The 66,107-nt window shown below is 58.6% G+C and overlaps 6 protein-coding genes across 7 annotated transcripts in view; 4 read left to right on the forward strand and 2 right to left on the reverse strand.

The window, feature by feature from the left end:
• Window positions 1-3,318: 3,318 nt before the first annotated feature.
• LOC117003622 (START domain-containing protein 10-like) lies at window positions 3,319-9,848 on the forward strand. Its single transcript, XM_033073634.1, has 6 exons — window positions 3,319-4,203; window positions 7,796-7,943; window positions 8,029-8,132; window positions 8,224-8,341; window positions 8,522-8,574; window positions 9,014-9,848. Exons 1-6 carry the CDS (start codon window positions 4,039-4,041, stop codon window positions 9,224-9,226), a joined length of 801 nt encoding a protein of 266 aa, XP_032929525.1. The 5' UTR covers window positions 3,319-4,038; the 3' UTR covers window positions 9,227-9,848.
• Window positions 9,849-13,359: 3,511 nt separating this feature from the next.
• Window positions 13,360-37,223, forward strand: ARAP3 (ArfGAP with RhoGAP domain, ankyrin repeat and PH domain 3). The gene is made up of 34 exons (XM_033073593.1): window positions 13,360-13,493; window positions 14,860-15,912; window positions 16,477-16,535; window positions 16,922-16,995; window positions 17,769-17,839; window positions 21,540-21,809; window positions 22,271-22,340; window positions 22,991-23,111; window positions 23,272-23,459; window positions 24,141-24,247; window positions 24,985-25,184; window positions 25,287-25,372; window positions 25,858-26,040; window positions 26,252-26,414; window positions 26,676-26,819; window positions 26,892-27,048; window positions 27,179-27,281; window positions 27,449-27,647; window positions 29,088-29,151; window positions 29,935-30,098; window positions 30,238-30,450; window positions 30,965-31,070; window positions 31,492-31,639; window positions 31,786-31,854; window positions 32,092-32,166; window positions 32,803-32,917; window positions 33,603-33,731; window positions 33,871-34,004; window positions 34,156-34,238; window positions 34,441-34,476; window positions 34,867-34,930; window positions 35,024-35,161; window positions 35,401-35,439; window positions 36,042-37,223. The coding sequence occupies exons 2-34, from the start codon at window positions 14,900-14,902 to the stop codon at window positions 36,327-36,329; spliced, it is 5,073 nt and encodes a 1,690-aa protein (XP_032929484.1). The 5' UTR covers window positions 13,360-13,493; window positions 14,860-14,899; the 3' UTR covers window positions 36,330-37,223.
• A 57-nt stretch (window positions 37,224-37,280) lies between these two features.
• On the reverse strand, window positions 37,281-40,180 carry LOC117003427 (proteinase-activated receptor 3-like). Its single transcript, XM_033073358.1, is given in 3 exon segments — window positions 37,281-37,904; window positions 37,906-38,488; window positions 39,632-40,180. Coding segments are annotated over 3 exon segments (1,158 nt in total). The 5' UTR covers window positions 39,726-40,180; the 3' UTR covers window positions 37,281-37,423.
• A 1,617-nt stretch (window positions 40,181-41,797) lies between these two features.
• FCHSD1 (FCH and double SH3 domains 1) lies at window positions 41,798-47,416 on the forward strand. 2 transcript variants are annotated; one of them, XM_033073203.1, is made up of 19 exons: window positions 41,798-41,921; window positions 42,134-42,231; window positions 42,737-42,782; window positions 43,574-43,647; window positions 43,885-44,029; window positions 44,106-44,242; window positions 44,322-44,385; window positions 44,455-44,583; window positions 44,689-44,811; window positions 44,892-44,987; window positions 45,063-45,170; window positions 45,256-45,360; window positions 45,496-45,726; window positions 45,809-45,892; window positions 45,987-46,143; window positions 46,217-46,422; window positions 46,554-46,650; window positions 46,732-46,799; window positions 46,954-47,416. In XM_033073203.1, the coding sequence occupies exons 1-19, from the start codon at window positions 41,901-41,903 to the stop codon at window positions 47,017-47,019; spliced, it is 2,055 nt and encodes a 684-aa protein (XP_032929094.1). In that variant the 5' UTR covers window positions 41,798-41,900; the 3' UTR covers window positions 47,020-47,416. The 2 variants fall into 2 exon arrangements, with proteins under 2 accessions (XP_032929094.1, XP_032929093.1); XM_033073202.1 differs by having other exon boundaries at window positions 44,892-45,170.
• Window positions 47,397-58,078, reverse strand: RELL2 (RELT like 2). Its single transcript, XM_033073204.2, has 8 exons — window positions 57,499-58,078; window positions 56,761-56,974; window positions 55,092-55,157; window positions 54,947-55,013; window positions 54,525-54,713; window positions 49,816-50,431; window positions 48,422-48,455; window positions 47,397-48,081 (listed from the first exon to the last, which is right to left on the reverse strand). The coding sequence occupies exons 2-7, from the start codon at window positions 56,966-56,968 to the stop codon at window positions 48,423-48,425; spliced, it is 1,179 nt and encodes a 392-aa protein (XP_032929095.1). The 5' UTR covers window positions 56,969-56,974; window positions 57,499-58,078; the 3' UTR covers window positions 47,397-48,081; window position 48,422.
• A 3,703-nt stretch (window positions 58,079-61,781) lies between these two features.
• HDAC3 (histone deacetylase 3) overlaps window positions 61,782-66,107 on the forward strand; it is an 11,747-nt gene continuing 7,421 nt past the window's right edge. The window contains exons 1-3 of the mRNA XM_033073425.2: window positions 61,782-61,889; window positions 62,166-62,248; window positions 64,249-64,391. Of these exons, the coding sequence (XP_032929316.1) occupies window positions 61,835-61,889; window positions 62,166-62,248; window positions 64,249-64,391 (281 nt within the window). The 5' untranslated portion in view covers window positions 61,782-61,834. The remainder of the gene's footprint in view (window positions 61,890-62,165; window positions 62,249-64,248; window positions 64,392-66,107) is intronic.

The raw sequence follows: 66,107 nt of genomic DNA on the forward strand, positions 1-66,107 counted from the left end.
TTGGGATCCCTCTGAGATTTCCCCAGGCCCTAATTTTGGAGTTTTGGGGTCTCATTTGGGGTTTTGGGGTCTCCCCAGGCACTCAGGGGTCCCTGCAGCCCAGAGCTTTGGGGTCTGTCTGGGGGTGTTTGCAGGGATCTGGGGTGTCCCTGGTGCTACAGGGCCCTGGAGTGTCCCCAAGGCACTCAGGGGTCCCTGCAGATTTGGGATCCCATTGGGACTCTGGGGTCTCTCCAGGATCTTGTCCTTGTAACTTTGGGGTCCCATTTGTGGCTCACTGCAGCCCCACAGCTCTGGGATCTCCATGGGACCCTCAGGGCTTCTGAAGTTCTGAGGTTTTGGGGCCTCACCAGAGCCCCTGTGGGGTTCTGCAGCCTCTGGGATTCCAGGGTAGCTCCTGAAGTCCTGGGACTCTGAGGCTCAGCTCCAGGGAACCTTTGGGATCTCAGTCCCAGTGTTTTGGATGCCATTTCTGATTCAGGATCTCCCTTTTCCCTGGCTTTCCTGCCTCTGTCTGCATCCCTCAATCACCCCAATGTCTCTCAGGTATTTCCCACCCTGGGACCATCCTCCCCTCCCAGCCCCACCTCCTGCTGCAGCTCTAACCCTTCCTGGCTGCTCCAGCTGCGTTTCTCTGGGACAGGAAACACTTCTGCTTTTTCCCCTGCCTCTCTTGTTCACTCCCTGGGGGATAAACCCTGATGGAACAAGGATCTGATGGGAGTCAGTGTTGTGGTTCACACCAAGCCAAAGCAGAACCATTTTCTGCAGGATAAACATTTTCATTCCAATTTGCAGAGGCTTTCAGAGGCGATTCTCGGAGCAGTGGCTGCCGAGGGGATTGGATGTTCTTCTCCAGCTCTGGAGAGGCTGGGAACTCCTCCTGCTGAGGCACCCAAGCTCATTAATAGAGCTGTGAACACCCACATGCAATGCCCTGCAAGCCCACTCCAGCATGGAAATCCCAGCCCTGCAGTCTGTAAAGACACTTGGAGGGTTTAAAAGGGACCTGGAGGATGAGAAGAGGAGCAGGAGGAGGAAGGGACCCGTAGGAGACAGGACAGGGCTGGGTGCTCCTCCCTGTGCCCCAAGCAGGGCCCTGCATGCCCTGACCCCACCTGAGAGGCTGCACTGAGGGCATGGAGGGATCCCTGGGGCTGCTGGTGTGACAGGGACAGGGACAGCGTGGCCAAGAGCAGGACCCTGCTGCTCACAGCAGCCCCAGGGGATGGAGCTCCAGCTGCCAGGGTGGGAGTCTTAGACCTCAAGGGCACATCACAAAATTGCCTCTGAGATCAAAGAATCATCGTAATCCCAGCAGGGTTTGGGTGGGAAGGGATCTTAAAGCTCATCCAGTCCCAGCCCTGCCATGGCAGGGACACCTCCCACTGTCCAGGGTGTTCCAGCCTGGCCTTGGGCACTGCCAGGGATCCAGGGGCTGCTCTGTGCCAGCCCTGCCCACCTCACATGTTCCCAATATCCCATCTGGCAGTGAAGCCATTCCCTGTGTCCTATCCCTCCATCCCTTGCCCCCAGTCCCTCTCCAGCTCTCCTGGAGCCCCTTTATTCCCTGGAAGGGGCTCTGAGCTCTCCCTGGAGCCTTCCCTTCTCCAGATGAGCACCCCCAGCTCTGCCAGCCTGGCTCCAGCCCTTGGAGCATCCCCGTGGCCTCCTCTGGACTCACCCAGCAGCTCCATGGTCACTGAAGAGAAGTGAAACAAGATGTGACAGAGGCTGCATTAACGTGCGGCCCCACTGTGCTACACTGACCTTTCCTCCTCCCTTGGGCAGCTCCCAGCAGCCACACCCAGAGCCAAAACTGGGGGTGAAGGGTTTGGTTGGAGCCCTGAACGCTTCCAAGGGCACGTGGAACCCAGCTCAGCCCAGGGGGACGTGATGGTGACAGCTCCTGGGTGGCTGTGCAGTTTTCCAATCTGAGCACTGACCCCAGGGGCTGCTGCAGAGGGCAAGAAAGAACTTTCCAGTCAAGTTTCCAGCTGGGAGAGAAATGTTCTCACATCTCAGGTGCAGAGCAGAGCAGGTTCCACCTCAGTAGTGCTGTGCAAGCAGCTGCTCCTTCCCACAGAGCCTGGGGGGGCTCCTCCATCCCAGGACTGTGGTGCCCTCCCTTCTGTCACCCCATGGAGCTTCAGAGCCCCCAGCTGGGGTCCTGCCCACCCCACACACCCACAGGAGGTCCCTCCAGGCTGTCCCTGGGTGACAGTGTCCCCTGCACAGGGACACACCCCACAGCACACTGCAGCAGCTCTGGGCCATAAATCTGCCCAAGGCCACCCCAAGGTCTTTCCAACCCAGGATCTGCCCCTCCCTTCCCACTGCAGCAGCTCATTAACCCAGCGTGGTGCTCAGCACCCTGGAGCACCCCATGGAGAGCCTGAGTGCCTGGAGGAGCAGCAGGGGCAGCTCCAGGCAGGCTCTGGGAGCAGCTGCAGCTCTCCAGCTTGCTCCCTGCTCTCCTTTCCATGAGTTTTCCCCCATTCCTCAGTGCCCAGGTCATGCTGGTCAGCACTGGGGCTGATCCCAAAGCTCATCACGGGGTTGGATGAGGAGGGAATTGCAGCCTTGCCTTGAAGGGAAGGGGAAGGGGGGTGAGAGTTACAGAGTTACAGAGTCTTGTTCCAGAACCCCAAAATCCAGTCAAGACAAAGCTTGTGGACATCATCAAGACAACCCCGGGTTTCAGTCAGGCTGGGGAGCAAGCGGCTGAGCAGGATCCCAGTGAAAGGAGCTGGGGAAAGGTCCCAGAAAAGATTCTGGACAGGAGGATGGGACAAGCTGCACCCTGAGCAGGATGTGGTTCCTGACCTGGGTCCTCTGTGCAGCACCAGGGAACCCCAAGCTCTGTGCTCAGAGTGGTTCCCAGCCCTGGGAGAGATGGAGGGGTTGGGAAAGGAGCAGCAGGGATGGCAGAGAGGCAGGTTGGGGTCTCCCAGCATCCTGCAGGTGCCCTGGGGACAGAGCCAGTCCCTCTCGGTCGGACATGACTGTACCAAAGGACAAGGGACATTCATGGCACCCTCAGGCTGGGCAGCAGAACTGATATTTTTACTGGGGAGCTGGCACAGCTTTGGGACCGTGGCTGGGTGAGCCATGGGTGACCTTCCCTGTGCTGGGGGTGTCCTGCTCAAGGTGAGAACCGGGAGCTGGACACCCCCGGGGGTGCATCACGCTGTGAGCCCAGCAAGGAACAACTTCCCCATCACAAATTCTGTCCTTTCCCGTGCCCCTGGCCCGCAATCCACGGCTGCTGCTCCCAGCAAATCAGCTGATCGTCCCAGCGAGCCGCTGCTGCAAAGTCAGGCACAGAGATTGCCAGGGGACAGCAGGGTGGCAGCAGGGGTGGCAGCACGGGGGGCTCGGGGAGCCGGGGGCAGCTGTGCCCTGAAAGCCGAGCCACCTGCGCGCTGCTACCTGCTGAATAATAGAGGAGCTGAGAGGCAGCGGAGAGAAATGTGATGCTGCTGAGGCAGCCCGGGGAGACATCTGAGCTCCCGGCAGCTGCGATAGCAACTGCAGCCCTGCAGCCCTCTGGGCTGGCTGCGGCTCTCTGCCCATCCCGGGCTGGCTGCGGCTCTCTGCCCATCCTGGGCTGTCCTGGAGCGGCTCTCTGCCCATCCCGGGCTCCCTGCAGCTCTCTCTCTGCCCATCCCGGGCTCCCTGCAGCTTTCTGCCCATCCCGGCTCTCTGCCCATCCCGGGCTCCCTGCGGCTCTCTCTCTGCCCATCCCGGGCTCCCTGCAGCTCTCTGCCCATCCCGGGCTCCCTGCAGCTTTCTGCCCATCCCGGCTCTCTGCCCATCCCGGGCTCCCTGCGGCTCTCTCTCTGCCCATCCCGGGCTCCCTGCGGCTCTCTGCCCATCCCGGGCTGCCCTGGAGCAGCTCCGGGGGCCCGGGCTCGGGGCTGGCAGGATGATGTGAGCTGCAGCGGGCGCAGAGCTCAAGGGCACAGCTGGGTTTGCCGAGAGGGGAGGCAGAGCAGAGGCAGTGCCCGGGCCCGGGGGCAGCAGCAGCTCAGCCCCATGTCCAGAGGAGGGGAGATGGTTTATATCCCCGATGACTCCGACTTCAGCTCCTTCAGGGATCAGTGCGAGAGCCTGGAGGGCTGGCACTGTCGGTACAACAAGGCCGGCGTGACCGTGTGGAGTCAGGGCCAGGAGGAAAGCTGCACCGTGCAGAAAATCAAGGTAAGGAGACGCTTCCCTGCCCCAGCCGTGTGCCCGAGGGTCCCTGGGGACTGCCCTGTGCTGGACACGCACAGCCCGGCCTGCCTGGGGGTGTTCCTGCCCCGAATTCCGAGGTTAGACCCTCCCAAAGGTGCTTCCCTGCTGCCCGCCCCGGGTTTTACCTGCCGGGATCCTGCAGCCTCCTGCCCTGCGGGCTCAGGTGGCGCCTGCCCCCATCCCGACACTGCCGGGAAGCCCTGGGATCGATTACATTGTGGAGATGCCTTGCTGGAGCCCCCGGACACGCAGAGACATCCCTGGTGTCCCGTCCCCAGCTCTGCCATCCTGGGGTGCATCCCAGCGGGATGAGATCCTGCAGGAGCCACGGGTGATGTTTTGGGAGCTGAACCTGAGGTGCTGCAGAGGGACAGGGAGGTTCAGCCACCTCTCAGGTACCCTGTACACCTACACAGCCCCAGTGGCACTGCCAGGTGACCCTGGGCACACAGGGCACGGGGTGAGCCCATGGGTGGGCATCATGGGCTTTGGCTTTTCTGGTCACCAACATTCCCAACTCCTGGGCAGGGCTGGGATCTGCCAAAGCGAGGACAGGCAGAACATCTGACCTCCAGGCCAGCCACCGCTGGAGAGAATCCATCCAGGAGTGTCAGGGGAGGCCTGGAGAGCAGGGAAGGCAGGGGGAGGTGGGGAGGAGGGAGCAACACTCTGGGAGAGGCTCTCCCACCGCTGTCCTGAGCACAGAGCACCCAGCAGCACCTCTCCTGCAGCCTGGGCACGAGGAGGAGCTGGGCACACACTGCTGCCAGGAGGTGCAGGAGGGGCACTCTCAGCAGAGCTGCTGCTGTAAAACACATTTCCCTGCAGCCAGGAGCCAGGGAAGAGCTTCTGCAGCTGCATCAGGGAGCGTTTAACCCAGCTGGGCATGCACAGGGCCAGGGAGTGCTGAGGGGTCAGGCCAACACCTCTTTGGAAAGTCCTGGTGACTGTAGCAGGCCCCTGGCACCTGGGAAGAGGCAAACATCACATCCCTGTCCCAAAATGAAGCTCTGGGGCTCTCTGGGCTGCTGTGTCACCTCCATCCCTGGGCAGGATGTGGAGAATGTGTTCCTGAAGGAGGAGGGCAGTGGTGACAGCAACCAGGACCTGCCAAGGGGAAATTGTGCCTGTCCCTCTGCAGGGAGAGGTTTGGCTCTGTGGGATCTGGCAGGTCCAGCCTTGGACAGAGCTTCCTGCAGTCAGTGTGCCCCCACGTGGGTGAGATCTGCACTGGAGATGTGGATGTTGCTCAGAGTGACCAGGACAGGCTGGCAGGAACCCCTGGAGTCCAACCCTCGGCCTGGCAGGGGGTGCAGTTATGTCCCCCACAGAGGGGGGACCCCAGGCAGGCCCAGGGGAGTCAGGGACCATCCCCAGCCTGGGTCAGTGCAATAATGAGATTTTTCCCTGCCCTGGAGAGGGCCTGGGCCTGCTGCAGGGGTTGTCACTGCCCAGAGCCCCATCCCAAACCATGGGATGGAGGATTCCACCCAGCCCGAGCTCTCTTGGGGTCAGAAGAGCCTCAGTCTGTTCATCAACTGGGAGAGTTCATTATCCCAGAGATTCCCTGTGCTGCTGGAGCTTTGGATTTTTTCCACCTGAGTTCCCGGTGGACGGGTCAGGGCTCTGTGCATTCGCCATCCCAGCGGCTCTGTCATGGTCCCTCTGTGACAAATGGAGTTTCCAGGAGTGAAAAACTCCCTCACCCTGACACAGCAGCACCTCCAGAGCCCGCTGGGAGGGTGCAGGCAGGCAGGGAGAGCAGGAGGAGGGGGCTGGGTGCTCCCACCCTCCCCCCGGTGCCCTGGGGACTGCAGCACATCTCCGAGCCCGGCCTGGGCACGAGTCCAGCACAAACCATACCCGGGCCACCGGGGAAAGCTTGCCCGAGATTGATGGGACCTGCCGCGCTCCGAGGGCCGTCTCGGCTTACACGGCACCTCATCAAAGATGCAAGGGCTCTAACGAGGAGCTGATGACATCTCCCTCCTCCCGGCGCTGAGAGCAGCAGGGCGGCCGCCTTCATCAATAATGCACGGCTGGCGCGGCCGGGCAGCTCCGCCGCTCCGGTTACAGCCGGGCCCGACATCCCCAGGGAGCGGACCCGAAAATTCCCGGGAGAGGGCCTGACATCCCCCAGGGAGCGGGGCCGAAAATTCACGGGAGAGGGCCTGACATCCCCCAGGGAGAGGATCCGAAAATTCACGGGAGAGGGCCTGACATCCCCCAGGGAGCAGACCCGAAAATTCCCGGGAGAGGGCCTGACATCCCCCCGGGAGCAGATCCAAAACCCCCCGGAACCAGACCCCACACACCACTGGAGCGGACCCCACATCCCCCAGAGCAGAGCCCATATTCCCACGGGACTGGACCCCACAAACCCGGGAAAGGACCCAACAGCCCTCTGGAAGAGGACCCCAAAACCCCCCAGGGAGCAGAACCCAAAAGTCCCCCGGGAGATGACCCCACAAATCCCCCGGGAGCGGATCTCACTCCCCTCGGGAGCTGACCTCACATCCCCCAGGAGCAGGCCTGACCCCCTCCCGGGAGCGGACCCGACCCCACCAGGGAAAGAACCCCACATTCCTCCCCAGAGCACACCCCACACAGCCCCCGATAGCGAACCCGACATCTCCCAGGAGCAGACCCCACATCCCCCGGGAACGGGACCCAACAACCCCCAGGAACAGACCCCACATCCCCCGGGAACCGACTCCACATCTCCCGAGAGCGGACTCCACAAATCCCCCGAGAGCGGACCCCACATCCCCCAGGAACAGACCCCACAATCCCCGGGAACAGGACCCAAAAACCCCCGGGAATAGACCTCACATTCCCCCCGGGAATGGGACCCCACAACCCCCGGGAGCAGACCCCACAAATCCCCCATAAGCAGACCCCACACCCCAAACCCTCGTGAAGCAACACGAGCCTCCCTTTGCTTGCCCTACAAGGTCATGGGGCAGGGAACAAAGCCTGGACCACCTGGACCATCTGTTTGAGGGTCATTCTAGCCCCGCTCTGGCCGCAGGGGCGGTGACTCTGGGACTGTGCAGAGCAGCCCAAAGTCCCCGTGCCCAGAGCGGGTCACACCCCGGGAACAGCAGCTTTAGGTGTGGCCTTTTTGGCTGTCAGATTGCGGTTCCAAGGAGCCAAGGAGGAGGGGGAGGTCTTTTGCATAGGATGAAAAGGATTTATTACTCTGGGGAATTCACGTGGCAAAAGACAAAAATGACAAAGGTGCAACAAATATGGGCGAGGTTCAAGGGGAAGGTACAAATTCTTAGCAAGTTGGAGAAATTCTGGGGAGGGGTAAAGGGCAGGGTTCATAACGGTGTTGTCCAATGAGGGAGGAAAACTGGGTCTCATGGACTAATGAAATATCGTCTTTTAGGGGATTTCCAAAGGGGAATTCCAAGGATTGACAGGTAGTTTAGGATAGATCGACAAGGTGAGTGGGTGTAATTTTGAACTAAACCGTTAATTTGGGCAATAACACAACATACCATTAAAAAGAAACGCACTGCAACACCGCCCCCCGCCCCTGTCCCCACAGACCCGCATCTCCTGCAAGGATGTCCCGGCCGAGACCCTCTATGACGTGCTGCACGACACCAGCTACCGCAAGAAATGGGACTCCAACATGATCGAGACCTACGACATCGGGCGCCTCACCGTCAACGCTGATGTGGGATATTACTCCTGTGAGCAGCCCCCGAGCCCCCCCGAGCCCCCAGCCCCACAGCCCCGGGTGCCGTGGGGGCTGGGGGTAACGGGATGTGCCCGCAGGGAAGTGCCCGAGCCCCCTGAAGAACCGGGATTTCGTCACGCTGCGCTCCTGGCTGCCCCTGGGCAATGATTACATGATCATCAACTACAGCGTCAAGCACCCGGTGAGCCCCGGGCTGCCCCCAGCCCTGGCTGAGCTGGCACATCCTTGGCAGGGCTGGGCAGGCTCTGAGGTGCCCGCGCTCTCTCCCGCAGAAATACCCGCCCCGGAAGGATTTCGTGAGAGCCGTGTCCCTGCAGACCGGTTACCTGATCAAGGCGAACGGGGACGGTGCCTGCATCCTCTATTACCTGACGCAGGTGGATCCTCGCGGTGAGTGCCCGCAGGAGGGCAGGGGGCTCACCCCGAACTCACCCCCCGGGTTCTCCATCACCCCCCAGGCACCGGCAATGGGCACAGCCCGAGGAAGAAGGGGTGCCCACCCCAGCCCTGAGGGTGCTGCGGGCTCGTGGTGCCTCCCCTGCTTCCCTGAGTGACTGTGGGCTCTTGCAGGGTCGCTGCCGAAGTGGGTGGTGAACCGCGTGTCGCAGTTTGTGGCACCGAAGGTAAGGAGGGGGATGCGTGCCCGGTGGGCAGCAGGGGTGAGCTGCCCAAATCACCCCTGGGTGGGGGCAGGATGGGTGACCCAGGGCCCACAGGGTGGGTGCTGCATGACCCAGGGCTCTGAGGATGGTGCTGGATGACCCAGAGCTCACAGGATGGGTGCTGGGTGCTCCAGAGCTCACAGGATGGGTGCAGGGTGATCTGAGGCTCACAGGATGGGTGCTGGGCAATCCAGGGCTCACAGGGTGGGTGCTGGATGATCCGTGGCTCCCAGGATGGGTGCTGGGTGATGCAGGGCTCCCAGGATGATTTCTGGGTGACACAAGGCACTCACTGGGCACATCGCTGGGGCAGCCACGTCCCGTTCCCTCCCAACATCCCAAAATCTGCAATGGGGGAGCTGGGAGCAGTGCCCACAGCCCCTCCCTGCTGTGCCCGCAGGCCATGAAGAAGATTTACAAAGCCGGGCTCAAGTACCCGGAGTGGAAGCGCCGGCACGACCCCGAGTACAAGCCCTGGGTGTTCCCCGAGCAGAACACTCTGCCCAGCGTCAGCCTGGCCGAGCTCTCCGTGCAGCACGCGGATTCCCTGGAAAACATCGACGAGACCGGGCTGCCCGAGGAGCACCTGAGCACCAGCGACCACGAGGCCTGAGGGCCCTGCTCGGGAGAATCCTCTCATCATCACCCAGGCTCGGCACCAGAGGGCACAGCTGGGGGTTTGGCTCCCTGCTTCCCCAAAGTCACATCTGCTCTCCTTCATCACTGACCTCCCTCCCTGGCCAGGCAGCGGGGATCTGCGTCCCAGGGGCTGGGAAAAGGCAGGATGGGCACTCCCTGTGCCCGTGGAGATGTCCCTGCAGGAGACAGAGCTGGCAGTGGGTGCTCCAAGAGAGGCTGAGGTGGGCACCAGGATATGGCTCTACCACTGTAAAACCCTCCAAAACCCAGAAATGGGGGGTCAGTGAGGGTCCTGCCCAGGTTTTGCAGCAGCACAAGGTTTGCGATGAGCCCATCTGGCCTGAGGTGCAGTTCTGCTAAGCCCGAGGTCAGGCTGGACCCACTCCACCCCTCCCATCTCAGGGAGCTCCTCTCCTGAGCACCAGGCTCACCTCTGCAGGCTGGCTCTAGCCCAGCTGGCTCTGGGGACCCCTTCCCCGGGAGGTTTGTGGGGTTTGTCCTGGCAGTGGGGTCCTGGGCCGCCTGTGTCCCCACTCTCCCCTGCTGTGGTTCCTGCGGTTCCTGGCACAACAATAAAGGGGTTGGTGTGTGTGCAAGAGCTCAGCAGGCTGACACAGGATGGGGAGGGGGCTGCCACGGAGCCCACCCAGGTCTGAGTGGGACAGGAGGGGACAGGGGACATCTGTCCGTGCAGCCCCAGCACTGTGGGGTGACGCTCAGCAGGGACAGAAGTGACCACAGCAGGATGCTGAGCTCTGCACCTCCGTGCGTGGGCACGGGGCAGCTTCCACCGGACAACGGGAAGTTGGTCTAGACAGGGACTGCCGTGGGAATACGCTGACAAATGGGGGATTTTCCACCCACTCCTCACCCCCACCCTCCGAGGATGCCGGGCTCTGTCCCCAGCTGGCTTGGAGCCTGATCTGTGCGAGGTCTGGGGGTGTCACTGCAGCTTTTGGGGTCGCTCTGACCCAGCTTCACACCCCTCCAGAGCTGCCCTGGGTGCACTTCCCCCACACCCGCAGCTTTTCTCCACCCCAACGTCTGCCACGGATGTTTGCTGTCCCCCTTTGGCCACGCTGTCAGGTCACAAATGTCCCCTGTGCCGCCTCGGGGGACATCCCAGCGCTGGGAAGGGGACAGCAGGTTCTGGCTGTCCCAACAGCCGCATCCCGGGGTTTGCAACTGGAAACGTGGAAAACGAGGACGGGGGATGTGCAGCACACAGCCAGGCTGGTTTTTACCTGTAAAAAGACACAGGGATTATTTACCTGTAAGAAGACACATCCCAGCCCCAAGCTGCCCCAAAACCACTCTGGCAAAGCTGGGAACTGTGGGGAATCATCCCAGGGTGCTGCCGTGATGGGGCAGAGCCCGGACCCAGCCTCATCCCTCAGCATTCCCCACGTGTTTCTCGGCAGGATCCAGGCTGCGGCTCTGCCGGGGTGGAATTTGATTTTTAGCCAGCCCTGAGTGGGAGTGAGGAGCTACCTGAGCACCCAGAGCGTGGCAGGGAGCCCCGGGAAAAGCTGGGTGACCCGAAATGCCCGGGTGGCACAGGGAGTGTCCCTGTCACTGATCCACATCCAGAACTGGGATGCTGGAGAGCTCCTGGCTCCCAGTACGAGCCAGGGTGAAACTGGAGAGCACCGTGAGGTGCCGGCAGCCCCAGCGCGGTGATTCCTTTTGGAATTACTTGATGTTCCTGCGGTAAAACAGGCAAGGAACCAGCTCGGCATCCCGAGCGAGGGTGCAGGGGGCTCGGAGCCCCCCGGGGGCCCTCGCTGGGATTTTTGGGGGACCGAGTAGCCCAGAGCCAGACACGCGGGGGCTGCGGCCCCGCACGAGAGCCCAGCTGGGCGCTTTTCCTGCGCACAGATTGGAAAGGAAACGGGAAGCTGCTGCTGGACGAGAGATTAGCCCGGAGGCAGTGATGTCAGCCGCTCCTGATGGATCGGGGGCAGCGGGAGCGTGGCACGGGCCCCATCCTGGCCACACACCGTGTCAAACGTGTCCCTGCTGCGGCAGGATGTGACTGCATCCCTGGATCCCGTGATCTGCATCTCCTGAGCTCATGGATGGATCTTGGGCAGCTTTTAGCCCCACCACGCAGAGCAGGACTCGGATTCCAGCGAGGAGCCCTCCCAGCAACCTCCTGAGCTGCCCTTGAGCACGGTTTTTGCCTGGAGAGGTCCAGCAGATTTCCAGGACTCCAGTTTCCTCCTCCCCAATCCTCCCCTGGGCTCAGCTCTCTGCCGTGCCCTGCAAACCCTCCAGGCTCAGTCCCAGCCCCACATTTCCAGCTGTCCCTTGGGACATCGCCTCTCTGGAGATGAGCCTTGAGTGTCCCTCACCCCGTCCTCCTCCCCAGAGACGCTCCCACCATCCTCCAGCAGGATCCTGCATGGGTGGGGCTGGAGGCAAAGCAAAAAAAAAAACAAAACAAAACTGTCCCAGGGTGCAGCAAATGCTGATGGCTGGGGGGGGATGGATCAATGGATCGATGGAAGGAGAGGAAGGGAGGGAGGGAGGGAGGGAGGGAGGGAGGGAGGGAGGGAGGGAGGAAGGAAAGAAAGAATGAAAACAAATGGAGAGATGGATGGATGGATGGATGGATGGATGGATGGATGGATGGATGGATGGATGGATGGATGGATGGATGGATGGATGGATGCTCACCCTGGAGAGGAGCACCAGTTAAGAGGGGCCTCAGCCCTGGGTATTCCTGGGTGTCCCTGTCTGTCCCTGCCTGTCTGTCCCTGTGTGTCCCAGATGTCTCTGTGTGTCTGTGTGTCCCTGTCTGTCTGTCCCTGTGCACAGGGAGGCTCAGAGCAGTCCCAGGCTCTGCTCCAGGTCTCAGCAGTGGCACCAGAGGAAGGGGCAGGGGCTGATCCCAGGAATTGCCCCTGCACAGGAGGCAGAACTTGTGCCCTGGGCAGTGCCCAGCCCTGAGCAGGGAGTGCAGAGAGGCTGTGGAGTGTCCCCCCCTGGGGACATTCCAGATATTCCTGTGCCCTGGGCTCTGTCTGAGCAGGGAGTTCAGACCAGAGGAGCCACTGTGGATCCTCCCAGCCCGACCCTGCCTGGGATTGTGTCTGTGCAGGTGCCAGGCTGTGCTTCACTGCTGCAATGCCTGCAGCACAGCAGGAGGGACATGGTGACACACACGGCCGTGCTCTGTCCCTCCCATTCACACCACAGACCTCAGCAGCCTTCCCAAGAACAGCAGAGCCAAACAGCTTCCTCTGAGAGCTGCAGGGATGGCCACAGGGTCCTGCACACCCTGAGGGGCCCCAGGCACCCTGAGGGTCCCCACAGGGTGGCCCATGGGGTCACTGTGCCATGCCCAGCCCAGGGGTTGTGTCACTCCCTGTCGTGTCAGCTGCTGGGAAAGGGGAGGAAGGCAAAACCCTTTCCAGGCTCGTGCTGAATTCTGCTTCTGCTTTGCAGGAGCAGCCTGTGGTGAGAACTTGCCTTTCCCCACTGAAGTGCACACAGACTTTGTGCAGGGTGGGCCCCCCACACCAGCCCCAATGGATTTTGGGGGCACTGCTGGGGTGGGGGAGGACCTGCTGGAGTTGGGGCAAGCTCTGGGGTTATCAGCCACGGCATCAGCAGCGAGATATCAGCCTTTGACACCCTCAGGGTTGGGTAACAGCTGAGCTGGACCAACTGCCAGCCCTGCTGGGGCTCTGGCAAGAAGAGTTGTGTTAAAAGCACAGTCTGTGGGGAAAGCTCAGGCTCCCTGCAGGAGAGATTCCCCCTGGATTCCTCTTCCACCCCTGTCATCCTGCCCCCCAGCTCACCCCACATCCCACGGGGCACCAGAAATGGGATGAGGCACTGCATCCCCAGCATTTCCAGGTTTTGATGTTCCCAAAAGTTCATCTAGCCAACCCCAGTGCCAGCCCTCCCAAGTCCCTCCATCAACACGAATATTTTAGCCTGTTTTCCCCAGTTTAGCCCAAAGGAAGGCAGAGCCTGGCCGAGGGACAGGACACAGCACAGCGTCATGCCTGGGAAGGGACAGGACAGAGGGTGGGACAGGGATGGGGACCAGAGGGCTGGCCTGGAGGAGGGACCGGCAGTGGGAGGTGCAGGCTGGGTGCTGAGGAGCCCGCAGCAGTTCCTGCACGGGACTGCCCTGGCATCACCCTGGAGCCCAGAGCGGGGTGGCCCCGGAGCTCACACGACATTGTCCCCACCACCGGAGCGGCCCCGGGGGCTGCGGGGCGCCACAGGTGAGGGACAACCGCGACGGTGGCAGGAGATGGATGGGACAGCTTTGGGGACGGTGGGGAAGGGCCAGTCCATGCTCACCGTGCCAGCTGGGCATGGGTTTGTAGGCACAGGGATGGTGAGGTTCAGGTGGGTAGTTTTTTGGAGCTGCACTGCCCCAAATTGCTTCAGCCCGGCACCATGGAGCACGGGGGGGTCTCAGCAGCCATCTCCTCTCTGGGGAAGCCCCAGGCAGAGCAGAGCCACCGCAGATCCCTCAGGGTGCTACAGCCATGAAGAAGGGAGGAAAATCGCCCCATTTCCCCCCAAAGCTGCCGGGCAGAAGTGGGTACAGCCCTTCAAACACGCAGCCCACATCCCTGCGGGACATCGCTGCCCTGCCTCGGGTAGATCCCACACCAGCCTGGCAGCTCGCTGTCCCCCTGCCCTGTTCTCCGTGTGCCAGCCCCTGCCGTGACTGTCCCTCCCCTTCTCTGACAGCGTCCCCCACGTGCTGGCCGGGACACCGCAGCCTCCCAGGGCACTTCCCCGTGGCAACCCACGCATCCCCAGGCTGGCAGGCGGGGCCGTGCCCGTGCTGGCCACGGGGGCTCAGCCCGGCTCTCCCGGCCGCGTTGGGGACGCGGCTCCTGCGGGAGGGGGCAGGGGATGCGTGGGAGCGTGCAGGCAGCAGGAAGGAAGCCTGAGCCGAACAATAGAGGGAAATGGAGGAACTGGAAAAAGACCCAGTGGCAGCACAGTCAGCACAGATGGTTTTCTGCGGAGCTGCGTGATTCATGGGAAAAAGGCTCTCAGCAGGCTCTGTCCGCGGCGGGGCTGGCGAGTCCTCCCTGGTGGCACACGAGCCTCTGTGGCCATGTGCCACTGGGGGGTCCGGCGGGGTCTGGGTGGGAGTCTGTCCCCCCTCTGTTTGCCCGTGAGTCATGCTGACCTCTCCCATGCCCTCGCCAGCAGTGAGAGAGAGAGATTATGGTCTGGCCCTTCCGGCCGCAGAGCCCTCCCCGAGCTGGCCGGCCCAGGAGCTCATCCCCTGGGAGGGGCCCCGCTGCTGCCCCCGGTATCTGCCCGGGACACCCCCGCAGAGCCCGGGACGTCCCAGCCCTCGGCATCTGCTCGTCCACCCCGTGAGCCCCCGGGCTCAGTCCCTGCCCGGGCTCGGCTCAGGATCCGGCTCCGGGGAGCGATGGAGAGGCTGGGGCTGGGGAACAACAGGATGCGGGCTGCTGGAGCTGCGAGGTGAGCGGGGTGTGCAGCAAGAGGTGCCGACACCTCGGGGAGCATCCCACGCTCCCACCCTTCACGGCAGCTGAACCCACCCCCTTTCCCTTCCTGCTGCCTCCTCAGCCCCTCTCTCCCCTCCTTGCACAGATGATGGGCTGAGCATCCGTCCCTGAGGCACCGCAGGGCCATGAGCTCGCCGTGCGGCCCTGACTCGGATATTGCAGACTGGCTGGCCACCATCCACTTGGAGAGGTACCGGGATGTCTTCAAGCAGCACGGATACCATGTGGCCAGAGATGCCACCTCGCTGGACAGCCACCACCTGCAGCAGATCGGCATCACCGCCACCGGGCACCGCAAGAGGATCCTCACCCTGGCGCAGCAGACACGGATGCTGAGTCAATCCTGGGCGAGACCTGCAACAGGAGACACCCATTCCCCAGGCACGGAGCTGCTGGGTGCCCCCCAGGAGGGCAAGGATGCCATGAGAGCAGAGCCGGGAGGGACTAGTGACGCCTTTGGGACACAGCCGCGTGTCACCGTGCCCAGCCAGGTAGAGAAGGACCCCGCTCCTCCCGCCCTGAAGCCGGTTCCCAAACCCAGGACGGTTTTCCCTCGCTCAAAGCCGGAGCAGGGATCAGTGCCCGTGCCCTTGGCACGCTCCGCGGTGCCAGCACACAGCCCGGGCAGCGAGAGGGCACCATCAGCCTTTGTGGTACTGGAGGGGTTCGTGCCAGGGGAGAGCTCCACGGATTTTGGAGCTGATCCAGGAGCAGCAGTGGCCATGGGTGTGATCGCATCCCGGCTGAGAGGGAGGGACAGTGCTCTGGAGGAGCCACGGCCACCCCCGAGCCACGGCCAGACCCTGGAGACAGCGGAGAGATCCCCCCCGGCCGTCCCGTGCGTGCCCCCGCGGCTCAGAGCCCGGGGCCCGGCTGAGCCCAGCCCTGGCAGTGCCCACGAGGGTCCCCCCGCAGCCAGCCCTGCCCTGCCCGCCCCAGCCCGCAGAGAGCCCTCGCCGTGCCCCAGGGCAGCCTCTGCCCGCCTGGAGATGGTGTCCAACATCATCTACGAAGGACTCGAGCGCCCGGCAGCACCCGCGGAGGAGCCGGGAGGGCAGGATGGGCCCCGGGGTGAGGGTGTCCCTCAGCCCCCGGCTCTGTCCCCGCAGGAGCAGACCCAGCCCGAGGACAAGTCTGAGTAAGGCAAAGCTTTCTGTCATCCCTGGGAGGGGAGAGAGGGCAGAACAGGCAAAGATGAGGATCCAGCGGGGCTCCCCCACCCCCGGGACCCACCCCAGGTGCAGACAAATCCCTTCCAGCACCCTCCCCGTGCCTTCCCCGAGCTCTGGATGCGGCAGCTGGGATCCCTCCGAGATGACAGGACAGCCCTGGGCCCCCCGATGGCTCCTTCTGGATGCAGGGAGAGGCTGCTGCCCTTTCTCTGCCCCTCTGGCAACCGGGCTGGGGGTCCCCAGGGTGAGGGGGTGGCTGAGTGAGGGTTCTGGGGCTGGGAATGAGGGAAATGTCCGAGTGGGGAGGTGCTGGGGTGGGAGATGCCCCACAGCACCACAAAACACAGCCTGGCAGTCCCGGTGTTGGGAAGAGAAGGGAGCAGGGAGAGCGCTGGGAGCAGGGAGGGGATGCTGCACATTCCAGGGGACAAAGCAGGCTCGGGAGCAGCGCCCAGCAACTCCTGCCCTGCCAGACCGGACACCACAGATCCCAGTCCGGCCGCTGTAACCCCTGTCCTGTTTTCCTGCAGTCCTGGCTGGCCCGGCGGGGCCCTGCCCCCCATCCCACAGAGACCCAGCAGCAAGCCAGGTGAGAGCCCCCGGGGCACAGCAGGGACTCCTGATGTCCCCGAGGAAGGGGGAGAGGGGTAACCCAGAGCCCCCGCCCATCCCCCAGCCCTGCCCCTGCTCCTGCCTCACTCAGGGATTGGGGTGGCCCATTCCAGGCACAGCCCGACCCCACCTGTGTCCCTGTGTCCCTGTGTCACTGTGTCCCTGTGTCACTGTGTCCCTGTGTCCCTGTGTCACTGTGTCCCTGTGTCCCTGTGTCACTATGTCATTGTGTCAGGTGCCCTGGGTGTTGGGCTGCACTGAGGTGGGTTCAGGGGGTCCCTCTCAAGGACTGGGGGTCCTGGCTGGTCTCTCCCTCACCACAGACACCCCTGATGCCTTTGCCTCCCCCATGTCTGCCCACAGAGGTGAATGATCCGCCCGTCAGCCCCTACAGCGAGACCATCTTTGGCCATGTGGTCCCACCCCGGGAGCCAAAGGTGAGGGGATGTTGGAACCCTAAAGTCTGGGAATTCTGAACTTTCTGTGCTTTCTGACCCCCCAAAGAACACTGCTTTTGACTTGAGGTCTTGAAGAAGGCTTCCAAAATTGAGTGATGGATCATTGGTGTGTAGTTGGAATAGAAGTGTGCGATATCACATGGTGAAGGGTTTGGAGTTTGGGATTTTAGAATATAGTCATAGGTATGGGACAAGATGGAGGTTTTTGCTTGTTGGTACTTGGGACAGAAAATGCAAATTGAGGAGCATTGTTTGGATGAAGTGGAATGTGGGAAAAACAATTCTTTAGATTTTTAGATTATATAGTGCCACTAATAAGGGGACACTGTGGGGGTGGTGGCTGTGCTCTGCTGTCACTCAGCATCCCACCAGCTGTGCCACAGTGCCTGGGGAAGGTTCTTCCTGAGCATTCCCAGGGAATGGGCACAGCCCTGAGGCTGCCCAGGAGTGTTTGGACAGCGCTCCAGGGGTGCACAGGGTGGGATTGTTGGGGTGTCTGGGCAGAGCCTGGAGCTGGACTGGATGTGTCCCTTCCAGCTGAGGAGAATCTGTGATTCTGTTCTGGGTTGAGGGTCACAGGCTGAGCCCCTGCACTGTTGGGACTGCAAGGGGACAGCGCACAGGGGACAGGAGATGTGAAGGGGACAGGGGACAGGAGATGTGGCAGGGGACAGGAGATGTGATAGGGCACAGGGGACAGGAGATGTGGCAGGGCACAGGGGACAGGAGATGTGACCATCCTCTCTTCCCAGGCTGTTGGCATCTCCTCTGAGCAGAGCTACGAGGCTGTGTCTGAGCTGGAGCTGGAGCGAGAAGGCTGCAGGTAGGGATCATCTCTGGGCTGGGCATCAGGGGATACAGGGGACACCTCTGGGGACAGCCTGAGAGGGGATGGCAGTTTTCCCCATGGCAGGGCTGATCAGGAGTGTCTGGGATGGTGTCAGCAGTCTCTAGAAGAGCTGATGGGTTTGGGGATGAGGAGGAGCTGTGCTGGTGGGTGGCCTCTGAGGGGACAGAGCTTGGCAAGAGATTTCTGAGTGCACAACTGGGGCAGCACCTGTACACTCAGAGGAGCCTGGATTTGCCCTCTGGGAACAGGGAAACACCATGGGGGATGGGGATTACTCAGAAATTAGATGGCTCTAAACTCCAGATGAGGGACTGTGCAATCCCTGAAGGCTCCAGCAGCACCAGCTCAGTGTCTGCTGCTCAGTCACTGTGCCGGTGAGCAGTGAAATTGTGAGGGGCACCTTTAAAACGCTTTTGAAATGTACTTTCCATAACTCCTGATAGCATCTCAGAAAGAGGAAGGAAAGCTGCTCTTCCCATTTCGGATGGGGAGGGTTCCTTTTCCTGTGTTGCTCAGAGAGGACGAGGTGAGTTGCAGCTCTGTGGCCTTCAGCTCTGATGTGGCCAGAGCTGTAAACAGAAATACTGAAATCTCCTGTGGAGCCTCTGAATCAGGTCAGAGAGGAACTGGCCACTGACCTGTCTGCATCCAGTGGCTTCCAGGGAGTTGGGATCCAGGGAATTGTCCAGCTGTGGCATTTTGTACTGAGAAGAGGCAGGATGTGACCATCAGCTGCAGCAGCTCACAGATTTTTTCCCCCAGCCCAGCACCAGCATGCCTGGGGTGTGGAGAGTGGAACAGGAGACAGAAAAATCTTTGAGACCCTTTTGCACTGTGCTCCCAGACTCCACCATGCAGCTGCTGCAGTGTTTTCCTCCCACACCCAGCCCCACCGGTCCCACCATCATTCCCTGGAGCAGAGCTGTGGGATCCTGGCCAGCCTGGCCCCAGCTCTGCTGCCTCCCTGGGACCTCCTGATCCTCCCCTTGTGTTTCTCCAGCTCAGTCCTCACCCTGGTGTCACTGGGAATGACCAGGTGTCCTCTGCAGCCACCAATCCGCTTGTCATGGGAAATATTTCCCAGTCCTAAACTTCAGAGAGGCCCTTCTGCCCCTTTTCCTACTGTGGTAGCTCCTCTTCCCCTGTTTGTGTCTGGCCCATGCTGCTCTCTGGCTTAGGGTGTGGGCAGTGTCAGGGGTGGGCAGAGACACCTCACCAGCAAGAAAATATCCTCAGAAAGAGGAAAAGGAATGAAAAATTCCCTGCAAACTGGGAGTGGGTGTCTGAGGGTGCAGCAGGAGTGGTCACACTGTGATGCTCAGCCCCTGAAATGCTGGTGCCCTGCTGCAGCCATCGGTGTCAGCAGGACAGAGAGGTGGCACAGCAGTGTCCCTGTCACCCCACAGGGCTCAGGGGACTGGATCAGGCTTTGCTTGTACCCTCCACGTCTTCACAGTTTCACTGGCTCTAAGTCACAGCTCAGGAAGGGGCTGTCATGGATTTTTTTTCCCGTTTTCCTCTTGCCCTGACCCATTCCAAGCTGGGTCTGCCTCCCACTCAAGCCTGGCACTCGAGGCTGCCTGTGACTCACAGAGTCCTCCAGCCACACCATTCCCTGTCCAGTCCTTCCTGAAGCATCTGCAGGCCAGGCTGGGACTCCAGCCAGATGAGTCACCCTGACAAGGCTCTGTTGTCCTAATTAAACAGCAATTTTCCTTGTGCTCCGACCTCGAAGCCACCCAGAGCCATTTCTTGTCTTTCCTGGAGCCAAATAGCCCCTTCTCCCTCTCCATCACCTCCTCAGCCCCACTGGGATGGCTCCAGCATCTTCCCAGGCAGATTTAGGGCTTGCTCCTGTCCCATGTGCATCAGGGACATCTGATGGCAGAAGGTGCCTGTCCTAGTGCCCAAAACCAGGTGTTGGGAGAATTTATCAGGGGAGGTGTTTGGGGTCCTACTCCTGGTTCTGAAGTTTCTCATGAACTTACACTGGAGACACTTCCTCGTATTCTGGGGGATTCTTCTCCAAAAAAGTCCCCATCTCTGAGGAGGATTCCCACAGCTCACGTGGGGAAGGATGTCACCCAGCTCCTGTGGCTGAAGCAGTGATGGCCAAGAGTCCTTTCAGTTCTCCTCATGACCCTGTCCCCTGGACATGCCCAATTTGCTCAGGTGCTCCTCAGACAGAAGCTGGGACAAGTCTTGGATCGTCTTTGTTGGATGTGGAACTTGGCATGGATGCTCTCCTGTGGGTGCTGGGGTGTCCCAACTGCCACAACTCTTTTTGTGTCCATCACCACTGCACCTGGGCAGGCCCCTTGTGAGCTCCTGGGACTGTCAGACATTTCCCAGCACATTTCCTTTCCAGGGAAAGAAAAATGCCTGGCTGAGAGGGTTGATGGGAAGGGGCAGGCTTAGCAGTTTATTTTTATAATTTCCTTTTATTGTTATGGCTGGAAAGCCTCAGCAGGCCTGGTTTAGCGTGGCTCCCAAGGATGGAGGTGGATGCAGGAGCATATTACACATATTATACACAAGTATAATGCATGTATTTGTAAAATTCAAATATATATTAAATACAGCAGTAAACTAACAATATAGAAGTAAAAGGTTCAAGTCTGAACTCCAGAATTCTGACTGGACACAAGAGGTGTCGTGGCAGGAGTTTCACCTTTTCAAAGATATTGTGGCCAGGAATGTTGGAGGGGCAGAGGGATGGAGCAGCTGGGGTGGGTGTGGAGCAGGATATGGGATTGGGGATCTGCCTGGCTTCCTTTTGCTGCCTGTGAACAGGGGAAGGAGGTGATGCCAGGGATCAGGAGATGTGTGGTGGTGGCCCTTGTGACATTCCCTAAAGCAGAGGAGCCTTTGTGCCATCATATAGGGCTGGCTGAGCCTCAGGCTGCTGGTGGCCACGAGCACTCATGAAGATGCAAACCCCAACATCCCTGGTGTAATGGTTTGAAAGCAAAACCAGGGAGAAACTCCAAGTCAGAAATACAATTTAATAGGAAAAAAAGAGAAAAATAAAATACATCCAATAGTACAAGAGAAAAGTCACTGGCAGAGTCAGCATACAACCCAACACCCCGCTGGTTAGGGTGGTGGTAGCACTCCAGATGAAGTGGTTTTGTTGAAGGAAGGTCTGGTAGCTCTTGTCCTCTCGATCCAGTGGAAAAGGCTGCTCTGATGTTCCAAATCTCAGATTTTATCCAGGTAGGAAATGCTTGGCTCCTCCCCCTGGCTGGAGCATCTCCCAATGGGATGATGGAATTTTATCAGCCATGCACTGGGACTCAGTGGCCATGAACAGGAGAGATCTCCTGGAGGGAGGATGGGTTGTGGAAAGACAAAGAGCACTGCTCCAGCTGGTTTTACAAATGATCCATTAACAGGAGATAGTCCCACATAGATAAGGATCACTGCCCCATCTGGTTTCAACAAATGATCCATTAACAGGTTACATCTCCCATGGAGCTGAGGATCCCTGCCCCACCTGGTTTAACAGCTGGTGACAAAATTCACACTTTTGGGCACATCTTTACATTGTAACCTAGGATACCTGGGTGGCCCAAGCAGGACAGAATGAGGCCAGGAGCAGTGCCAGGACCTGGGTGGGATTCCCCAGGACCCTGCTGTGCTGCCCAGCTCTCTCACACCCCCTTTTCCACAGGACCAGCAGCGAGTGCAGCAGTGAGGGCCGCAGCGAGGACGAGGAGAGCCGGAGCCGCCTCATTGAGCGCATCGCCCACAATGACAACGAGGGCTATTCCACCGTGGAGGCGCCGCGGGCTGAGGGCTCCCCGTTCAGCCTGCCAGCTCACCTGTACCCCGACGAGGTCCTGGATGACCTCACCATCTCCCCCTACGCCAGCTTCACATCGCTGTGCGAGCCCCGGCCCACCATGCTCGGGGGCTGGCTGGACAAGCTGTCCCCACAGGGGTACGTGGGTGTGGAATCACAGCAGGTTTTGGGCTGGGAGAGACCTTTAGATCATCTCATTCCACCCCCTGACGGGGACAAGGACAGGCCCCCCCAAATCCTATTAATGCAATAGTTTTGAAAATTTGAAATTTTCCTCCTGTGAGATAGGATTAGGAGGAACTTTAAACTTTAAACTTTATTAGTAGAAACTATAAGGAAAAAAAACTTTAGACTACTTTTCTTCCCCCCCACACACCTTCCACTACTTCAGGCTGCTCCAAGCCCTGTCCAAATGGCCTGGAGCACTTCCAGGGATGGGGCACCCCCATAGATGAACCCCCTTGGGCAAGGTGAGGTGGCTGCACTGGTCACTGTGCTCCTCTTGGGTACCCCAGCTGTGCTGTGAGACCCCTGTGGAGCAGGAAGGATCTCTGAGGGGAATCATCCCCTTCCCAACAGTTTTTCTGCCATCCCAACAGGAACTATGTCTTCCAGAGGCGCTACGTCCGTTTCGATGGCAAGAACTTGATGTACTTCAGCAGTGAGAAGGTACCAAAGGGCAGAGTGGTGCAGGGTGGGGAGGCTGAACCTCGACACCAGCTGGGGAGCTGCCACATGCCCTCCCCTTGTCCTTCTGGAAGGAGCCAGCAGTGCTCTGCCACACCAGGGTGGCACATCACAGCCTCAGCCATGGGGAGTCTGGGATAGCAAGGGTCCCTCTGCCAGCAGGGAGCAGGAAAGGGGAGATCCTGCTGGAAATGGGGTCCCAGCCATGGATCCACCCCTTCCTGAACCTCCAGGGCTGCTGGTGCCCACTGGCTGTGCTTTGAGGAAGCACCAGCAGAGCAGATGCTGAGCACTGAGCAGCATCAGCTCTGAGGAGTTGACTTGGGTTGATGCTGCACAGAACAGAGAAAGAGGAGTTACCACAGGGAGGAAAAGGGGCAGAAGGGCCTCTCTGAAGTTTGGGACAGGGAAATATTTCCATGACAAGTGGATTGGTGGCTGCAGAGGACATCTGGTCATTCCCAGGGGATGTGGAGGATGTGCAAGGTCATGCCTGGGGCTGCTGGGTGGGATGTGGAGGATGTGCCAGGTCATGCCTGGAGCTCCTGGGTGGGATGTGGAGGATGTACCAGGTCATGGATGTGCCCTGTGGGAAGGGCAAAGGGGGTAACCCTGCCTGGGGTTCGTTCCAGGAGCCCTATCCCAAAGGAGTGATCCCACTGTCTGTGATCGAAATGGCTCGTTCCACCAAGGACAACAAGTTCCAGGTCATCACCAGCCACAGGATCTTTGTCTTCCGTGCTGAGAACGAGGGTGAGTGAAAACCTGGGCCAGGTTTTCCTAAGGAACCATCCCTACCTCCCTTCTCCAGCCAGAGCATCCCAGAACATCCCCTGCCTGCCTTCTGGGTGCTCTGCTCCGTGCCAGGGCAGTCGGGAAGGGCTCAGCCCCGTCCCTCCTGCCTGCTCCCCAGCCCAGAGGAATGAGTGGTGCTCCACGCTGCAGAAGAAGGTGATGGAGCAGCGCCTGGTGGGGTCCCGGCCCCGGCCTGCCAACACCGCCCACTGCCAGAAATCGGGAACCCTGGAGCTGAAGGGCCACAAGTCCAAGGTTTTTGCAGCCCTGAGCCTGCCTGAGATGTGGCTGTACAAGAGTGAGCAGGTTCGTGGCTGGAGCAGACCCCAACAGGGATGAGAGGGATGGAGGGAGCTGAGCCAGGGCTGGTGCCAAGGGGAGAGCAGGGGTGGGCAGGAAAAAGGGAATGGCAGAGCAGGAAGCTGGAGATCCTGCCCAGGGCAGCAGTGATGGGGACCAGGAGTGGAGCCCCAGCAAATCATCATCACCTCCACCAAATTATCATCATCTTGGTCTTGGTCACCAAGCATCCCAGTGCATCCCAGGACTGGATTGATGCCACAGAATCACACACACCTGCTGCAGGGGGGGCTGGCAGTGACAGCTGGTCCCTGTCACCTCCCACACTGCAGAATGCCTCACTTCCTTCCTGCTGAATTTTCTCAGCACCCCTGGTTTTATTTCCATCGCTTCCCTTGCAGCTTGCCTGCTGTGCACTAAGCAGCATCAGCCCTGAGGAGCTGGTTTGGGTTGGTATTTGGGTGTCCCTGACTGGAATTCCCAAAAGAAAGGAACCTGCACAGCCACATTTCAGGGGTTTGGGGCAGAACGTGCCTTGGTTTGAAGCCACCATGGATTTGCAGGTGCTTTATGTCAGAGGAGAGGGGGCTCAGAGAGTGGCAGGGGGAGCAGGGATGGGATGCTTGGGGTGCTGGTGACACCACAGGGCGGTGTCACTCTGACCAGCGCTGTCCCTCTGCCCTGCAGTTCTTCAAAATGGGCATTGCCATGTGCTTCATCGAGATGCGTGGCTCCACCATCCGCGAGGCCAAGAGCCGCAGCTTCGAGCTCATCACCCCCTCCAAAACGTTCAGGTATCCTGGTGTGCCGGGGGGATGAGGAGGGAGGAGCAGATGAGGAGGGAGCTGGGCCCACGTGCTGCTTGCTGCAATCCCCTCATGAAAAAGAAAAAGAAAAAAAAACGAAAAAAAATTAAAAATCCCTATTCTAATTGCATTTTAGTTGTAATTACTCTGTATTAAGATAAAGCAGCCAGCAACCATATTGTTTAAATTCATAATGTCTCTCAAGATAAAAGCTTAATCCCTAAGCTTTTTTAAAGTTTTAATACCTTTCTGGTCCCTAAATTATTTTCTTATCCAAAAATAACTCCAGTAGTGTCCCTAACATGTAGTTTCTACAGTAAAAGAATGCAAATTGAAATAACTATTGTACTGAGCTCAGTAATAATGATTTATAAAAAGTTTATAAAAGTACTAAAGTTTGTCCCAAGTAGGTATAATTCATAGTTTCTTCATCCTACTCTGCATCCCAGTTCCAATAACATCTTTTAAAAGTTTATTAGTAATTGTACCCAGTTTATTAAAGGAGAAGCAGGGGATAAAGCTTTCCTTTCCCTTTCCCTTTCCCTTTCCCTTTCCCTTTCCCTTTCCCTTTCCCTTTCCCTTTCCCTTTCCCTTTCCCTTTCCCTTTCCCTTTCCCTTTCCTTCTTCTCCTTTAAATCTGTTTCCTAAAAAAAACCCATTCAAAATCTTCCTCCCAAATCCACCCCAAACCAAACCAAACAAGTTTTGGCGTGCTGTGCCCCCAGCTTCGTGGCAGAGTCGGAGCGGGAGAAGCGGGAGTGGATGGAGGCGCTGCAGGAGGCCATCGCCGAGATGCTCTACGACTACGAGGTGGCAGAGAAGATCTGGTCCAACAAAGCCAACAAATACTGCGCTGACTGCTGGGCTCAGAGTCCAGACTGGGCATCCATCAACCTGTGCGTGGTCATCTGCAAGCAGTGTGCAGGTGGGACAGCTCCTGGAGGGCGTGGGGGCATCCTGGGGGTGTGGGGATAACTTGGGGTTCAGTTCTCTGGTCTGGGGGTGCTGATTCTCCTATTCCCTGCAGGGCAGCACCGCAGCCTGGGCTCCAACATTTCCAAGGTGCAAAGCCTGAAGCTGGACACCAGTGTCTGGTCCAATGAAATCGTGCAGGTGAGAAACTCAGGGGTGCAATGAAATCATGCTGATGAGAAACTCAGGGGTGCAATGAAATATAGGTGAGATAGGGGTGCAATGAAATTGTGCAGGTGAGAAACTCAGGTTCAATGAAATTGTACAGGTGAGATAGGAGCACAATGAAATTGTACAGGTGAGAAACTCAGGTTCAATAAAATTGTGCAGGTGAGACACTCAGGGGTGCCATGAAATCATGCAGGTGAGACAGGGGTGCAGTGAAATCCTGCAGGTGAGGCAGGGGTGCGATGAAATACAGGTGAGACACTCAGGGCTACAATGAAATTGTGTAGGTGAGACAGGGTGCAGTGAAATCGTGCAGGTGAGGCACTCAGGGGTGCAATAAAATCGTGCAGGTGAGACTCTCAGGGCAGGTGTGCTCAGGGGCCAGGCTGCTCCTCGGGTCTCCCTAGTCTGCTTCTGCTCCTCCTGCTGACCCTGGGGACCACGGGACTCTCCCCCAGCTCTTCATCGTGCTGGGAAATGACCGAGCCAACCGGTTCTGGGCCGCTCGGCTCCCCACCACCGAGGCCATCACCCCGGACAGCGGCGCCGAGCAGAGACGGGATTTCATCACCCGCAAGTACCGGGAGGGACGGTACCGCCTGCCCCACCCGCACTACGCCACTCAGGAGGAGGTGCTCCAGGTAGGGGACACCTCGAGGTGCTGGGTGCCACCCCAGAGCTCCTGGTGTGAGGTGCCAGCACCTCCTGCCTGGCTGTGTGCGCTCACTGCCTCGTGCCAGGCAGATTTTGGGAGGTCGTGCACTGGTTTGGCTGCCTTGGAGCAGCCCTGGGGGGCAGCTGGGGTCTCCATGAGCCAGGACTTGGTCCCTGAATGTGCCTGTCCCACCCTAGGCGCTGTGCACTGCCGTGGCAGGACCAACCCTGCTCAAGACCGTCCTGCAGTTCTTCTCCTCCTCAGAGGCTGCCCTGGCCTCTGACCCTGCCGTCAGCGAGGTGGCCCCAGGGGCTGACCTTTGGTGGGGACCAGAGAGCAAAAGGCCCAGGAACCTTTCAGGTAAGGAGAACCCACGAGCCCCACCTGGCTGGGGTGGAGAAAATTCCTCTTTGCTGCCCCTCCAACACGGCCCGAGGCTGGGGACACTCAGGGTGTCAGGGTTAAGGATTCCTCTGCAATCTCTGATTAGTGGGTTCCTCTGGAGTCTCTGTTCAGGGAACCCCATGCCTGCACCTGCAGGGATCAGTGGGATACCTGTGGGTACCAGTGGGATCTCCCTCTGGTACCCACAGTTTGGTGCTCCCACCCCACCCTCAGTAGTGTGTCCCACAGGGAGCCCCCGCCTGCAGGACCTGGGTCCCGAGGGCGTCTACAACGAGATCACCCAACCAGTGACACACAGCGGGTACCTGTACCGGGCCACGGCCCCCTCAAAGCTCCCAGGGGCCAGGAAGAGCAAAGAGGGTGAGTGTGGGCAGGGTGGGAGGGCAGTCAGAGGGTGCCCACCCCAGTGCCACTGATGCCCCGTTCCTGCAGACTTCCAGCGCACGTGGTGCTCCCTGGAGAGAGCCCTGCTCTTCTTCGACACTGAGAAGTGCACCGAGCCCCTGGGCCACATTGACAGCGGGGATCTCATCTCCCTGGGGGTCAACAGAGCCCACCAGGCAGTCACCAGCCCTGGCCCCACTGAGAGGTACCCCCAGCCATGCCCAGAAAGCATGGGGCACACAGACACCAGGGCTGGGCTCCCTGCTCGTGCAGTGCCTGCTCTGGCTCTGGGACAGGGACAGGGCTGCCCTCATGGGCTGCTTCATCCTCTGCAGGTTTCGCTTCACCCTTGAGCTCTTCCTCACTGGGGAAAAGGTGCAGCAGCTGGGAACTGATGGGCCCGAAACACTGCAAGCCTGGGCCAGTGCCATCGGCAAGGTGAGCCAGATCCAGTGTGTCCCCAGACTCTGTCCTGGCTTCCCTCTCTCTCCTCCCTTTCCAGGGGCTCCCACCGTCCCCAGTGACCCACCCCCATCCTCATGGGGCTCAGCCCTCAGGGGCAGAGCCCTGTTCTCACCCTGCTCATCTCCTTCTCCATCCCACAGTGGTTCACCCCCGTGAGCTGCCACTGCCTGCTGGGCTACGAGTTCCAGCGCGTGGGCCAGCTGCGCTACAAGTGCATGCTGAACCCCGAGCGCTGGCAGAGGGCCTTCTTCATCCTGCAGAAAGGTCACCTCTTCATCTGCCCCGCCGAGGAGGACGGGGCCGAAGACAGCATCAACCTGCGGCGGCTGCAGGAGCTCAGTGAGTGTCACAGCCCGGGGCTGGTGTCACACGATCCGCCCCAACCTGAGCGGGAGTCGTGATGGTTCCTTCGACCCCAGGGTGCAAAAGACAAACTGCACGGGACTCAGGTTTTCTTATGCAGCAAGCAACAATGCACTTTATTGAGTGCCAACAGCTTAGTTTATGATAGAGGAGAGACAGAAAAGGGAGACAAAGTAAAAGGGGAGAGGGAGAGAGAGAAAGGATGGGGGAATGGCTACCAACAGATGGGATGATGTCCTCGAGTTGTCCTGCCAATGAACGCGTCTTCCATCTGTGGGAGAAAGAAATCTCAAAAAGTCTCTTCAGAAAGTAATCATTTTATAGTTCTTATCCAAGGCGAGTGGCCTCTGGCCAAAAGGTGGGGAGATTTATGGACTATTGTGTTCAGAGGCCTGTGGCTTCAAAAATCAGGTGCAGGAACAGGATGCTGTGACCAGCACTCTGCTCCAGAGCAGGGTACCATGGCAAAGCACCAGGCACACCTACAAACAGTCCCTTGGCAAGCATCCACCTCGGCCAGGCCAGTAACTGTAAGCTTTCCTTTTGTCCCTGGTAGTTGTTTTACCAGGACCTGAGAGTGCTGATATCCATCAGCCATCTCTCAGGACCCCACATCAGCCAGCAGAGAAAGACCGGAGCCTTGCTTGATGCATTCCACAAGAATCTTTATTTCATGCCAAGGGTGGTCAAGCAGGATTCTCTCAGAGACAAAGGAGAGACAGTCATATTTACAGGTTCAAGGGGGATTGAAACTGCAGCCAATAAAAAGGTTTATACAAAGAACAGCATCCAATCTAAATCAAAAGTTCTAAAGGTGAAGTCACCAATTACACAAACTAATTTCTAACCAATTATCTTCCAAGGTGTTAGAGAGTGACCAAATTCTTAAGGAATTTGGCTCAGCCTTGGTATCTAGGAGACCTTATCTATTATAGTAAGTTCCAGGGGAAGATGGCTTTGGAGGAATTGTATCATCCACAAGCACAGTAATTTCACGATTATAACCCGCATCATTTTGACTAAAATATTGGTCCCAACCTGGAAGTGCAGCTTACACTCAGGAGCAGCCAATATATGAACAGAATTCAGAAATTTCCCAACCTGGAAGTGCGAACCACAGTGCCAAGCAGAGCTCATGAATTGAGCACCTGCCAGTAAAACCCGTGATCGCGTGATTGTTACAAATTGATTACTTCGCTGCCAACAAAAGTGCGGCTTACAATTAGGTACGGCTTATAATTGTGAAATTACTGTAACTCCTGTCCTAAGCAAGTTCTGGGGTCTCAGGGTCTCAGGGTTCAGAGTCTCAGGGTCTCCAGTCATTTCGATGGTCGTGAGGCAGATCAGGGAAATTTGGGACCGACCCTTACAGCTGGCACCGCGTGGTTCTGACTGCTCAGCTTCACCCCAACACAGGTCTGGTTCCTGCCACGGACACCCCGGAGAAGAAGGAGCTGCTGGTGCTGGTGGAGATGGGGAGGTGAGTCCTGGCTGTGGGGGTGATGGGGAAAGAGCCAAGCGAAGGCGCTTCTGGATGGGCCGACGCTGATCCCAAATCCCTGATGGAGAAGTGACTGGGACAGCAGGGCTGTGACTGAGGGGCTTGCAGGGCTGTTTTGGTGGCCCCACCTCAGCCTGGCTGGCCCTCGCTCCCTGTGGCAGAATGAGCAGGGGGAAATTGTGCATTTACTGTTTTCCTCTTTGTTTGGGGCTGGTTTTCACTGTTGGAGGTGCTGCTACATCTAACCCTAGCTGGGGTCATTCCTTCCCTCCTGAGCGAATTTGGGGATTTTTGGGGTGGATTTTGGGTTGAATTTGGGGATTTTTGGGGTCGATTTTGGGGTTCCTGGATGAATTTTGGGGTGAATTTGGGGATTTTTTTGCTGAATTTCTGGGGTGGGTTTTGGGGTTCCTGGGTGTATTTTTGGGGTGAATTTAGGGATTTTTTGGGTGAATTTTGGGATTTTTGGGGTGGATTTTTTGGGGGGACTTTTGGGGTGGATTTTGGGGGGGATTCCAGCAGAGGTTCCAGAGCTGCCTGCAGGTGCTGAGATGCCGAGTTGCAGGAAAAGTGGGGGCTGCCAGTATCTAAAGCTTCATTTGAACCAGATCTTAAATTATCCCCAAATCCTGGTGGGGTGGGGTGGGGTGGGGTGGGTTGACTCAGCCTGGCTGGCCCTCTCTCCCTGTCACAGGCAGGAGGGGACAACCCGCCCTTGTGACAACCCTCATTCCCTCTTTTCTGCCCTTTTGTTGTTCTCAGGACATTTTACCTGCAGGGCTTGTCGCGGGCGGACTCGGCGGCGTGGTACAGTGACATCCAGGCGTCAGCAGGGGGCAGGGGCAATGCTCTGAGGGACCAGCAGCTGAGCCGGGGGGACATCCCCATCATCGTGGACTCCTGCATCGCCTTCATCACCCAGTACGGTGAGCCCAGCACACCCCAGCTCCCTCCAGCACCTCGGGATGGCCAATCCAGGCGGGACGTGCTGCTGTGGGGCCACCAGCTCTGTGAGGGATCCTCCGAGCAGGATCCAGCCCCTGTGACCCCGTGTCTCTGTCCCAGGGCTGCGGCACGAGGGGATTTACCGCAAGAACGGAGCCAAGTCCCGGATCAAGGTACTGATGGAGGAGTTCCGGCGGGACGCGCGCAACGTCAAGCTGCGCATCAGCGACAACTTCATCGAGGACGTCACTGATGTGCTCAAGAGGTTCTTCCGGGAGCTGGAAGATCCCATCTTCACCCTGGAGCTGCACCCGCAGTGGAAGGAGGCTGCAGGTATCTCTTTCCCACAGCCCTGCTCTGTGAACTGCTGGTCTCTGGTTCTTCTGGTAGTCGGCAGAGAAAGACTTGGGCCTTGCAGGATGGTTCCACAAGATCTTTATTTCTTTTGTGAAGGAAGTCCAGCAAAGATCCCATTAGACAAAGGGGGCACAGTCATATTTAGGGATTCAAAGAGGATCTAAATTATAACCAATAGAAAGTTGTATAGAAAAACAGCATCCAATCTAAGTCGAAGTTCTGTGGATAAACTAACCAATTACAAAAGCTGATTTCTAACCAATTATCTTCCAAAGTGATAAGAGAGGGACTGAATTCCTTAAACATTTGTCCTTCTAGGTAGCCAGGAGACCTTATCTTTTACAGCACATTCCAGGGGCCTGGTGTTGAGAGTTTGGGGGGATTTGTATCATCCGCACTGCTCCACTCTGGGTTCCCTGGATGGGTCCTTGGTGCGGTGTCACCTCTGGATCTGCTGGCTTCAGCCAGGGTCTGGTTTTCCTGCCTCCAGAAATCTCCTCGAAGCCACAGCGCTTGGAGCGGTACAAGGAGCTCATCCAGCGCCTGCCTCGTCTCAACCACAAGACCCTGGCTGCGCTCATTGGGCACCTCTACAGGTCAGTGGGGCCCTGCTCCAGCACTGTGGGGTCTGGGAATGCTGGATCCTCTCTCTAAGAGATGTCCCCATGCTCCACCCACACAGCTGGTGCTGGAATGTGTCTGGGACACCTTGAACGTTCCCAAATCATCCTGCAGCAAGGGGGAGCAACGGGAGGTTTGGGGCTAGGGGACACCACCCTGTAGGATGTAAATGCCATCCAGAAAACACTCAATTGCCATCCCTGAGTCAGAGTTTGAGGCAGAGCCGTTGTCCAGTTTGATGGCAGAGGGAAGCTCTCCAAACTGGAACTGCCCAGTTTGAAGCTCCCACTGCTGAGGGGACGTCCAGGCTGTTTGTACGAGGCACAGGAGGGTGGCTGGGGCTGAAACCTCACCCTGAGCAGGACCAGCCCCTCACCTCTGTGCTCCTCATGCCAGGGTGCAGAAATGTGCAGACCTCAACCAGATGAGCACCAAGAACCTGTCGCTGCTCTTCGCACCCAGCCTCTTCCAGACAGATGGCAAAGGGGAGCACGAGGTCAAGGTGATGGAAGATCTCATCGACAACTACGTCAGCATCTTCAATGTAAGCAGGGCCTGCAGCCCTCGCTGTGCTGGCTCTGATCCAGACCCCCCTGGATCCCCCTACACCTCTGCCTGGCCCTGTGTCCCTCCTGTGTCCCCAAGCCAGATCCCGCTCCACACTGACCCTGTGCACCCTTCCTCTGGCAGATTGATGAGGATCAGGTGTCCCAGATGGATCTGGAGAACAGCCTGATCACCACCTGGAAGGACACTCAGGTACTGGGAATGTGCTTGTGGGCCCCACATCAGGGACCCCTGGGCTGGGGACACTCCCATGCCCACCCTGGGTCCCCATATCCACATTTGGGAAAAGATGTTCCCTCTATTATCTCCTCTGTGCCCATCACCTTGAGACTCCTGCAGCCCCAGCTTCCCAGGACACCATCTGCACCCCTGGGAAGGTGGGATGTGCTCAGCACCCACAGCAACATCACACCAGTGCTCTCCCTGCAGCTCTCCCAGGCAGGGGACCTCATCATCGAGGTGTACCTGGAGCAGAAGGTGCCCGACTGCTGCGTCACCCTGAAGGTGAGTCCCACAGCAGGGCTGTGCTAGAGCAAGTGAAGAGGGTGCTATTATTCCTTTTTCCTTTTGCCTTTTGTCATAGTTGGGATTGAAGCACAAGAGATGGAGTTTTGTGTTTGGATTCAGTTGTTTATTAATTTTTATCTATAGTATAGTGAGTGTCACAGCACTTGCAGCTAATAAGCTAAAAATGACAAAATGGAGCTGTCTCTTGCTTGTTAACTATTCAATTAAAAACTAACATCTGTATTATTTACACTTTTGACCCAATGACCAAACACCCATGACCCTCACTGCAGTGCTTTCCACCCAACCAAAAACTACTGCTTAAAACCAAGAAGAAGGAAGAAGAAGAGCCAAGAACCTCCATCTTGTCCCATACCTATTACTACATTCCAAAACCCCAAATTCCAAACCCTTCCCCATGTGAAATCACTTCTATTCTATTCACACTTCTATTCAAACCACACACCAGTGATTTTAACTCCACCACTCAAGTTTTGGAATCCTTCTCCAAGGCCTCAAGTCACAAGCAGTGCTCTTTTGAGGGTCAGAACCAGAAAGCACAGAAAGTTCAGAACTCCCAGGTTTCAGGGTTCCAGGAGGCTCATCCTGCACCCCCTGTGTGTCTGGCCCCAGGTGTCCCCCACGATGACCGCAGAGGAACTGACCAACCAGGTGCTGGAGATGCGCAACGTGGCTGCCAGCCTGGACATCTGGCTGACCTTCGAGGCGCTGGAGAACGGGGAGCTGGGTGAGCACGGCAGGGATGGCACAGGGGGATGCTCCTGGCATGGCCAGGGGGAGGTGACATGAGCCAGTGTGCCCTGGTGGCCAAGAAGGCAAATGAGTCCTGGCCTGGATCAGGACTTGAGAACACCTTGAGTGCTGTGTGAGCCCCTCAGTTTAGGAAGGACCTTGAGATGCTTGAGCACGTCCAGAGGAGGCAACAAGGCTGGGGAGGGGCCTGGAACACAAACCTTGTGAGGAACAACTGAGGGAGCTGGGGTTGTTTAGCCTGAAGAAAAGGAGACTCAGGGGGTGACCTTGTCACTCTTACAACTCCCTGAAAGGTGGCTGTGCTCAGCTGGGGTTGGTCTCCTTCTCCAGGCAGCACTGACAGAACCAAAGAACACAGAGTCTCGAGCTGTGCCAGGGGAAATTAGGTTGGATATTAGGAAAAAAATTTTTACAGAAAGAGTGATAACCTACTGCAATGGTCTGCCTGAGGAGGTGGTGGAGTCACCATCTCTGGGTGTGTTTAAAAAAAGACTGGATGTGGCACTCGGTTTAGCTGAGATGTTGGACTGGATGATCTCAAAGGTCTCTTCCAACCTGGTCATTCTGTGAATTCTGTGTGAGGTACTGGGGGTGGCAGAGGGGACAGGAACTGGCACAGGGAAGGGGACACAGTGGTGAGAGTGTCCCTGTGTCCCCAGAGCGGCCCCTGCACCCCAAGGAGAAGGTGCTGGAGCAGGCCCTGCAGTGGTGCAAGCTCCCGGAGCCCAGCGCCGCGTACCTGCTGATCAGGAAGGTGCCCATCGGCGAGGGCAGCTGTCTCTTCACAGGTAAGGCGAGCACAGAGGGGGACACGGTCCCTCGGGGTGTCCCCAGAGGGAGACAGCCCTGCCTGAGCTTCCCTTCACTTCCCACCCTGCAGTCCCACCCTGCCAGCCCCCCTGACCCCCGTGTCCCCACACTGGGCAGGTGCCAAGCGTGAGACCCCCAAGTGCGGGCTGCTGAAATGCCGCGAGGAGCCCCCCAAGCTGCTGGGGAACAAGTTCCAGGAGCGTTACTTCGTCATCCGCGACAGGAGGCTGCTGCTGCTCAAGGAGAAGAGGGTATGGGGGATGCTGTGGGATGGATCTGAGCCCGGGGTGGGAGGAGAGGCTGGGAGGAGGAGCCCGGGGACAGCAGCGGCACAGAGTGGCTGTGCTTCTGGCAGAGGGGCTGGCACCAAGCCGGGCTGACCCACTGGATGTCCTTTGCCAGAGTGCCAAGCCAGAGCGTGAGTGGCCCCTGGACGCAGCCAAGGTTTACATGGGCATTAGGAAGAAACTGAAGCCACCAGCTCAGTAAGTGGGACCTTCCCAGCCAGATATCCACCCCTCAGTCCCTGCTCCTGGCACCCAAACCCAGCTGCTGACTACCCAGGCTCCGCCTGGACCCAAAGCCTGTGCCCTTGGGGCGAGCTCAGCGCCCTGCCCCGCTGCCCACAGACCCCAGGCTGTGTGTGAGCCTGGCAGTGCTGCCCTAGAGCCTTGTGTTCCTTTCCAGGTGGGGTTTCACACTGACCCTGGACAAGCAGCAGCTGTGAGTACCTTCCCCTGCCGTCCTGGGGCTGATGTGTCCCCAGTTTTAGTGGGAGTGGGACAGCCAGGAGCCCTGGGGTCAGCACAGAGCTGGGGCACTTGAGAGAGTGGAGGGGCCACATTGTCCCTGGCACAGGATGGCGGTGTCCCGTGGCCACCCATGTCCCTGCCTCCCACCCACACCAGCACCCTGGGTGGTGCTGGGTGCCCAAAAAGCTCCCAGCTTGCCCTAAAGCAGCAATTTGGGCATGCAGAGATTTTCAGAGATTTACACCACGGGCTGTAGATGAACCTGAGAGCCCCAGGCTCACAGACAAAGTGACAAGGTGACAAGGGGACACGGCCCCACTGTCCCCACTCCCTGGCAGCTTCTCCACTATTTGCTCTGCAGGTACCTGGTGTGCTCAGGGCAGGCTGAGCTCTGGGACTGGACCACCAGCATCCTCAAGGCTCAGGTGGGTGCAGGCTGGTCGTGCCACCCAGCTGGGTGGAGCTGGCATGGGGCTGGCAGGGCATGACCCGTGTCTCCACCCTGTCCCTGTGCACAGCACGATGACCTGCGCCCCGTGGTCCTGCGCCGACGCTCCTCCTCCGACCTCGCCAAGCAGAAATTCGGGACCATGCCGCTGGTGCCCCTGCACGGGGACAGCACTGATGCCACCATGCTCTCTGCCAACCAGACTCTGGTAAAGAGTGCTCCTGCACCCATCCTGGTCCTTGTACCCGTCCCAAGACCCTGTGCCCGCCCTGGAGAGGCACCCATGGGTGCTGTGTGTGCCATGCTCGTGTCCGTGCCCGTGTCTGTGGCAGCTCTCCGTGCCTGCAGGCTCCTGCACCCTCTGCCCCTCCCCTGCCTGCCCAGGCCCCCGTGGCCTCGCTCCTCGCTTTCCCTGTGCTCACCCCTGTCCGTCTCCTCTGTTTCTAGCGCCGCCTGCACACGCGAAGGACTTTGTCCATGTTCTTTGTAAGTACTGCACACGTGGAGCATCTGCTGCTGGCTTTGCACTGTGCCAGGGCTCACCTGCAGCGTCCCATGTGCCCAGCTGGTGTGGCAGACAACGGGGTGCCCACTGCTCTCCGTGTTCCCTGCCTGGGGATGTGGATTCCTGTGTGGTCCCAGTGTGGGCAAGGCTAGTCCAGCCCAGTTCCCAGAGCCTCTCCTGCTGGGCACACGTTGCCCATAGGGTATCAATGGAAGGAATGTGAGGGAAGAGGTTTAGGTGTGCCTTGTCATGAGGTTATTTCCAAAAAAGGCCACTGGGCTGGACCTCTCCTCACCTGGATTTGTGTTCTGCATGACATCCACCCTGCCCACCCACCCCAGAATCCTCTGCCAAGGGCTGCTGAGCTGGTGGCACAGACCATGCCCAGGCACCAAAACTCCCCTTCCTCAGCCATGGGGAACAAAGGGCAGCAGTGCCTGAGCCCAGGGACCTGCTGGAGGTGCCGGCCCCATGGTGAGGGACAGGGAACCCCAGGCAGTGCAGGGGGCAGGGTGAGGGGGGACAGCGGGGTACAGCTGAGCCATGTGGGCAGCACCCTTCACCTGCCCCCTGTCCTCCCCAGCCCATGAAGATCCACCAGGACTCCCTGGAGGAGCAGCAGGAGAAGGAGGCAGACATTGATCCTGTCTACGAGGAAGTGGGGAACTTCCCCGAGCTGGCAGCGCTGGACCTGGGGCAGGGCCTGCTGGCAGAGCTGGCGGCCGTGCCCCCCGTGGACAGGTCCAAGAAGCCATTCCCGTTCCCTGAGCAGCCCTCAGGCACTGCCCTGCGCTCCTCACTGCCTGCCAGCCCGGCCCACAGGGTGCAAGGCTCCTCTGTCACCAAAGCCGTGTCCCTGGAAAGGGCTTGAACCTGGAAAGCAACAAAGCTCCAACCCCGGGGCTTGCACCCACCAAAAACTTCCTCCCTGGAGAGGAACGTGGAGCCTTCCGTGGTGCTGGGAGGGACTGGGAGCAGGCAGGCACCCCGGGAGCAGCCCACGGCAGAGAGCTCCCTGGAGCTGCCCAGGAAGAGGAGCTTGCAGGCTCCCTCACCCATCAGTGACAAACTGATCCAGGAGCTGAGCAGTGTCATCCTCAGGAAGAGCGATGGCCAACCCCCGGGGCCGGGCCAGCCGGTGACGTGACCCGCTGTGCCAAAGGGGTGGCCACCGACCTGGGGGTCAAGTCGTGCCCGGTGGCAGCGATGATGGGAACCCCAGCAGGCAGAGATGATGGGTACCCCACACTCCCACATGGTGGAACCCCCCACCCTCCTCCTCCTCCTCATCCCGGAGCCAGGTGGGATGGGGAACCAAAGGGACAAGTGGTGAGCAGGATGTTGGGCCGTGGTAGCTCCTCTTGGGAGGGCTGGGACTGCTGCCACCTGAGCTCTTGCTCATGGGTGGCACATCTGTCATCGAGCCCAGCACCGAGGGACACAAGCGAAGGGGAAAACAAAGCAGGAACATGGTGCCCGCATGTTTTTGGCAGCACGGCACCATGCCAGGCAGGGGGGTACAGGGTGCCAGCGTGTCCCCTCTCCAGCACTGGGGCCTGCAGGGCAGTGCCAGGACAACCCAAGCCATCCCCCTTCCCTTCTTGCACACCACTGTTTTGGGGGGAAAGGGGGAGCAGCAGGAGCAGGGCTGGCCGTGTGTGCCTGGCATGTCGTCCTGGCGATGGAGGGCAGCCCCTCCTCAGCGAGGCTCTTTGTACCTGTCCCTGCCACCAGCAGGGAGAAATAAAGGTTTATTTGTACTCTGGAGGGTTTGGTCACTGCAGGAGGAGCGGTGAGGGGTGCAGGGTCAGGCAGGGGGGACATCAGGGTGCCAGGCACCCAGCTGGGGTGTCCCATGGGACTGGGGAGCGCTGGTGTCATCACGAGGCGAAATCCTCGTGAGTCTCAGCTCCGGGTGGGATTTATTGCCCAAGTCCATTGCCAACCCTTCATGGTGGACACATTTCAGACTCCTTCATCCCCAGGGCAGGGGGACACAGCTTGGCAGCCCTGGCTCTGCTCACTAGACCTCAGAGGCAGGGGTGTTTTCTCCGTGGATCTCCCCGACGAGACCTCGAGCCCCTGCAGGCAGCGACCCCCTGCATCCCGGAGCCAGCCCCGGAAATCCCGCGAGACGTAGAAGTAGATGAAGGGATCGAAGCAGTTGTTGCAGGCGCTGAGCACCAGGGCCAGGGCATAGGAGATGTAGGTGCTGTTGTTGCAGCCCGTGGGCTCCAGCAGGTAGTGGATGAAGAGCAGAACGTTGCTGGGCGTGAAGCAGACGATGAAGACCAGGAAGACCAGGGCCAGGACACGCACCACGTGCCCGTAGCTCCCTCCCTTGGCCAGCAGCCTCACCAGGATGCAGCTGTAGGAGATGGTCATGAGCACGAAGGGCAGGCCAAAGCCCAGCCCCACCAGGGACAGGAAATAGTAGCCAAGAACCTTGGGTTTCTTTTCCCAGCACGTCGTGGCACGTCGTGATGTTCAGGCTGGAGATGTCGTGTGTGTGGGAGCGCAGAAGCAGAGGGCTCATGCCCAGCCCCACCACCAGCCAGATGCCCACACTGATGCCCACCTTGCCCCTCTCCCAGCTGGAGCCCTTCCACAGGAACGGGTGTGCCACGGAGATGTAGCGCTCCAGGCCGATGCAGGTGAGGAAGAGGATGGAGCTGTACATGTTCCCGTAGAAGAAGGCCACCATGGTGCGGCACAGGTAGTCCCCAAAGAGCCAGTGGTTGCCCAGGAGGTGGTAGGAGATCTTGAAGGGCAGCAGGAGGACAAAGAGCAGGTCAGCCATGGCCAGGTTGAGCAGGAAGGTGGTGCTGGAGCATCTCCTGAAGTTGGTGGCCAGGACCCAGCAGGCCAGAGCGTTGGCTGGCAGCCCCACCAGCAGCACCACGGAGTAGAGGGCAGGCAGGAGGCGAGTGCTGAGGGTGCTGTTGAGAAAATCTTCCTCAGAGGCCTCAGAGCACACGTTCTTCTCTTGGGGAGTGAGGGCGGAGCAGGGAACCCGCCCTTTGCCCTGTGCTGCGGGGACACGAGGCACGGGGCTGAGCCCAGAGCAGGAGCTATCACCACCCCTCCCTGCAGAGCCACCACTGGGCACAGGAGGTGGCATCTCCCTGTTCCATGCCAGGAGAGCAGGAGTTGTCACCCTTTCCTGCAGAAACACCACTGGATACAGGAGGTGGCATCTCCCTGTCCCCTCCCTCCCCAACACCCTACAACTTCTTGAAAAGTGGTTGTAACCACATGGGGGTTGGTCTCTTTCTCCAGGCAACAAGTGACAGAACCAGAGGACACAGTCTTAAGCTGCACCAAGGGAAATATAGGTTGGATATCAGGAAAAATATTTTATGGAAAGGATGATAAAGTATTGGAATGGTTTGCCCAGGCAGGTGGTGGAGTCACCATCTCTGGATGTGTTTAATATAGACTGGACGTGGCACTCGGTCTAGCTGAGGGGTTGGGCTGGGTTGGACTCGATCTTGGAGGTCTCTTCCAACCTGGTGGCTCTGTGACCCTGCAGAGCTGTGCCATGCCCTGTGCCAGCCCAGCTGGGTGCCCTGCTCTGAGCCCTGCTCCCTCATCCCTGCTGCTGCTGATCCTACCCAGCCCAGATAGGAAACCCGCAGCAGCACGGGGTTGGGATAGTCCCAGCCATGGCCCCAGCCCAGTTCCCCACCACAGCCACAGACATCTCATCCTCCTCCTGCAGTCGGGGCTTTTCGCTGCGTGCAAAGAACAGGAAAGCCCCGAGAGAAACAACTCAGGATCAAATCCCTTTTCTGGCTCGCTAAAAAAAAACCAGACAGGCTCTGCACGTCACCCCCACCTCCAGAATTTCCATCCTGATGGTTCCCAGAACACCCTACCCCAGGGGGCTTTGGTTACATCCACCAGGTCTGCCCCCTCTCCACATCCAGGGGATGGAAAATTCAGGTTACGAGAGCAGTAATCTGAATTTTGCTGCCAAAAAGGGAAATGCTGGGCTGGGTCTTCGCTCAGAGTCTCAACATGGACACTGAGGGAAGGCAGCAGAGCAGGGCCCAAACTCTCCCTGTGACACTCAGCCTCTGCCTCCAAGTGTCACAGGATGTGATATTGGGGTGTCCCAGCGAGGTGTCCCTGCCCTAACCCCATCACCCCCAGACCCACCAAGCCACTTACCTGAGGAGGGCTGGGCAGCAGAGCCAAGCCAGGCACAGCTGAGCAGAAGGGTGACACAGACAGCAGCAGAAGGTGACAGCACCAGCCAGGACATCTCTGCAGAGTGGCCGCTGTGCCAGCCGGGTCCTCACAAATACCACAGTGCTGGTGACACGGCGGGACTGTCACCAACCCCCTTTCCTGCGGGTACCCTCCCTTTGTCTCCACCACGTCACAGCAGCATCCTGTCCAAAATCCTGTGGTGTATGCAGCCAGACCGAGGCACGAGGCGACAGAAAGTGACAGCCAGCACACCAGAGACGGGGAGAAGTTTTCAGCTGCGGTCACACAACTGCATTCCTGGGGAGGAGGAAGCGAGCAAGAGGCAGAGAGGAGAAGCACAGGGGGAGGACGGAGCTATTTGTGCCTCGTGTGTGGGACAGGAAGGTGGCAGCTGGTTCCCAGTTTGGTGACATGTGGCTGTGCCCCACTGCAGCACTGCAGGGTGCTGGGCATCCCTCCTGCCCAGCCCTGCCAGGACTGGATCCCCAGATCCACCTCTGGCTGACAAGCTGGTGTCACAGCTTGATGTAGATGGGGCCACCCAGTATTGTTCCCTTCTTGTCACCAAAGTGGGTGGCTGGGTGACCTCCTGATTTTCCCAGATAAGAAGGGGAACAGCAGAGCCAGTGGCACATCCCCACCCAGCCTTGTGCTTTGTCACACAGGACATGTGCAGCCAACCCCAGGATTGTCATGGGAAGAGAAAGAAGGGGACAAATGGGACAGTGGGGACAGCCACAAACTGTGCAGAACACACAAAATCCGGACAGAAAGAGAACTGAGAGGTGAAGGGGATGGGAGAGGGTTGGGAGGGGACAGAGGGACAGGGGGACAGACAGGGACTGGTGAGGGATCCCTCATGATCCCAGGTGGCCGCCACTGCTCAGCTCTGTGCCTGTGTCCCCATGGCAGGGTCCTGCCAAGCCAGGGGCTCTGTGTCCTGCATGTGATGTGGGATGTCCCCTCAGTATCCCACATGTCCCCATATGGCAGGACTCCATGTGTCACCACATCCTGGGACCAGTGTCCTGTGCATCCTCATGCACAAGGACTCAGTCCCCAGTGATCCCAGTGCTGTGTGCCCCAGCACTCCCCATGTCCCCATGACCCCCTGCCCGAGGACAGTGCTCCCCATCACCCCATGTCCCTGTGATCCTGTGTCCCCACATCCCCATCTCTCATATCCCTGTGTCCCTGTGTTACCAATGTATGTCCCTGTCTCCTTGTGTCCACATCCTCATGTCCCTGTGTCCCATATCCCTGTGTCCCCGTGGCCCTGTCATCTCATGTCCCCATGTCCCCATGTCCCTGTCTCTCATATCCTTGTGTCCCCATCTACATGTCCCCATGTCCCTGTGTCCCATATCCTGTGTCCCCATGTCTCTGCTTCTCATATCCCTGTGTCCCACATCCCTGCCTCCCCATCCACATGTCCTCAAGTCCCTGTGTCACATATCCCTATGTCCCCATGTCTCTGCTTCTCATATCCCTGTGTCTCACATCCCTGCCTCCCTATCCACATGTCCCCAAGTCCACATATCCCTGTCATACATCCCTGTCCCTCCCACATCTCCATGTCCATTCCCTCTCACATCCCTGTCCCCTGTCCCCCTGTCTCCCTGTCCCGTGTCCCCCTGTCCCCTGTCTCCCTCTGTCCTCCTGTCTCCGTGTCTCTGTGTCCCCGTGTCCCTGTGTCTCCATGTCTCCCTGTCCCCGTGTCCCGCTGTCCCCGTGTCCCCCTGTCCCCTGTCCCTCTGTCCCCCTGTCCCCGTGTCTCTGTGTCCCCGTGTCCCTGCGTCCCCGTGTCCCCGTGTCTCCCTGTCCCCGTGTCCCCCTGTCACCCTCTGTCCCCTGTCCCTCTGTCCCCCTGACCCCGTGTCCCATCGCCCCGCCCACCCGTACAGCAGTGACCACCAGGCGGCGCTGCAGGCCCGAGGGGCGGGGCTTGCTGTGCGCGATGGGCGTGGCTTCGGCGTCACGTAACAAAGGGGCGGGGTTAGAGGCGGGGGTCAGTTCGGGGCGTGGTCATAGGCGTGTCCGTCTGTTGTTGGGGGCGGGGTCTGATTGGGCGGGATTCGCTTGGGGGCGTGGCCTGTGGGGGCGTGGCCTGTGGGGCGGGGCGAGCCCGGCAGTTCCGGGCTCCGCACACGCGGGTCGGGGCGGCGGCGATCGGGACCGGCACCGGGATTGGGATCGGCACCGGCACCGGCACCGGGGCAGCGCAGCGATGCAGCCGCCGCCGCGCAAGGTGAGCGCCAGGCCGGGCCGGGCCACTGGGCGGGTCACCGAGACCGGGTCCTCCCTCCTGCAGCCGTGACCGAACCTCGCCCCCGGCGGAGCCTCACGGGGCTGGGGAAGCGAGGCCGCGTTTGGGTGGTGCTCGGGAGTGGGGGGTACCCGGGCGAGGGGGCAGCGCATCCCCGCAGAGCATCCCCGGGGCTGAGCGGGACCCTCCCGCAGGTGAAGCTCACCCAGGAGCTGCGGGTCCATCTCCTGGAGCAGCTGTCGGGCCTGCAGAGCAAACAGCAGCGGGACGCCGAGCTGCTGGAGGACATCAGGTAGGGCCCACACGTGTGACAGCCTGGTCAGGCAGCTCATCCCGTATATATGTGTGTGTGTGTGTCCCCAAGCTGAGATGAAACAGCTTATCCCATATATCTGTGTGTCCCCGAACTGAGATGAAACAGCTCATCCCATATATGTGTGTGTGTGTCCCCAAACTGAGATGAAATAGCTCATCCCATATATGTGTGTGTGTGTCCCCAAACTGAGATGAAATAGCTCATCCCGTGTGTGTGTGTGTGTCCCCAGATTGAGATGAAATAGCTCATCCCGTGTGTATGTGTGTGTCCCCAAGCTGTGACCAGGCAGCTCATTGCACTGGGCAGGGACAGGGCAGAGCTCACCTTGAGCTGTCACCTCGAGGTCATGAGCTCCATCACCCTCTGGGGTGGCCTGATGGGGACAGGATGGTGGCACGGTGATGGTGGCAGGGGGTGATACGAGGGATGGCCCATCCCTGCCCCCCTCTGTGTGTCCTCTCTGTGTCCCCTCTCCCCCCAGGTCCTACAGCAAGCAGAGGGCCACCATTGACAGGGAGTACGGGCAGGTAAGGAGGTGCCATGGGGTTCAGGATCAGTGTCCTGGGCAGGCCCAGGTCCTGTCCTGCCAGTCTGGGGCAGGAGCTGGGCACGGCCCCACGCAGGCAAGGGGCAGCCTCAGAAATTATCCGAGCGTGGCTGCTCCATGCTGGCCCCTGAGGGTGGTGGCAGCTGGCTCATCCTGCCAGGAGGACTCTGACCACGGTCAGCACCCACTGGGGGCTCTGCTGAGCCCAAACCTTGGCTGTTTTGAGAGCCTGGAGGGAAAACCTTGTGGGGGGAGGAAACTGCTGGGCTCTGCTGTGTGCTGGGTCATCGCAGGGCGCTGCTCTGAAATGTCAGAGTTTGGTTTTGATGTGAGATGGCCCTGTAGTGTCCCTTAGGGACATACTGCAGCAGAATTGTGTCCCCTCTTCCTGCAGCTGGTCACTGTGTCCCCTCCCTCACTGTCCCCCCGGGGTTGGGGTCATGCTGTGCTTGGCTTTGCTGGGGCTGCTCTGCTCTTCTCTGTAGCCAGTGTCCCTTGCTGATGTCCCCTTGCAGGTGCTCTGTCCCTAAAGCCACACTGGGGGTCCTTTCATTGTGGTGGCTGCCCCACAAAGAGATTTTCTCATTGGAAGCACGATGGGAGCTCAGAGCTGACACTGAGCCATGGGGATGTGTGTGTCTGTGCTCTGGGGGGACACGTGTGTGTCCCCAGGTCCATGGGGTGGGCAGAGCCCAGATTTGGGCCCAGAGGCAGGGGGTGGGTGCTGGGGTGCTCAGCAGGCTCAGGCAGTGATGCCAGCTCTGTCCGCAGGCGCTGCAGAGGCTGGCGAGCCAGTTTGTGAAGAGAGACTGGCAGCGAGGCCGTGGCGAGGCCGGCGACTCCAGGTGGGCTGGGGACACGGACAGGGCTGGGGACAAGCAGCTGAGGCCACCCATGGCCCTCCCAACTTGGAGAGATGCTTAACACCAACCAGGATTTAGGTGTCACCAGGATTTAGGGGTGGGATATCCCAAACTCCAACACCCTGCTGGGACTGGGGGCACTGGAAATCCTGCTGGGCATCCCCAAAAGCTGTCGAGGGGCGGGGAGTACCCGGCCCTGGGTTAGCCCTGTGCCCACAGGAGCGTGGCCGCTGTCTGGAAAGGCGTCATCGAGGGGACAGCGCACGCCGGGCACGTGCGGGTCACCGCCTCCGACACCTACCGCGCCCTGGCTGCCGAGGCCACCCGCAGCGCCCGCCTGGCCAAGGAGAGGACACTCAAGAAGGTACCGGGACAAGGACATGTCCCCTGTGCCCAGGCGGTGGGGACAGCTGTCCCCTCACAGCTGACGCTCCCCGCAGGGCATCGAGCGGCTGCAGAAGGCGCAGGCGGAGCTGCTGGAGACGGTGAAGGAGCTGGACAAGGCCAAGAAGCAGTTCAGCCACCTCCAGCGCAGCAGTGAGGTGGCCAAGGACAAGGCAGCTGACGTGGAGGCGCGGTGAGTGGGGGATGAGGTGGGGCTGGGGGGCTGCTGTGGTTGCAGGGTGGTCTTACACCCCCACCACCATCCTCGCCAGCCTCCGGAAGAGCGACCGGCGGATATTTCACACCAAGGCCAGTCTGCAAAAGCTCAGTGCCAAGGTGAGTGGGGGGGTTGGCAAGGTACCCGAGCGGGTGGATCACCAGGCCTCACTGTCTGTGTCCCCACAGTTCTCAGCACGACTGGCTGAGCACTCGAGGCAGCTGGCAGGGGTGCAGAACGAGTACAGCTTCGCCCTAGTGTCTGCCTCTGCCCACCTGGAGCATTACCAGCGTGTGGAGCTGCCCACGGCCATGCAGGTAGGAGATGCCCAGACCTTTCCCCAGGGTGCCCTGGGTGGTCAGGGATGCGCCAGAGGGGGGATGTGGCAGTGCTGGGAGGGTTCCCACCTGCTTTTCCCCCAGGCACTGGACGGGGATCTCTACGAGAGGCTCCGGGAGCATTTGTCGATCGCCAGCCGGACGGAGGTGGAGACCTGCAGGGCCACCCGGGACTGGTTCCAGGGTGTTGTGGAGGCATCTGCACGGGTAACAGCAGCACCCCACGAGCTGGGTGGGACAGGAGGGCACAGGTGAGCCCCCAGCCCCACGCTACTCCCCTGCTGCAGGTGTGCTGGGAGCAGGATCTCCTCCTCTTCCTGCAGGACCACCCCGCCTTCTCCCTGGCACCCAAACAGCGCTTCCAGCTCGCCGGGGTGGAGGAGGTGAGTGGAGGGGTGTCATACAGCAAGCTGGGGTCTGCCCAGCCACCCCTTTGTCACCCCCATGTCCTTGCCCAGGTGCGCTTGCTGCCACCAGCAGACGACGGGGCCAGCCTGGAGAAGGAGGCGCGGCGCTGGGCCACGCGGGTGGCCCGGGACCACAAGAACAGGGCACACAGCGAGGAGGTGGGGGTTGTCCTGCCCCACAGAGCACCGGGGGGCTCAGGGAGGGGATTTTCCAGCCCCCTCTGAGCTGTGGGTGCCCACCCAGGTGCTGCAGCGGCTGGAGGCCAGGAGGCAGCAGGGGCTGGAGGCAGAAGCGGCGGCCGTGGAGCGGCAGATGGAAGAAGCGAAAGAAAACATCCGGAAAGCAGAGGTGGGTGCCCCAATCAGGGAGCTTGGGGTGGCTTTGGGGTCTGTCACCACCAGGGTGGGGGATGTAGGGGCAGGGAAGGGATGCTGCACTGGGGGTGTGGTGCTGGGACACTGTGACGATGTGTGGTGTCCCCAGGTGAGCCGAGTGAAGGCCGAGGCGCGGCTGGCACTGCTGCGGGCGGCAGGGCTGGATGTGGATGCCTGGCTGGCCGGGGCCATGGGAGGGACAGGCGAGGAGACCCCCACGGGGCTGGACCCCGCCGAGTTCGATGACTACGAGGACAGTGACGAGGCGGATGAGGACGATGAGCCTGGGCCTGCTGCTCGCACCTACCCCTACACCTGCAGGGTGATCTTTGGCTACCAGGTATGGCCCTGCCTGGCTCTCACCCTGCCAGCTCAGGGGTGCCACCTCAGCCTCCCTGCCACTTTGTCCCCATCTCCTGCAGGGCTGCCAGGCAGATGAGCTGTCCATCAGCCAGGGTGAGGAGCTGGAGATCATCGAGGATGGGGATGCAGAGGAATGGGTGAAGGTGGGAGCACACTGAGCCCCCCTCCATACTGGGGGACACCTTTTGGAGGTCCCCAGGCTGGCCTGGGATGTTCACGTGGTTTCTGCCTCCTCAGGCTCGGAACAAGGCTGGGCAGGTCGGCTACGTCCCTGAAAAGTACCTGCTGTCCCTGGGGTGTGACTCAGGAGCTGGGCTCGGCCCCCCAGGACCCTCTGCCTTGCACCGCCAGCTCTCCAGCATCATGGCTGCAGAACTGGTGCTGGAGCCTGGAGGTGAGTGCTGGGCATCACCCCCACCCCAGGGAGGGGGATGGGATCCAGAGGGTGCTGAGCCCCCTCCCCACAGCCTGGCTGGTGCGAGCCCTGTACGACTACGAGGGGCAGAGCCCCGAGGAGCTGAGCTTCCCTGAGGGGGCCATCATCCGGGTGCTGCCCCGCGCCGCCGGCGAGGTGGACGACGGCTTCTGGACCGGAGACTTCGATGGCCGCGTCGGCGTCTTCCCCTCGCTGGTGGTGGAGGAGCTCACCGGGGCCCGCGAGGCAGCCGGCCAGGTTGGTGGCAGGAGGGTCCTTGTGTCACCCTGCCATGGGCAACCCCCTCATGGTCCATGACAAGGTGCAGATGCCCTTCCCACCGTTCCCCCTTCCCACCATTCCCATCCCTCTTGGCTGTGTCTTCCCAGGAGCTGCCGTCACCATCTCCTCCACCCTTCTCCCCTCCCGGCCTCGCGCCCGGGGCCAGCCTGGTCCCCAGCCCTGCTCCTGAGCCAGCCCTGGGAGGTGAGTGCTGGGGAAGCTGGGGAGGCTGGGAAAGGGCTGGGAGAGCCCCAGAAGCCAGGCTGAGCTGCTGGGTTCCCCCAGGTTGCCGGCAGGATGGCACGAGCAGCGGGCAGAGCTCTCCAGACCTGGCAGCCACGCGCTTACGGCCAGTAAGTGCCTTCATTTTGGGATGCTGTGACCCCAAAACCTGCCCCAGCCCTTCTGTAATGGAGCCACCTGTCTCTTTTGGGAGGGTCTGAAGGGGGATGAGTGACCTCAGCACTTCTCTCCCTCTCCCTTTCCCTCTCCTGTCCCTCTCTGCAGCTCCGTGCACCACCCCCGCCGCCTGGCAGAGCCCCCGAGCCCGACCCCGAGCTTCACTTCAGCTGACCCTGTGGGCCCCCCCAGCCCCCCATTCCCAAAAAGCTTCGCCCAAGCAAACCACCACAACCTGCTGTCCCAGCAGCAGGGGCTGGTGCTGCCCCATGGCCCGAGCTGGTCTCTCCAGGGGCTGCATCCTGCCCAGTGCTGCTTGCAGAGTGGTCCTGCATCCCACTACAGCACCCAGCCCCCCTTTTTTGGGGTGCCCAGTGCCACAGCCAGGCCCCATCTCACCCCCCTCTTGCCTCTGCCCTTCCTGCCTGGCCTTGCCCATGCACTTCCAGCACAACTCTGTTCCTGGGGAGCTCATCCCTGCACCCCACCAGCCCCCACAGGCAGGAATGGGCTTGGGGAGGCTGTTCCCAATAAATCCCGCTGGCCCTGGCGAGGGGTTCAGCAGCTTTAATGGTTGTAGCTCGTCTATGTACAGGGCGTTACACACCGAAGCTCCCGGGGCTGGCCTGGCCGGGGGCCATCCCGCCCCCAGGGCCGGGCTCCGGCCCCTCCTGTGCCTGTGGCATGGGGCTGGAAGCTCCTCTCTCCGCTAGCATCTCCCGGGGACCTGCCGGTGCAGGATTTGTGCCTGTGCCCACTCTGCGTGCCAGGGGTGCCCGGCTGGGGTGGGGGGGCTGTGCTCTGTGCTGAACGTGCCGGGTGGGGCTGGGGGCGCTCCCCACATCGCCCCGGGGTGGGAGTGGGGGGCTCAAGCCGCTGCCTCCATCCCTGCCCCTCGCCACGGCCCCCTCGGATCCTCTCCCCGGAGCTGGGGGGCCGCGGGGGCAGCGGGCTCTGGCTGCTGTCCTGCCCCTGCCAGCCCCGAGGGTCCCTCGGGGGGTGTCCGGTGACCTCGGGGAGGGTGCGCTGGGTGGGACTCGGGTACCTATTGCCAATGGGATGAAGGCTGGCGCCGAGCGCGGTTCTCGGTGCCACCGGCGCGTCGCTCCGGCCATGCCAAGCGCGTAGCTGCCCACCCGGGGCCGGGCACGGCTACCCCACGGCAGAGCCCCCCAGCCCCGAGGGCTCCGGGGGCTGCGCGCTCCCGTCCACGCTCCAGCCGGGAGCGGAGAGGAGCTGTGGGGAGAGAGGCACGATGCTGTCCCCACGGCCGATGTTGTCCCCACGGCCGTGGCACCTCCCCACCGCCCGCAGGTGGCATTTCCCGGTGTCACTGTGCCTGTGGATGGGCACTTCCCCACCCCCCGGAGAAAGGGTTCATCCTCCCTCCAAGCTGAGCCACCAGGGCAGGGACACTGGCAGTGCCCTCCCACCCCAGACATTGTCCCAGGGGCAGGGGACAAGCACTCAAAGGGTTCATCCTCTCTCCCTCTCCAAGCTGAGCCACCAGGGCAGTGACACTGGCAGTGCCCTCCCACCCCAGACATTGTCCCAGGGGCAGGGGACAAGCACTCACGTCACACACGGTCCTGCTCCGCGGCGCTGGGCTCCTGTGGGATGGAGGAGGGGTGTCAGCACTCCCATGGGAGCGGGTGCTGGGCTGGGGGTGCCCCTTGGCCACAGCAGTGACCCGAGAGAACCCCACTGAGCCTCCAGGAGTGACTACAGCCATCTCTGCCCTCCCCACCACCTGCAGGGCATGATGAGTGGCAGCCAACACCCCTCGTGCTGGCTCTGACTGCGACTGAGGGCGTGGGGGAGGGCTCCAGTGGCACCAGGGCTTGGTGACAAACATCCCATCACCGCTCTCCTGGGAGCCCATCTCCTGGAGCACTCCAGCATCCAGGGCAGGAGCCTGGCACTGTGCAGGGACAGACATCACCGTGTGCCTGGGCTTGCCCTGCACGTCACTGCTTCCCTGGGGGCCAGAGGGATCACCCAAGGTTCAGTGGGACACAGCAGGACCTGTCACCACCTCCCCAGGTCTCTGGGGAAGAGCCCATCAGCTCTATCCTGCCATGGAGCAGCTCAAACCTTCCAGCCTGGCCACCAAAGAGGGAAACTGTGGGATCCTGCTTTGTCCTTATCAGCATCCAGGCTCCTTTCCCAGGCCTCTCTGGTGCTGACCCAGTCCTGCCCCATCCCACCCCCTGCCAAGGGCTGCTGGTGTGTGCCTGGGCCGTGCCCAGCCCGTGGAGCTCCTGCACAGCCAGCCCCAGGGGATCTCCACGGCTTTGAAGCATGCCAGGAATTTTACCCAAGCATTTGGCTTCCTTTTTCTTCCGAGTGTGCCCTGCTGCTGGCATTGTGAGGCAAGGCAAGGCCAGCTCTTTGGGCTGTTGATGTGACACAGGGGGTGTCTCCCAGCCCCCTTCCATGAAAATCATCTTTTCCCAGCTGCAGAACCAGGAATGAGTGTGTGAGTGAAATTCTGGGTGTCTGAACCACCACTGCCAGCCTCGTTTGCTCTCGGGTAACAGCACAGAGGCAATTCCAGGGAGAAAATCCCCTGGAGCTTTCTAACCCCTCCAGCAAGGTGGTTGGGTGAGATAGTAGGAGACCTCAGGGTGCTGAGAGCTCAGGCAGGGTGGGCACAGCTCCTCAGGAGTGGGGAAAAACAGCCAAGAAATGACAACTTGGCTTCACCATTTCCTGGCCTTCAGGGTAAGAAAAGCTCCTGGAGAAATCTGTCGCTGCCTGTTCCTTACTGGCCCCCATCGAGGCAAGGTTTGGGGGGACACCACGTGCAGCAGTGGAGCTCTCCAGCTCAAAATCCCAATGGATGTTCCCAAAGGGCTCAACCACAAAGGAGGAACCAGCAGCAGGTCTGAAGCAGGGTGGGACGCTGGAAAACGAGTGGGAAATCCAGCCCAGGGCACCACATGGGGATGAAGAAGAGGAGGAACATACCTGCTGCCTCCCGTCCTCCCCTCCGGGCTGTTTCCTGCTGCTCTCGTCTCTCCCCAGCTCCTCAGGCTGCTCCTGCAGACTCAGGCTCCCGTGAATATCCGACACCTCGTCTGCCGACTCCAGTCCCATCTCCTCCAGGCAGATGCCGGCTCCTTCCCTCGCCAGCTCTCCCGGGATGTCGGGACTCGATGCTCCCAGCGCTGGCAAGCTCATGAGCCTCCGCTGGCGACCTGAACTGCCAGGAGCAGAGCCAGCATCCTGCAGGGACCCTGCTGGGCCGGACCCTGCCGTGCCGGATCCCCCCGGGCCGGATCCCCCCGGGCCGGACCCCCCGGGCGCCCTCCGGCTGTCGCGGGTGCCGGAGCTGGCCGCTGTGTTGGCGGCTGGGCTGGCGGACAGGCTTTGCTCGGCGCTTCTGCCGCTCGGGGTGCCCGTGGGGATGGCTCCGTTGTGCAGGCCACCGTGTGTCCCCGCCGTGGGGACAGTCCCGTTGGGAGCCCGTTCCCGCTGGAGCCTCTCGCTGCTGCGCTCCAGCTCCTCCGTGCTCGGCTGCCGAGCGGCTCCGTCCGGCTGCTCCTGCACCGGAGGTTTCTTCCCGATGTGTGTGACACGGAACCTGCAATGGGGACAGGACAGAGCTGGCTTTTTCTTCCCTCCAGCCCCGTGATCTCCAACCTTTCAGTGCCCCCAACTTCACTTTTCCCTACAACAAACAGAAAGACAAGGATGGGAAGCTCGATCCAGCAGCAAGGTGGATCACAGCTCTTGGAAATGCTCCGAGACAAGCTGGATGACAGCGTGCCTCAGTGAGGGCAGGGACAGGATTTTTGGCAGATTTGGATATGGGGATCAAAGTTTGAAGGAGTTGTTTGGCTAAAATCTGCCAGAGTATGTTTTGTGGAGGGGACCTGAGTGGTTCACCAAGGTTCCACCATGAGCAGGTAACAACTCAGAGCTCCTGAGTGGGCAGGAGAAAAGCTGCAGAAATGGCTCTGACACCCTCACAGGGTGGGTTAATAATCAGGGGTGGTGCAACATTGCACGTGGGGAGAAGAGGGGAGCGAGGGATCACAGACTCATGGAATGGCTTGGGTTGGAAGGAAGGGCCTAAAAGATCATCCAGTCCCACCCCCTGCCATGGGCAGGGACACCTTCCCCTCACCCAGGCTGCTCCAAGCCCTATCCAGCCTGGCCTCGGACACTTCAGGGATCCAGGGACAGCCCCAGCTTCTCTGAGCACCCTGTGCCAGGGCCTCACCACCAGTTTCTTTCCAAGATCCCTTCTAACCCTGCCTGCTGGCAGCAGGGAGCCATTCCCTGTGTCCTGTCACGCTCTCCCCTTGTCCCAAGCCCCTCTCCAGCTCTCCTGGAGCCCCTCCAGGCACTGTAAGGGGCTCTAAAGCCTCCTTGGAGCTCTCTCCTGTCTCAATTCCCTCAGCCTGGGAGGGGCAAGGTGTCAGCAAAGCCTGGAATTGTGAAAGTCTGAATTGTGATTGTGCTGGTGGTGACACACTGTGACTCCTCCTCACCAGCTGGACCAGCAGACAGGAAATCTCCACAGTGAGCTGGTGTCCACCAGCCAGAGACCCCAAGGCCACCCCTGAGACCTCGGGCAGCCCAGGGCTCACCCACATGGATCACACATGGAAAAGCCAAAGGCCTGGCTCTGCTGAGGCTCAGCTGCAAAGCACAATTTCAGAAAGTCCAAGTACTGCTGGTGTGAGAAGAGTAAGACACAAAGGTCAAGCTGTGCTGCTGTTCCAAAGGAAAACGCAGAGAGGCCCAAAAGATAAAACAGATGCCAGAGCTGGCAGGATGAAGGAGCCCAGCCTGTGGACAGCACCAACCCCCTAGCAGGGTCAGAAAGCTGCTCAGGATTGGGAAGTTCCAGAGGAGAAATGTTCCAGCTCCAGAGAAGTCTCCCAACAGGACAGCTCAGGTCAGGCCAGGCAGCAGCAGATGTGACCTTTCAGGTTTGTCCAGATATTTGGAGATAAGAAACCAGCACTGCGATTTGGGGAGACCAAAGAATGTTCTGGTCCTGAAGAGGCACAGGAAGGAGACACAAGTGACAGGATCATTTCTTGGTCATGCCATTGAGCAATGTCATGGAAGAGCTGGGAGTGGATTCAGAGAGCAGGAAGGGTTTGGACTGGACAGATAATGTAGCCAAATTCTGGCTGGTGAGGAAAACCCTGGCAGAGGAGCCCTGGCTGCCTCATCAGCATCCCTGGGCTTTGGGTTCAGTGGGATGTGACACACTCTGGCTGATGAGGCTGAGGACAGAGGGTCAGACACAGATGTTTTATAGATCAGCTCTGCCACTGGCTGGTTGAGGGAAAGCACTGAGCTAAGTGTAAATCATCTGTACCATACTTAACCCTGATGTTTAGAACAATTTAGGTGCAAAAAGCCCTCAGGAGGTCTCCAGTCCAGACTCCTGCTCACATCTGGGCCCCCTCCCACCCTCAAGCACTTTGCCCAAAGCCCTGTCCAGTCAGGTTTTGGAAATCTTCAGGGATGGAGATTCCTCCACATTTCAGGGCCCTGTTAAGAGCTGCACCATTCTCAGAACAGTTTTTCCTTGCATCTTTTCTGGAATTTTAATGTTGTAAGTTGTGGCCATTGCCTCTTGCCCTTCCCAGTGCATCTCTGAGGAGAGTCTTGTTCCATCTTCATTGAAACTCCACCAAGCCTTTGGGAAGTGTTAGAGGATGATTAGATCATCCTTTTCTAATTCTCCAGGTTTAAAAAAGCCTCCTCAGGTGCCCCATACTCCATCCTGGATCTTGGGGACCTCCACACCTCCCATCCTTTCCACTCCTCAGAGATGAGCCTGTGCCTACCAGGACCAGGGTTCCATTTCATTCCAGGGTTCATTCCTCAACCACTGCATCCAAGGCAAAAATAACACCAAAAATGAAGGAGAACAAGACCTGAGGGTGTGCTTTTAACTCTAGAGGTGGGTTAAAGGACCCCTGTTTTGTAGGATCAGTGCTGAGTTAAAGTACTTCAAGATATTTGTCATAAATAAGACACAGGAAGGGCAATCCTGGAAAAATCCTCCAGGTTCTGGAGGGAAAAAGGGGCCAGCTTGGAAATAAGAAGCAAAATTTGGAGGTGGGATTGTACCTCATGGGCACATAGGTCCTTTAGCAGCTGGAGCTGGTACCAAAGAGATCCAGGATTGGAAATAAAGCTTTGGGTGGCTGCCCTGTGGAGAAGGCTGGGATATTCAGAGGGTTAAAGGGAAAAAAATAAGGAATTGAGGGAAGGTGCCTTTGGGAAAGGAGAGCATCCTGTCCAGCACTCTGAGTGCTGAGAGGAGACTGGAAGAGCACGGACAGAGGACAGGGAGGAGTGGATGGAGCTGGGCACCAGCCAGGGAATGAATTAGTGGTGAGTAAAGAAATGTGCAGAGCCCTGGCCTGCTGGGCACCACCTCCAAGGACAGCAACGGGCACAGGGGGAGCTGGCAGTGGCCACAAGATGTGATCTGAGCTGCAATTTGGCCTGGGGAGGTCCAGCAGGTCTCCCTGCTTCTCCAGCTCCCCAGAAAACCCCAGCTCACCTCCTGAGCTGCTGAGGCTCCTGCCCGTGGTGGTGGAAAAATCCACAGAATAGGGCACAGGGAATGGCTTCCCACTGCCAGAGGGCAGGGATGGGTGGGATACTGGGCAGAGATGGAAGGGATATGGGGCAGGGATGGATGGGATGTTGGGCAGGGATGGATACTGGGCAGGGATGGGTGGGATATTGGGCAGGAATTGTTCCCTGGCAGGGTGGGCAGGGCTGGCACAGGGTGCCCAGAGAAAAGCTGGGGCTGTTCCATCCCTGGCAGTGTCCAAGGCCAGGTTGGATCACCCTGGGCTGGTGGGAGGTGTCCTTGCCCATGGCAGGGTGTGGGATGGAATGAACTTTGCGGTCCCTTCCAACCCAAACCATTCCACAGCTCCCTGCCCACTCTGGCTCAGCATTCCCATGAAAGAACTGTCCCTCTGGACCACAACATGAAGTTTCCTCAACAAAGACCTTGTGCACAACCTGAGCATGACAGAGCTTTGTGTCTCACCACGGTGGCCATGCTGGGGAATGGGGCAGCCTGGGCAAGCCCACAGGCTGTTCTACAGCTTAGTGACTACACTGAGACCACAGGAAGATCAGGAAGTGCCCTGAGCTGAAAGCAGGTGGGGACTGGAAAGCGTTTGTGGAAGTATCAGGAACACTCCCCTATTCTCACACTGCTGCTGTGTCATCTAATTACAGACATCGTGTGAGGCAGCAACCCGGAGCAGCACAGCATCCCTTTCATTCTGAGGAGGTCCTGACTCGTACCTGGGACTTGCTGTCCCCTCTGTCCCCCTCAACGAGGTCCCTAAAGCCCCCAGTTGGGCAGCAAGGGCCCAGCTTGCACCAGGCTGGGACAGCGGGCTCTGAAAGGACACGGAGCTGGGGCTGAGCCCAGCACTGACTCAGCAGGAAAACCCAGCTTGAGTCACCTTCCCGGGGAAGGAGGGAAGCCACGGGTGCCTCACAGCCTGCCACATACCACAGGCATTTCCAGGTGCAGGAACCACCTGGCTCCTCAGCAGCTCCAGCTGCAGAGCTGCTGCTGGATGCACAACAGCGAGCGGGAAGTGGGGAAGGAACAGGAGGACTGAGGAGAGCCCATCCCAGCAGGGAAATGCCTGGTAAAGCTCACTGGGTACCTGCCCACTGAGAAGACAGTGGTCTCTCCAGGCAGCATCCTGCTTTTGCCCTCCTTGGACCTCCCCTGGCGCTGCAGTGGGTGCCTCTTCCTCCTGCTGCAGTGGATGCAGGGCGCCTGCGTGGAGCCCAGGTGCACCGTGTGGTGGTGAGGGGGGCCCCCGTCCTGGCTGCTGCTGTGGGGACAAAGGCTGCAACAGAAGGACATGACAGGTTGTGTCACCTCAGGGAGATGTCCCCACCCCGGTGCAGCCCCACTGCAGCAAGCCCTGGCTCTGGGGGGGGCTCTGCTGGTGATGGGAATGAGGAAGGGCTGCTCCACTTGGGTGAAGCACTCCTCAAAGCCCTCAGGAGAGCAGGACTCCCCATTGCAGCAGCTGGAAAGGGGCTGCTTGTCCCTCACCCTGCACTGAGCTTCCCTCACCTGGGCACTGGCACTGGCACATCCCCTTCATTTTCCCCCAACATCTCCTTGAGGGCCTCCACGTTTGCTGAAGAGAGAGGGAAAAACAGCAATGTGTCAGGCAGAGTGGTCAGCACAGCTCCAAACCAGCCATGGAAACGCTCACCTTGGTTTTGGATGATGCACCTCACGATCTTCTCCACAGTGTCATCGTTCTTCTCGTCCTCATCATCTGAAAAGAGACAACAGAGTGGCACTGAGGGCTGGGATTTGGGATCTGCTCCCTCATCCCTTCCCAGGAGAGGCCTCGTGTTCCCTGTCACATTGGGAAGTCACTGGGGAACAGCAGATCCCTCATGCTGGAAAGGAAAGGCTGAGCCAGCAGTTGTGTGTGCAGGGAGAGGGGGTTGTGCTGCTCCTTCAGAACAGGGGAGCACCTGGAGAAAAAGTCCCAAAAAAGTCAAAAGAGGAGGGCCCTTGTCCAGCCCTGGAGGCCCTGGCTGCAGGATGCTGCAAGTGCTCAAGGCTCCAAGGGTAAACAGGGCACATCCACAGAAAATAAACCCTCTGGGACCCACTAAACACAGAAATGGGCAACACACAATGACAGGGAGAGCCCCAGAGCTTCTAATAAAAGGTAAAAGACTCTTCTGAGGAATCTTGGCTGGTGCCTGCTCTGCTGTGGAATTCACCCACAGCATTCACCTCAACCTGCTTCCAGCTACTGTTGGAGGCAGGAGGGATGGATGGATGGATGGATGGATGGATGGATGGATGGATGGATGGATGGATGGATGGACCTCCAGCCTGGTCAGCAGTGGGACATGTTCCTGGAAGCATGTTGGAGCTGTGGTCTGGCAGGCAGCTGCCTCAAAGACTCAAGGGCTGCTATCATGATCTTGGAAGCCCATGGAGATGTTTCCCTGGGCTGTGGTGTCTCCAGAGGGCAAAGCCCATCCCAGATGGTTCTGACACTGTCTCCATACCATGTACAGCCAAGACATCAAAGCCTGAGGAGCACATCCATGGACACCTGGAAGCTCTGGCTGCTGAGCTGGAGGAGCTGTGTTTCCCTCCCAAGCACAGGCAGCGGCAGCAGGAGCTGCTGATCCTCCCCAGCACCAACAGCACACGGGAGCTGGAGGAGTTCTGGAGCACCATGTGGCTGTTCCCAGCCTGGGAAGCAGCTGAAGGAATGTGTGTTCCTCACTTGAGCAGAGACTCAGGAAACCACGGAATGACAGAGCTCACTTGGGCCAGGCACCCACGCTCGATGCGGCAGCGACTTCCCAATCCAACCACCCCAGAGCAATGGAAAAAATTCCCTACAGGTCCCTTCCCCTGTTTCTCTGCTCTGCATGAGTACAGCAGGGACTAGAAGAAGATATGACCAATAGCCAGCACCAGCTGGCTCCCTGCCAGACATCCTAATGCCCAAGGGGCAGGCAGACAGTTCATGCTCCACCTGGGAGAGGTTTTCCTTCAGGAAACAGGGATGTGATTGAGAAGCTGGGGATTCAGCAAGTCCTGGATGTTCATCAGAATTACCTTTTGGTGATAACACTCCTTTGGGAAGGACCAGGCTCTGCTTCCACCTCCCTGTCACCTCCAGCCGTGTTCAGCTCATGGATCAGAGGGATCCTGGCCCTCACACTCCTGATCCCCAGGGAACACCGTGCTGCCCTCACCTCTCCAGCCCTTTTTCCCAGCCCAGTCATACATGACAGGTAACCCTCCCAGACCCATCCCACATCCCAGAAAGGTGGATGAGAAGCACCAGCTCACACCAGGCAAAAAGGAGAACCCCCACTGAGCCCCCATCCCCCAGCACTCACCACCCTGGAGCTCCTCCACCCCATCTTTGTCATCTGGGTCAAGCTCGTCCCGGAAGGTCCGGCAGCGGTAACCCTTCTTCTTCAGGACATGGCAGATCAGGAACCCCACCAGCCCCATGATGAAGAAGACGAGGACGAGGAGGAAGACCACAGTGATGCCGTGCTGGGGGTCTGACTCCCCATCGCTGGGGTGGTGATAGTCTGACATGCGGATCTACAAGGGGGAAGGCAGAAGGTCAGAGCTCACCCCCACCCTGTGCCCATCCGGGGGTGGCTGCCCGGGAACCCCGCAGGATCCGGAGCGGCCGGAGGCGGCTCCTCGCGGTCTCCCAAGGACACCGCTTCCCCCCGGCAAGAGGCATCCCAAGGGCAGCGGCGGCGGCAGCGTCCCCGCAGGCCCCGGGCTGCGGCTGTGCCCCGTCCCTTCCCGGCGGCTTCCCAAGGGCAGCGCTGCCCCGGCCCGCCCGGGGCTCTGCGGCGGGCGGCATCCCCCGGCTCGCCCTTGCCGGAGCATGGCTGAGCATCCTCCAGCGCCGCGCCGCCCCTCCGCAGCCTCCGCTACTCGCGGCCGAGGCCCGGCACCGGCACCGGCACCGGCAGGCAGGGCCGAGCCTCCCTCGGCTGCTCCCGCATCGTCCTCCCGCAGAACCGAGCCCCGCTCCCTTCCCAAGGGCTCAGCGCCCGCTTTGCCGCTCCCCGGCACGGAGAAGGTTCCCCCCCGCTCCGCTGCGGCGGTACCTGGGCCTGCGGTGCTCCGCAGCGCTCTGCTCTTCACCTTCACCTTCACCTCCACCTCCACCTTCACCTTCACCTGCCTCCTAGCAACTCCGCATCCCCGCGGCTGGGCACCGCGGCGAGCATCCTCCGGCCCCCGGGCCGCGGCTCCCTGCCTGCCTTCCCCGGGAAGGAGCCAGCTGCTTCTGCCGCTCTCTGCCACAAGAGCACCCGCCTGTCCCGATCCCAGGGAAAAAAAAAAAAAAAAAAAAAAAAAAAAATCTCTCCGGAGCTGTTTCGGCGGAGGAAGGTGCAGAGAGGAGCTCGGGGAGATGCAGCAGGACACGCAGGAGCGCTGCTCGGGGAAGCTGCCCCCGCCCCGGGGTGAATAACCTCAGCCGCACGCGTGCCAGCCCCGAGCTCCCCTGGCACCTTCCTCTCCTGGATTTTTAGGGCACTGAGCCCTGGCGATGGGAGGGAGAAGGGTGGAAGTGAGGGCTCGGTGAGAGCAGGATGGATCACACGGCAGCGTGGGGGAGGCACCCACACGGGGATCCCAGCACGGAGGAGATGGTGGAAAATCAGCCCCGGGAGGCTCCCCGGGTGTCTCCCCCCTTCCTAAAAGAGGAGTGGCTAAGGCAGTTGAAATCTGGAGCTGTGGTGGTCCCACGACCTCCTTCTCCATCTCCACCACACTTTCCTCACTCTGGGAGGCTTTGCCCACCACTCCTTTACTAGAGGAAATTAGAGCTGTTCCTCTCCATCCTTCAGCCAGTTCTCCACCCAAACCTTGAGGAGCACAACCCTCGAAATCCCTCCCACCTGATCTCCACCGATCCATGCACACATTCCTCCCTGGGAATTATCCCACTGGAGCCTGCCTTGCTGTGAGACCACCTGTGACTCCTGCAGGCTCTCAGCTGAGGGTTCCTGTCCCTGTCACAGGTCACCAAGTTGGCTCTCAGGAGCCTCCTCCACCAGTGTGACTTCAGGAGGTCACCACATCACAGGTGACACCCATCTGTCTGCTGTCCTGGCAGGGACACAGGCCCTAGGATGGAATATCTGTGGCAAGAACAAGACTTTTCCTCCTGCCTCGGATTGCTGGGCCACAGGGGAGCAAAGATCTCCAAACTCTGGACCAACAAGGTACCACATCATGCAATTTTCTGCAAGGAGGAAGACCTCACAAAGCAAAACCTCAAAGGCGGTTTGCTCCTTGCCCTTGTTTGTGAGCAGAGGGGGAAGTGGCAGGTCTGGGTTTCTGCAGAGCCCTGAGGGGATGCAGTCATGGTGAGCGAATTCCCGTTCTCCTCGTGCCCACGCAAGCTGCCCTGCACAATAAAATCGCTTTTTCTCCTCCTGGGCGTTCCCGCCCACCCAGGGCATTGCTGCACCCTGCCCCATTCCAGCTCCCCACCCCCTTTCCTGACTCCAGCCATGCCAGGCTGAGCAGGACTCCCAACTTGGAGGGGAGATTCCCATTTTCCCACAGCCTCTGGTGTCAAGGCATTTCCACAAGCTGGGGACACAGTCTGAGCACAAACCCTGGCCTTTTTGGGGTGAACCAGTATGAGGAGGGGGTTCTGTTGCTGTCAAGCTGCTCCCTCCTGGCTCTGCAGCTGGATTATCCCAGCTGATTGTGTTTCTCTCCCTGGTTCTCCCAAGCAGGGATTGCCTGCTCCCGGTCTCCATCCTGCTGCCACCACCTCAGCTTCAGTGTCCCTGCAGGGGCTCGGTCCTTGTCCCACTGCAGGACCCCGTTAGAATTGTAATGGTCCCACACAGCACCTCGCAGGTGACCCACAAACAACACCCTGGCTCCTGTGTGCCCCAAAATCAGCCAGCACTTGAGGCATGGATCCACACAACAGAGCTGTCCCTTCCGAGCAGGCCATGGGGACAGAAGCCACGTGGGCTAAAGGTCCACACCAAGGACTGGCTGAAGGCTGGAGGCTTGTGGCCAGTTCCAGTCTGGGCTCTGCATCCTCTGTCCCTCCTGACCCCATCCCAGCTCATGTCCCATCCTGTGTGACCCCACCAGCCCAGGCAGGGGGATCTGAGACACAGGGCAGTCCAGCCAGAGCTCTGGGAGAGGCTTCCCCCTGCCTGCCCACCTCCTCCAGCACCACCATTCCCTGCCCTTCCCTCTCAGGCATCCCTGAAGCCTTGGAGGCTTCAGTCCCTCTCCAGGCATTGCCTGGAAACACTGACATGGTAAAAGGTGGCTCAGGAGGAAGGGGACAGAGTGACCAAGGAGAGGTTGCTGGGACAGTGCTGCCACCTGTCCCCCTGGCCCTTGGCTGGCTCACCTCTTGTCTGCTCTTCTCCTGCACCTCTTCTGCAGCCACTGGAGCAAACCTCACCCCACAAGCGATGGGAACACGTCCTTTTGGGGGATCAACCACCCTGACTCTGGCTGCCTGCCCAGATCCAGGCTCCTCTTGGGATCTTCGCTTCGGTGCTCAGGCTACAAACTGCTGTGGTGTCTGCAAAGCTGCTCCATCCCATCGCGTCAAACCGAATCCTCAGCCCTGCTTCAGCTTTTCAAACATGCCCAGCAGCTAATGGCCCTTCAACCACAGCCTGGTTTTGCTCTCTGAGCACAAAGAGCATCTAAAAATATCCCTCTCCAATGCTTCTCTTGCTGTGCTCCAACACCCCTGGAGATGCCCGGAGCAGCACCCAGCTTCCAGAAACACAGCTCAGCCAGCAAAGCGATCCCAGCTGGAAGCAGGGATGTGTTTCTCTCTCCTCTCCTCATCCCATTCCCCCAGCAGGGCACTGGGACATGCCTGGGTGGCTCCATGTCCCCAGCCAGGCGTTATCTGGTGGCAGCAGCTGGTGGAGCAGGGACAGGACACTCGTCATGAGGGAGCAGCCACACGAGACGTCAGAGCTTCGTGAGTCCCCAGCACAGTTCCCAGTACAGCCGTGTGCTTCAGCACGTTTAAATTCCAGTTATTTCACACTGTGGGTGCCAGGTGACCTCTCTGAGTGTCCCCAGCCACAGCTGTGCCCTGTGGGGTCACGGTGAGAGGGTTCTGGGTGTCCTCTGAAAGTGCCCCTGCCTAATCCTATCCCCTAAACCACCCTGTGATCCTTGCTCCATGCTGGAGCTGGGATCCTACAAGGAAACCCAGCCAAGGACTGGTGTGGAGGGGGCAGCATCCCCACAGGGGACAGTCAGAAATGTCATTTAACACCCCCATGATTTAATCACACCTTGCCATGTTGTCTCTTCCACCTGCAGTCAGCACAGCACAGAATTCCCGCCACCCCATGCCCCATCCCATACAGACACGAAGCTCCTCTTGCTGCTTCCAAGGGGTTTCCATCCCTTGGAAATCCCAGCCTGGCATCCCCTGAGATGCCAGGGAACATCCCAGTGTCCTGTCCCCATCCTCAGATCCTCTCTGTGACCCTGCTAGATTGAGCAGCCTGTCCCAGCACAGCTTCACCCCAAATTCCTGTCCCCATCCTCAGCCCCTCTCTGTGACCCCACTGGGGTGAGCAGCATCTGCATCTGTCCCTCATCTGCATCCCCAGAAGGGAATGAGTCCCATCCAGGTGTGGAAACCTCACTGGGGAGACTGGGAGTAACTGGGAGTAACTGGGAGCCAACTGTGGGTCTAGAGAGCAGAACCCAGTGGCCAACTGGGCTAACTGGGAGTCACTGGGAGTAGGTGAGAGGGAGGGAGGAGTGACTGGTGGCTGAGGGAGCAGATGTGGAATTATGTGAGAGAAGCCAGCAGGCATCTGGAATGAACTGGGAATGACTGGGAGGTAGCTGCAGGCCTAGAGAAGAGAATCCAGTGGGCAACTGGGATCTGCTGGGGGGAACTGGGAATAGGTTAAGGGTAGTGAGGGATAACTGGGGCAGCTGAGGATGACTAGGGAGACGACCTGGGGTAATGGGAGAAAGTCCAGCCGGTAACTGGGAGTAAGTGGGCACAGCTGGGAGCAGGTACAGGGCAGGCAAGTGAGACTGGGGCACAACTGGATGTGACTGCGGCTGACTCTGGGCAGCTGCGAGCACCCGGGCGAGCCTGGGCCCAGCCGGGAGGGGCTGGGCGCAACTGGGACCAGCCTGGAGGAACTGGGGAGCGATGGGGGGGCGGGGACACGGGAAATGGCCACGCCCCCTGCCCGAAACCACGCCCTCCTAATGGCCACGCCCCCACGATGACCGCACCCTCAAGATGGTCACGCCCCCTACCGAAACCACGCCCCTCATAATGACCATACCCCTCAATATGGCCACGCCCCTCAGTGACAGTACACCTCTCAAGATGGCCACGCCCCTCGCCGTGCGGGTGTCGCGCCGTGATGACGTAAGCAGGAGCGCCGCCTGTCCGCCATGGCGAAGACCGTGGCCTATTTCTACGACCCAGACGTGGGGAACTTCCACTACGGTGCGAGCGCGGCCGGGGCAGCAGCGGGGCTGGGCGGCGGAGTGGCCGCCGTGAGGCTGCGGCCGAGGGCCCAGCGGCGAGGCCATGCCCCAGCCCATCCTCCCCTCTCCCCGTTCCACCCTGTCTCCATCCCTCCCCTCTTCCTCCCCGCTGCCATTCCCCTCCTCACCGCCGGCCTGGGGCGGTCGCGCTGCGGGTGGCGGTGCGCGGCGGGCGGCGGGAGCGGCCGTTGTGCCCCCCCCGAGCCCCGTTAATCCCCGCGCGGTTCCGTTCCAGGCGCGGGGCACCCCATGAAGCCGCATCGCCTGGCGCTCACGCACAGCCTGGTGCTGCACTATGGCCTCTACAAGAAAATGATCGTAAGCCACGCGTGTCCCCAGCCGGGCGGGGGTTGGGGACAGGAGGGCAGCGCACGGAGCTCTGAGGGTGTGGCAGGCTCCGGGCTGAGCCCCCAGGGCTCCTCTGGTGGGTGGCAGTGTTTAGGAGTGGTTGGAAAGCTCAGTCTGCGCTGTTGGTGCAGCTGGAGAAGATTCCAAGGAACTGCTGAGGTCAGGCAAATGTAGAGATGTAGTTTAGGAAAAGAACTTTTCTCAAGTCTAAACAGCAAACATTTTCTCAATTAATATAATTCCCTAATAAAAGCACATCCAGTGCAGAAATGCAGCTCTTGCAGGGACTGTGGGGAGCTTTTGCAGAGTTTCTCTTACAGATTTTTATGTCACTGTGTGTGGCTTGTGTTTGGCACTGTGTATGTGTGGATTTGCACCTGTAACTTCCCTGGAGTTGAGCTTTTCCTTGAAGGAACACCCAAAATCATGTTCTGACCTAACACTTCTAAATAGCAAATCCCTACCTGAAGGAGGCAGTGGGCAGAGCTCCACATTTTTTAATCTTGAAATTCTCTTTTTTGGGGGTTTATATTTTCCACAAGAAACCACTGTGATGCTGAAACGCTTCATGCCCTCAGCCCTGTTTGAGTTGTCAGAGGCAGCAGCAAGTACCAAATTGCACATGGAAAACACCAGGAGAGGAGGAGATGGGCTTGTTTTGGTTTATTGTGGCTCTGAAAATGAGCAGATTTCCTGCTCAGCACAGAAAACAGGACCATGGTGCAGTTGTCCTGAGGAATTTCCCTGTTATTTTCACATTCCACTTTTTCTATTAAGTGGTTGCTTTAAATAAGAGAAAATAGGAATCACAGAAAACATCTCAATTTAATTTCCTCTCCCAGTGGTGTTAATTTTTAAATTCCCCTCTGCTGAGGTATGTGCCCTAAGTGCCAAACTGGCAAATCTTTACTGTCACAAAAACCTGGATTTGAGTCCATCAACCTCCCTCAATTCCCTTTCCAAAGGAAACAAAACTTTTGCAACTCCTCCATCTGTCTGGGAGGTTCCCCCAAATAATTTGGAACCTGTCAGTAAATCTTCCAGAGGGATCAGAACCATCACTAGATCAAGGTTTTAAAATTGTAGAAAAATCTTCCAGAGGGACCAGAACCACCCCTAGACCAAGGTTTTAAAACTGTGGGAAATTGGTGACTGAGGAAGAAAGGATTCCCCCTTAGTGAAGGAAGGATTATTTTGCTGCCCAAGCAGGGGAATGTGCCATGGGGTAGGAAGAAATTTTATGGCAAGAGCTGCAGCCAGGAGAGGCAGGAGATGGATTTGTGAAAGGGAAAAAATGAAAGGAGAGCGGGTTTCATGGAATTTGAATGAGCACAAATACCAATGTTTGCACATTTTTAATGTACCTCACACTGGCTCTTTCTCAGTTAGCTTGACAGTCCTTTCAGCTCAAGAAAATGGAGTTGGGATGGGAAATAACTCCTGCTTTTGTCTTTTCAGCAGCTGTTGAATTTAAATGAATGAATAATTTAAATGAATAAATACCAATATTTGCACATTTTTAATGTACCTCACACAGGCTGTTTCTCAGTTAGCTTGACATTCCTTCCAGCCCAAGGAAATGGAGTTGGGATGGGAAATAACTCCTGCTTTTGTCTTTTGAGCAGCTGTTGAATTTAAATGAGCACAAATACCAATGTTTGCACATTTTTAATGTACCTCACACAGGCTGTTTGTCAGCTTGAGATTCCTTCCAGCCCAAGGAAATGGAGTTGGGATGTGCAATAACTCCTGCTTTTGTCTTTTGAGCAGCTGTTGAATTTAAATTAATAAATAATGTAAATGAACACCAATACCAATGTAAATGAATAAATAATTTGAATGAATAAATACCAGTGTTTGCACATTTTAATATACCTCACACTGGCTGTTTCTTAGTTAGCTTGGCGTTCCTTGCAGCCCAAGAAAATGGAGTTGGGATGGGAAATAACTCCTGCTTTTGTTTCTGCAAGGTGTTCAAGCCCTACCAGGCCTCCCAGCATGACATGTGCCGCTTCCACTCTGAGGATTACATCGATTTCCTGCAGAGAGTGAGCCCCAACAACATGCAGGGCTTCACCAAGAGCCTCAACGCCTTCAACGTGGGTGACGACTGGTGAGTGCCTCAGGGGCTGCTGCTGCCCCACTGTCCTGGTTTGGGGGACAGGTGTTTGCTAAGAAAGGCAGGAAATAGAGAATGTAAATCCCCTCCCTCCAAATTATTATCATTTTGAAATTAGGGGCTCTCAGGCAAAGATATGGGAACAGGAATAACAGTTTTTTTCTAGGGAAATTAAAATAGAAATACAGAATTACAAAGAACAAACCCCAAACCCTGCCAGAGTCAGAATCCAAGCTGACACCAGTCAGTCAGTCAGGGTGTTGGCAGCAGTGCCATTCCATGGTGGCTGCATCCTCCTGCAGTGACAGATGTGGCTCAGTTGGAGCAGTGCTCCTGTACAAGGTGCAGTTTTCCTCCCAAGGTGCAGTGATGATGTGGAAGGGTCTGGTTTTCCTCTGGGATCCAGTGGGAAAAGTGCTCCCTTGGTGTCCCAAATCTCAGATTTTATCTGGGTAGGAAATGTTTGGCTCCTCCCCCTGGCTGGAGCATCTCCCCATGGGATGATGGAATTTTATCAGCCATGCACTGGGACTCAGTGGCCATGAACAGGAGAGATCTCCTGGAGGGAGGATGGGTTGTGGAAAGACAAAGAACACATCCCCAGCTGGTTTAACAGCTGACCCATTAACAGGAGATATCCCCACAGAGATCAGGATCACTGCCCCACCTGGTTTAACAGATGGTGATAGAACAGATACTTTTGGTCATATTTCGTATTGCAACCCAAGACACCCAAAAATGTCCCATTCCTCCCTCCCTCCTGAGTCTCTCATGTGTGGATAAAGGGATGGAGCTGTTAAGGTTTTATTTTAATTTTTCTTCTGCAGTTAGAGTTGGAATTAAAAGCACCAGAAATGGAGTTTGGGCTCAGTTGTTGAATTCTTATCTATAGCACAGTAAGTGCCACAGCACTTTGAGCCAACAAGCTAAAAATGACAAAATGGAGATTTATCTTGCTGGTTACAAAGTCTTTTAAAGCTAAACCGTTCAATTAAAATTATTTTTACTTTTGACTCAATGACCCCAGTGCAGCATTTTCTGTCTAGTTAAAAATATTACTTAAACTTAAGAAGAAAAGGAAGGAAGAAAAATTAATGCCTTAAAACTTCTATCTTGTCTATATTCTAATGGACAATTAATAGAATAGAATATTTAAATAGAATATTTACTATATTCTAAAACCCTAAATTCCAAACCTTTCCCTGTGTGATATTACACATTTCTATTCAAGCTATAGAATATTTATTGTATTGTAAAATCCTGAATTCCAAACCTTTACTGTGTGATATTACACACTTTTATTTAAACTATAGAATATTTATTGTAAAATTCTAAATCCCAAACCTTTCACTGTGTGGTATTACACACTTCTCTTCAAACTATAGAATATTTACTGTATGCTAAAACTCTGAATTTCAAACCTTTCACTGTGTGATATTAATTCTATTCAAACTATAGAATATTTACTATATTCTAAAATCCCAAATTCCAAATCTTTACTGTGTGGTATTACACATTTCTATTCAAACTATAGAATATTTGCTGTATTGTAAAATCCTGAATTTCAAACCTTTTACTGTGTGATATTACACACTTCTTTTCAAACTAGAGAATATTTATTGTGTTCTAAAATCCCAAATTCCAAGCCTTTGCTGTGTGATATTACACACTTTTATTTAAACTATAGAATATTTATTGTAAAATCCCAAA

Source organism: Catharus ustulatus, chromosome 15 (genome assembly GCF_009819885.2).
Source record: "Catharus ustulatus isolate bCatUst1 chromosome 15, bCatUst1.pri.v2, whole genome shotgun sequence".
Classification (NCBI taxonomy): Eukaryota; Metazoa; Chordata; class Aves; order Passeriformes; family Turdidae; genus Catharus; species Catharus ustulatus.

Excerpts from the sequence above, each read along its gene's own strand:
- FCHSD1 (XM_033073202.1), top strand. The coding sequence starts at position 41,901 with ATGCAGCCGCCGCCGCGCAAG. Across the intron at positions 44,386-44,454 it reads TGCAAAAGCTCAGTGCCAAG|TTCTCAGCACGACTGGCTGA; the intron begins GTGAGTGGGGGG and ends GTGTCCCCACAG. Across the intron at positions 45,893-45,986 it reads ATGCAGAGGAATGGGTGAAG|GCTCGGAACAAGGCTGGGCA; the intron begins GTGGGAGCACAC and ends CTGCCTCCTCAG.
- ARAP3 (XM_033073593.1), top strand. The coding sequence starts at position 14,900 with ATGAGCTCGCCGTGCGGCCCTGACTCGGATATTGCAGACTGGCTGGCC. Across the intron at positions 17,840-21,539 it reads CTGGAGCGAGAAGGCTGCAG|GACCAGCAGCGAGTGCAGCA; the intron begins GTAGGGATCATC and ends CCTTTTCCACAG. Across the intron at positions 34,477-34,866 it reads ACCCTGGACAAGCAGCAGCT|GTACCTGGTGTGCTCAGGGC; the intron begins GTGAGTACCTTC and ends TTTGCTCTGCAG.
- LOC117003622 (XM_033073634.1), top strand. The coding sequence starts at position 4,039 with ATGTCCAGAGGAGGGGAGATGGTTTATATCCCCGATGACTCCGACTTC. Across the intron at positions 8,133-8,223 it reads ACTACAGCGTCAAGCACCCG|AAATACCCGCCCCGGAAGGA; the intron begins GTGAGCCCCGGG and ends TCTCTCCCGCAG. Across the intron at positions 8,342-8,521 it reads GACGCAGGTGGATCCTCGCG|GGTCGCTGCCGAAGTGGGTG; the intron begins GTGAGTGCCCGC and ends GGGCTCTTGCAG.
- RELL2 (XM_033073204.2), bottom strand. The coding sequence starts at position 56,968 with ATGTCAGACTATCACCACCCCAGCGATGGGGAGTCAGACCCCCAGCAC. Across the intron at positions 50,432-54,524 it reads ACTGTCTTCTCAGTGGGCAG|GTTCCGTGTCACACACATCG; the intron begins GTACCCAGTGAG and ends TCCCCATTGCAG. Across the intron at positions 48,456-49,815 it reads GGGAGGACGGGAGGCAGCAG|GAGCCCAGCGCCGCGGAGCA; the intron begins GTATGTTCCTCC and ends TCCATCCCACAG.